At 37.8% G+C, this 72,089-nt stretch overlaps 3 protein-coding genes, 1 long non-coding RNA gene and 1 other non-coding gene across 7 annotated transcripts in view; 2 read left to right on the top strand and 3 right to left on the bottom strand.

The window, feature by feature from the left end:
• The window catches only part of LOC104600127 (TPR repeat-containing thioredoxin TTL1-like), a 5,177-nt gene extending 5,098 nt beyond the window's left edge, over window positions 1-79 (bottom strand). The window contains exon 1 of the mRNA XM_010262969.3: window positions 1-79. This exon is cut by the window's left edge and continues 1,505 nt beyond it. The gene's annotated coding sequence lies outside the window, so the exon portion shown is untranslated.
• Window positions 80-3,184: 3,105 nt separating this feature from the next.
• On the bottom strand, window positions 3,185-28,157 carry HCC2 (Thioredoxin superfamily protein). Of its 3 annotated transcripts, none has more exons than XM_010262970.3 (7): window positions 27,836-28,157; window positions 6,359-6,488; window positions 6,126-6,243; window positions 4,131-4,325; window positions 3,888-3,977; window positions 3,635-3,767; window positions 3,185-3,559 (listed from the first exon to the last, which is right to left on the bottom strand). In XM_010262970.3, exons 1-7 carry the CDS (start codon window positions 27,904-27,906, stop codon window positions 3,454-3,456), a joined length of 843 nt encoding a protein of 280 aa, XP_010261272.1. In that variant the 5' UTR covers window positions 27,907-28,157; the 3' UTR covers window positions 3,185-3,453. The 3 variants fall into 3 exon arrangements, with proteins under 3 accessions (XP_010261272.1, XP_010261273.1, XP_088744068.1); XM_010262971.3 differs by having other exon boundaries at window positions 6,126-6,201; XM_088887942.1 differs by lacking the exon at window positions 6,126-6,243 and having other exon boundaries at window positions 6,359-6,483; window positions 27,836-28,047.
• Window positions 28,158-42,795: 14,638 nt separating this feature from the next.
• On the top strand, window positions 42,796-45,231 carry LOC104600129 (uncharacterized). The gene has a single exon (XM_010262972.3). The coding sequence runs from the start codon at window positions 43,290-43,292 to the stop codon at window positions 44,739-44,741; it is 1,452 nt and encodes a 483-aa protein (XP_010261274.1). The 5' UTR covers window positions 42,796-43,289; the 3' UTR covers window positions 44,742-45,231.
• A 16,791-nt stretch (window positions 45,232-62,022) lies between these two features.
• TRNAK-CUU (transfer RNA lysine (anticodon CUU)) lies at window positions 62,023-62,095 on the bottom strand. The gene has a single exon. It is a non-coding gene; the product is annotated as a tRNA-Lys (tRNA).
• Window positions 62,096-65,323: 3,228 nt separating this feature from the next.
• On the top strand, window positions 65,324-66,219 carry LOC104600130 (uncharacterized). Its single transcript, XR_016076766.1, has 2 exons — window positions 65,324-65,553; window positions 65,640-66,219. It is a non-coding gene; the product is annotated as an uncharacterized LOC104600130 (long non-coding RNA).
• The last annotated feature ends 5,870 nt before the right edge of the window (window positions 66,220-72,089 follow it).

Below are 72,089 nucleotides of genomic sequence, written 5' to 3'. Positions count from 1 at the left end.
ATTCTTCTTGCCGTCTTGAAGATGAGAATGGAAAGAGAAAAAAAAAAATGAAGATAAAGAGAATTAATATTTTAAGTGAGAGTTATTGCAAATGCAGATTGTCTTTTTGTTAGGAAAAGCCGGATGATGCGGTCGTGGAGGAAATATGGATCTCTAGATTTTTAGAAAAAGGCTAAAATGAATGAAAGATAAAGAGTGAGAAAGGGGGGGATGGGATGGGCCATGGGATGATACTTATTACATTCCCGATTTGGTTTTCAATTTGTTATGCTATTTGACTATTTACAGCTAAGAAGGGGGGATAATGAGGTCAGTCGCTCACGTAGGTTTGGGATTCCATAACGTAGGATCTCCGGCTCCAGGCTCCACTCCAGCTGTATTGTTTACTCCATTCTATTTCCCTCTCGACTCCGACTCCTGGTCCTGGAATCGTTCACTTCCATGGTTCCACCACCCCAGCCCCAGCCAGGCCCTGGGTTATGACTTCTCGGCAGCGCGCTTGTTTGACTGACTAACCTAATGGTGCGAGCCAATAGCCATCCCCATCCATCACTAATCACTGGTTTGTTTCAGTTGGTGAAGAATGACCGAGAAAATTAAAAAAAAAAAAAAAAAAACAATACGTCAAATTGTAGACGGCACCAATGACTGACTGACAAAAACAGTAGGATTCACACGGTTTTCCCAGCGTGACCGCTCATGCATAATCATTATTACCCCTAACAAAAACAAAAAGGCATGGGGCTACGTGCTTGCTGTCACAGTGGTAGTTAGGTGAATTTCAATCCTTTAGCTTTTATGGTACAATCGTACGGTAGAGAGAGAGGAGCAAAATCGATATGGGGGGAGAATGATGCATGAGTCTGGCACAAAGGGAAGTTGGTAAATTGGTAGACGTCGGTGCCGGACCCGGGTTCATCCATTGAGTAGTATGACTGGGATGAGGCGAGAAGAGTTTGGACTAATGTTCGACGGGATTAATTTCTGGGGATTACTGAGAAGTGAGAACCTTCTATAGTTATTGATGAAAGATGATCAATCTATGCTATGCGATGGGATCATTGGGATGGAGCACACATCTCAAGTCTCAACGTAATGGGGATAGGGGCCTAGGGGGATTAATTATTATCAAAATTATTTGATCAGATTCAGATTATTGGGAAATTGTTCTTATTCAAAGCCTGACTCCTAAGATTAGGTTGCACACCAGATGCCCTTGAGTATGATTATGTTCATGAGGTTAAAAAGATCCAACCCAGACACAGATCATTCAAACGTCGCAACAATGCATTTTCGGGTACACGGGTTAATTAAAAATTTAAAACTTGGACGTGCTAAGATTGTTATGTTAATTTTAGGTACAATTGTGGATGACGCTAGTGAAAGACACAAGAATGGGATGGATTATTGAGACTGACAGCGAGGGAGTAGGGACAGAGGAGGCGTTGTGGGGCCAAGCCCACTCATCCATGAGTTTGGGATCCACGGCTTGACTGCATCCTGCATATATTTGTACAGCATGAATATATTTCTCAATCTTTTGGTGGGTACAGGTGTTTCCTAGCCGCATCAAATCAAATGACGACGATTCCGGGTGTCTCAACTTGTTTTTCTCATCTTTTGGCCGACAAAAGAGAAGCTTCTCTCATTGAGAGAGAGAGAGAGATGTTCTGAACCTAGCCTGGCCTGGCCACGCTAAGAAACAATAAGGGTCAAAAATACAACGCTAAGAAACAAAGTCAGCCCCACTTCACAACCATCCGCTTCTTTTCTTTGAGAAACAGAGGATCCATGATCCGATCTTACAGCAACTTGGATCAAAACGGGGTCAGCCGGTAGGTCTCATACCAACTTTCTTACTTTATACCTCAAATAAAAAGAATCATTATTGTTTTAGATAAATCTATTAAAAAGAATAATTTATGAGCTTGTATTTTTCTATCAGGGACCAGGGAGCTTTCTTTCAACGTTGGCATCTTCAAAAAAAGGTTAGTGAGAGTGGAGAAAGTCTGAAATCTGAATCTCTTTTAGAGATCGTAGTCTTCTTATTCTTCATGCTTGGGAACGCAAGGCGCAAGTTAAAAAGAGACTCTGGGGGGAAAGAGTCCCATACTCCCATGTGCTTTCTACGTAACCCGGAAAAGCACTCACGTGATCAAAAGCCTTGAATCTTACCCAAGTTTTAGTCGGTTGGCTACTTGTAATAAGCTACTATCACTACCAGTAGCTCTTCTGCTTGCTTCAGACGGACCAAGGATATAGAAAAAATAGACCTTAAGGCTATGTGTGGTTTGATGCAAAATATGAGAGAAACAGACAGTTTAAGGCGAATCATTAACCAAACTTGTGAATTTTCTTAAGAAATCTCCCTTAATTTTCTGTCAAACCAAACATAGCCTAAGATCACATCATTCATCATTCTTAAGTTCACCTCTAGTATCATCAAATGTCAACTGATTAGCTTGAAGACCACCCCAAAAAAGAAAAGACGCCAAACTGCTAGAAGACCATTCTAATCTAATTTTCAAATGCAACCCACCATACAGCTTGAACAGTTTATATTTTGTCCTTTAAATTTCATAATTTGTTTTTCTTAGGCGTCAGCAATAGTGGTATAATACAACAGTCCAAGGGTTACGGAATTTGCCTAATAATAGACATGGGATGTAATTAATTGTATCTTAGTTGGAAGGCAAAATTCAATGGTCAGAATTGAAAGGTGAGATGATGGCCCTTAAACCCATGCAGTATATACCAATCCAAACACCAAATACATCATTCCCAGGCTATCAAATCGGGGGGCCACAGCCCAAAGATACAACCAATTAGACCCCTATGAGTTGCCAGAAAGATTATATGCTTTCAATTTGCTTTTAAGGGATATGGATCCACTTGCCAGTAGTTTATTGTTTCTCTCCTAAGTTCAATCAATAAGACAGCAGTATTGGATGTTCCGTGCCTAACGACTTCACCATGAATACAAATCTTATACACATATTCACCCCAATATTGGCAAATCTTCAAAGTTCTAGGGTTCTACATCAAGATGCACAATGCAGTGGGCAGTGATGAAAAACTTAGAGCTTTAAATGTTCAGATATTTAAAAAAGAAAAAAAAAAGATGCACAATGCAGTTATCATGTGCAAAACTGCAAATGCTATATTGTATCAGAAAAACCAAAAATAGAGTCAAAGAATAGTTTTGAACTCGTTAATTCTCTTCGTTTCCCTGTTTCTTAATGTACAGTACTGCATTTGAAACCAAAGCTCAAAGAACACCCACAAAAAACCATCCAATGGTCATACTGACCATCAAATCCAATTAAAACTACGAAACACTAAAAGCTATTTCTATTGTAACACAAAAAAGATGAAAAATGATAAAATGCATATGAAAAAAGATGGTCCCTTACCATGTCAGAGGGTACCTTCTATGGGTTGATGTACCTCAATTTATATGACTTTCTTTACTTCCCTGAGGATTGCTTCAGAGAGTTGCTCTGCATCATACTCCACTCCGAAACATTTCAATATTTCCATGTTTGGGTCCAATAGGTACCTGTTGCATAACCTTTGATCAAGGACACAAATCATACAATCTAATCTTTAGTATTTCAGGCACGCTCATGCTTACATGTTGTGTGATGACTCAACAAGATAATCACTCCCCTCTTCTTCTACCTTTTTGAAAAAAACACGGTACTCCTGAGCCATCTGTCTTATAGCATTAATAGGTCCAGTTAAGCCTACTATTCTTTGGTCAAATTCTGCAGTTTTGACAGTAAGAACAAAGGATAGAGTCAGTGCATATCTACTGATAATTAAGGTAGGGGTAGCTGAAAGGAATACCAACTAATAAGAATGTACAGAACAAAAGAAACAACTACCTCTGAGATAGGCCCGGAGTTGTGAAGGACAATCTCGTTGAGGATCAATGGTAACAAAAACTGGCATAACCTTCAAGTTCTGTTTGGACTCTTATTCCAGGTAAAAGACAAATATCAGCACCCTTACCAACAGAATGATTGAAACATAATCATCTAATCATAATTACGAAAAAACAAATAATAATCATCCTGAAACTAGAAAAAAAATATTTTTTAAAGCATCAACTAGCAGATGTACCAGACCTAATATGTCAACAGCCTCGGCCATTTTTTGGACTTCTGCTGGTCCAACATCAGGAGAAGAAGTATATCCAAAGTAGAGAAGTACCCAGTTTCCTCGAAAGTTGCGTTCTGTAACCAAATGGTGTTCCATATCGATCAAAGAAAAAGGGCCTCCAATTGTAGGTCCCTTAATGTTGTTTCCTTTGTGCTCGGTACCTTGGAACAATGCAGAAAAACAATTCATGAATTAAACAAAAATGGAAAAAAAATGTGAGAAAGAAAGCTTCCATGAATAACATGAATGATCAGGAGTTTATTTTTAATTGGTAATTTGGTATGGGAATAACTCATTTGTGATATAAAGATTGGTTTTTGGTTTTTGGTTTTTGGTATATATTATGTAATTAGTTTGAGTATGGATTGTTTTCACTTTTAGTAAGATGGGTCAAAACAAAACTTGCTTAGTTTGTAACTTTGCCAAAATTGGCTGAGAATCCTAAGCTTCCAATTGAAGTAAACTCTTGCATCCAAAAGGAATAGGATTTAAACTCTCTAGTCTCAATCTCCCTCCCCCAAAGTACGACTACTAAGTATTTAAGTCAATGAAGTAAACTAGTCAGGGGCCATTACTTGGTGTAATGGTAAAATCTCAGGCTGCCAAGTGTGAGAACATGGGTTTGAGTTTGAAAGCAGCCACTGTGCAAAAAAAAAGTGCCAAAGGTTAGGGCTGTATCCAGTCCACCCCTCCCAAGATCCCAGATAGCTGGGACTAACATTGGCCTTAAACTAGTCATAGAAAGCTACTACGAGACCACTAAAGTTCATTTTATGGTTTGCTGACCATCAACTATGCAATGAATAGATGCACCACTATCATGGACACATTTCTCTTTTACTTAGAAAACTTTTTGTTTGGTTTGTATATTACTTGGAAACCTAAGTTGATAAAGATGACAGCTTCATAAAGATGTAAATTAACTATATAAAAAATACATGTATAGCGATGAGACCACATCCTGTTGCATTGCCACTATGCTTCAGGCATGGAATCATTTTTTCAATCTACAGGTAGCACTGAGCTATGTTATGGGCTTGTTCAATACAAGTAAAATGACATGCAAAACTCAATGACAAAAAAATACCATGGCAATGTGTGTGTGCAGTGGTCCTTTGGGGTTTATGTAGTGAAAGAAATGGAGGAATATTTTAAGACAAGTATTTGGTGGTAGAATCAGTAATTGACTTTGACTATGGTTAGAGTGGCTCATTGGGCTAAGCTGAGTGATGAACTTAAAAGTGCATCTCTAAATGACCTGCTGAGTCTGAGAGGATGGCAAATAGTAGTTGGGTTCCAATCCAAAACATCAAAGAGAAGAGTGGACAACTCCAGTTTTGGGTAAGATAAAATTCAACTTTTATGGCTGCAGTCTTGGGCATCCAGGTGCTTCTGGAGTTGGGAGAGTGATAAGAGACAACAAAAGCAATATTCTAGGCAGTTTCTCAGGTCAGTAGGACATGGAATTTCTTTACAGGCAGAATTGTTGGCCCATCTTCAGGGCTTAAAACTAATGAAGATGAATGGTTTAAGGGAGGTGGAGAGAAAGGGGGACTAACAAACCATAATTTTTTGGAAGAAATAAGAAGAAGTTCCATGGAGATTTATGATAGACTTGCAAAAAACATGGGTGCCAGTTTGAACAGCGCATTCAAATAGATACCTAGAAGTGCAAATATGGTGGTTGATGCATTGGCAAAGACAGGTGCTGTTAGGGATCATATGGAATGGGTTATGGAGTTTTCCAGGACTCGGAATCAATCTGTAATTCCAAGATAATGTTTTATTTCTTCCTTCAGAAGCCGGCTTTATAAATATTTGGGCCTACAGTTATTTTCAGGGCAACTAGGAGTTTTTGTTTAATAAAATTATTTTGTTGCATATCAAAGAAAAAGAAACAGATATAGCCCATCATAAGCGCTTGAGTCAAGATTTTTGGTGAAATGGTGCTTAGGAGGCACCTTTTAAAACTGCTCTCCTTTCATCATTATAGTGAACAAGCATAGCTCCACCAGCAATTGCCAATAAAGCTGTGGGCTGCAAAGAATCCAACATTTCATCCATGGCAGGCACATTAGACTTGACAGAAAGAAGCATGATTAAGAAAAATGGATTGGTCAGTATCTTGTCAAAACTAACAACAATATAATTAGGACTGCCAAACAAGAGACCATAGTGAGTTGGGATAGCATACGACGATATAAGTACTCCATGAGTGGGAGCTTGATGGTTTCTCTGGCAACAGATGCTGACTGTCTGGCCTTGTGGTACTGGATTTGGGTTGTCCAGTGTAGCCACGATACTGAAACCTCCTGGAACCTAACCTATATGTGGAACATTCTTTAGAATGAACAGAGATAAAAACAATAAAAACAGTTATATTAATAATGTCAACAAAATATCAATAGAATATATTCATACAATTTCTATACTACAACTGGTCTTAAAGGACAGAAACCACAAAAGGAGGAAATTATCCTTTTGAGAACCCACCTGGTCTATTTAGATCATTATTGATGCCACTTAAATAATATTTTTTGCTTGTAGGATTTCTTTCATGATACTGAACAAGTGGCTCCCACTTCCTGTTCAAAGATATGTTGTATGGAATCAACATGAATTGCATGTTGACATGGCAATTTTGTTTTTTGGGCTTTTGACATGTTTGTCTTGCTGCCCTCTATTCATAGAGCAAATTTCAGCCCCAAGAACTTGCCTTATGTCAATAATAAGCCCTTCTATATGGGTAAGATTTATAATAAGAAATTGTATCATTTAAATGACTAATACATTTCAGAGAAAGCGCCAATACAATTTTGGGTGTGGCTTATAGGCTAATCGCCTAATCCAGAAGGTCTCTTACATAGTGGACAAGGCCACAAACCAAACATTTACACTGCACAACTGTAAAGAGAGAGAAGACAAACAAAGAGGTGTTCTGGGCCAGAAGGTCCCTTGCAAAACTCACTCTTCTGCACTACTCCACCAAACAGAATATTTTCTAGTGAATTGGCTGATCTTTTATATTATTATTATTTGATTGGTAACTGTTTAACTTTATTAGATTATAAAAAGAAAAAGATTCTGGGACCCATTTAAATAAGATGCCCACTTTAGATGCCAAAGACAGAAACTTGTTGATGGCAAAGAAGCCAGGGTCACTCTAATCCCACCATCATCCATCTAATAACCACCCGTGTATCTCCCACCATCAACACTGAATGAAAACCTAAAATGTGAAACAATCTGTACTAGTGCCATGAACCCTGTTCTAATCAAATCCCTAAAACCTATAATAACTCCACCTAAGTTCCTACAATAGATCCACCAGATAATATGGCAGGTACAACACCAAATGGCTAAAGGTAATCATGAGGAGTTGTAATCAAAGGCCAGAATCATATCCTCCTATAAATGGGCTTAGAACCCAATGGGCTGATGCTACAATCTCCTCAAACAGAATTACTACCAGAATTACACCAAAGCTCAACTCCAACAGATATTGGCTGAATTCAAGGATGTTTTCCAGGAACCACAGTCCCTACCACCACACAGTTGTCAAGGATGTTTAGCAACTAGGCACCCACCTAGGCAACAAAAATGACAAGGTGGGCATCTTTTATAATATCATTTATATTGGTGTATTTTATTAATGTATGTGTTAATGCATTTTATTATATGCTATATATTAACAATTGTACTTTGTTTAATGTTTTACTATTGAAATTTAAAAGATCAAAGGGTTTTGAGGAGAGAAAAAGGTTCTTTTTTTCTATTCTTCTCTCTCTCTAATTAAATAAAACAGAAGTTCCATTCTTGTTTTTTTCTATTTTACTGTACATTGTGAATATTTATCATATAAAGTTAATAACCTTCTTTAGCTTCTAATTGGTACGAAATTGCTCTATTAAATACTTATTATAGTAGTTTTATTTTTGAAAATAATGTAATTAATATCTGTAAAAGATTTTTATCTTTTAGATGTGATGAATTGCCACATTTTAGAGGAAATTTAATGTTCTTAATAAAGAGAATTGCTATTTGTTCAATTAATATACATGCTGAATGGAATATACACAAGGCACCCTAGTGTCATCCAGAATTGCCTAGACGCCTTGAAAACTATGCCACCACATCGCTTGTATGACCATCATATTCGGCTTGTACCACAGGCATTGCCAGCAAATGTTCAGCATTATCGTTATTCCCCATCTCAGAAAACAGAGACTGACAAGCAAGTTCAGGACCTGATTCAAAAGAAACTTATTACGCCAAGTTCCAGCCTATTTTCATCCCTAGTATTTCTTGTCAAAAAAAGGGACATTACATGGAGATTCTGTATTGACTGTCGGGCCCTAAACAAAATAACAGTATGAGATCATTTTCCTATACCTGTCATTGAAAAATTGTTAGATGAGCTTCAACCTGTGCCTATAATCTCCAAATTGGATCCATATAGTTGTCAAGGCGACGCCTAGGACAAGGCGCCCTTGGAGGCTCGCCTTGCCCAATCGTCAAGCAGTTTTGTGTACTGTGTTATAAAATACTTTTATATTTTCAAGTTTTTGACTTTATAATTATAAAATATTAAACTAGAATATTCATTTTGTGTTAATATACTAATTTCTTTTTATTATTTTCTTATTTGTTAGGGTTTAATCAACACAAACAGTGCAAACTGCTGTATTGAACCCATGGTTCAAAGTACCGATACACCTGTGTATCTGCAGAGGTGTATCGGTACTTATAATGATACTCCCCCTATTTTTTTTATTTTTTGGTTTCCAATTTCATATTTAAATATAATTATATATATATATTATTTAAAAAATGGATACCCGAAAACACCTATAAACAGGTGTATCGGGACCCCAAAGATACAATACAATATGCCCAATACAGGGCATATCTTATCGAAATTTTGATCCTTGATTGAACCCTCAAAGATTTCAAAACCTGAACCAATAAGCAAGGGAAGAACTTAAAATTTTGTCTAATCAACACATTTTCTTCTTCCACATCTTCTTCTTCTTCCACCTTTTCTTTTCTTCTTTTCCTATAACAAAAGTAGGGGGTTCAGCCCCTATATTTTTTGAATTTTCTTTCCTTTCTTTTGATTTTCTAGACTTAAACATGAAATTTATACTTCTCTTATGAAAATTATGGATAATTATTATGGAAAGATGGCTATGGAACCTAGGGAACTACCCTAGGATATATGGTTTACTTAACCTAGGCGACAAGGCGCCCCCCTGTCGCCTAGCCTCACCTTGGCGCCTTGAAAACTATGATTGGATCTCCAATCAGGATATCATCAAGTGAGGATGCACTCACGTGACATTCACAAAACAACTTTTCATACGCACGATGGTCACTATGAATTTCTAGTGATATCGTTTGGACTCACCAATGCGCCCTCAACTTTTCAAGCACTCATGAATGGGGTATTTCTTCCTTACCTTTGTCACTTTATACTAGTATTTTTTTATGATATCTTAATATAGAGTTGAGATTGGGATTCACATATGGAACATCTCACCGCCACACACACTCTCTCCTAAGACATCATCAGCTTTATGCTAAGATGTCTAAATGTGAATTCAGCAAGACCCAAGTCCAATATTTGGGCCATATAGTCAGCAAAGGAACTGTTAGGCGACCCACTTCAATCAAGGGCTTGAGGGGCTTTCTGGGCCTTACAAGCTATTGCCGAAGATTCTTATAAGATTATGGGCTTTTAGCTGCCCCACTAACTCAACTATTAAAGAAGGATTCATTTCATTGGTCCACTAATGCTTAGCATGCTTTTGAAAACTTAAAGGCAGTGGTTTCCACCCCACCTATTTTATTCGGACCTCTCCAAAACATTTGCTTTGGAGTGTGACGCTTTAGGAGGAGGTCTAGGAGCAGTTCTCATGCAAGAAGGTCGCCTCATTGCTTATTTCAGCAAAGCATTGTCGGGGAAGGCCTTAGCAAACTCCACTTACAAGAAGAGCTCATGACCCTTGTATTAGCAGTCCGTAAATGGAGAGCTTACTTGGTTGGGCGTTGTTTCATCATCTAAACCGATCACAAAAGTCTCAAATATCTCTTAGAGCAGCAGATACATACAGAAGAGCAACAACGTTGGGCCCACAAACTCATGGGCTATGACTATGTCATTGAATACAAGCCTGACCCTACTAACAGAGTAGCAGATGCCTTGTCATCATCAACACGCTCAGCCAGTTGACAGTATATAAACCAGTTTATCCATTGGTGGATCTTCTCAAGCAAGAAGCTCTAGCTGATCCTAAGTTGCAAGCTATACGCAACAAATGGGCCCAAGATCGAAACTCTACCCCTAGATATATGTGAATGTGATGGACTCCATGCTCTTCTACAAAGGATGTTTGGTGATCTCAGCCCAGTCAGCCCACTCAGGCATTCTGCAGGCGTATCATACAATTGCAACACATTATTTCTAGGTGGGCATGAAATATGCAAGTCAAAACTATGTGATGATGTGCTCCACATGTCAATGGAAAAAAATACGAGGCTCAAAGCCCAGGGGGACTATTGCAACCACTCAAGATCCCTAACATGGTATGGGAAGAAGTCATGATAGACTTCATTTCTGGATTGCCCAAGTCTAATGTGCCTATGGTCATCTTAGTGGTCATTGACAGACTCTCTAAGTATGGGCATTTTGTGCCCTTAGCCTATCCGTATACAGCCGCTATAGTAGCAGAAGCATTTATCAAGGAAATCATGAGATTGCATGGCACTCCTATGGCTATTATCACAGATAGGGACCCTACGTTTCTCAGTAACTTTTGGCATGAATGTTTTCACCTACACGACACCTCACTACATCGATCCACCAGCTATCATCCCCAATCCGATGGACAGATTGAGGTGTTCAATCATTGTGTTGAGACCTATCATTGCTTCGCTGCGGAAAATCTGAAGACATGGGCTCATTGGCTGCCATGGGCATAATTTTGGTACAACTCTACCTTCCATAACGCACTTGACATGACTCCTTTTAAAGCCCTTTATGGGTGTGGCCCACCATCAATATTACCATATGAACCAGGTTTTTCAGCAGTGGAAGCAGTAGATCAGTAGCTGACTGAGAGAGATACCACCATCAAAGCTCTAAAGGCCAACCTCATGCGAGCACAGGCTTGGATATCCCAATATGATAAAAAAACATAGGGCGGTGGAATTTCTAGTTGGGGAGCGTGTCTATCTAAAGCTACACCCATATAGACAAACCTCTCTAGCTCAGAATGGGTGGCACAAACTATCACCTAAGTTCTATGGGCCGTTTGCAATTACTGAACGTATTGGGCCTGTGGCCTACAGATTGGATCTTCCAGCCACATCACAGATACACCCAGTTTTTCAGGTATCCCTCCTTAAACCCCAACATAGCAAGCTCCACTGTTCTACCTGAATTTGATGACATGGGGGTGTTACAGCTACAACCATGGGCCATCCTTGATTATTGTTGGATCAAAGTGGGGAAGCAAATTCAGCAAGAGGCCATAGTAGAATGGGCAGGACTATCAATTCATAATGCCACATGGGAGTCTTGCACAGTGCTCAGGTACCCCCAGCTGCACCCCAAGGACAAGGCATATCCAACAAGGTGAGGAATTGTTAGGAGCCCAGATACGGCAGCCAAGCTAATCATACAACAAGTCTATTCTAGAAGCAAGAAGAGAGGAGCCACATCAGCAAATTTAGTTACAACAGGGCAAGTTGATTAAGAACAGACCTCAGGTTGTTAAGATACTAAGATGTAACTACCAATCTTGATGGAATGGCATGCACAATATAAAAGATCAAAGAAATGAAAAGACAGGCATTACTATTCGAACTCTCTCTCACACAACAATCTGTAGGCCACAGGCCCAACATGTTCAGTAATTGCAAATGGCCCATAGAACTTAGGTGATAGTTTGTGCCACCCTTTCTGAGCTAGAGAGGTTTGTCTATATGGGTGTAGCTTTAGATAGACATGCTCCCCAACTTGTCCATGGCAATGGAAGGATTGAAGAAGATGCCACCCATACAATTAGATCAAGTGGCTGAAATGGGGAGGTGTAAGATTGTTGTCATTGAATAATACCATTAAGTTATAAAGAAAACTTTATATGTTGGTAATGAGGATGAAAATGTTATATGGAATAGAGTTTTAGGCAATCAAGAAGCAACTTGTCCAAAAAAATGAGTACTAGTATTGGGTTATGGATGTTTAGATGGATGAGTGAAAAACTAAAACAAATAGGATTACAAACTAGGATGTGCAAATCTAGAAGTAGCCCCACTAAGTGATAAAAACAAAGGAAAGAAGGCCAAGATGATGTTGGCAATGTGAATAAAAAATTACTTGCTGCACCAATTACTTGCAACGTATCGGCCGATATGACCCGATACGTACTGTTCCAACGAAGGTCTGATACATGGAACGTGTAGAATTTACATGTTTCGCTATTTTTCGTGTGCATCAGGCCGATATGATCCCGATACAAGCTGATACTATAAGTGTATCGGTTGGTTTCATGTTTTCAAATTTGAATTTGAATTCCTTTTATTAATTTCATTTCTCTCTCTCATTAATTTCAATAATTACTCCTTAGCTACAAGCCATTAATCATTTTGTCTCTCGTTAATTTAGGTAATTAATCCATACTTACAAGCCTTTAACCACTCTCTCTCTCTCTCATTAATTTAGGTGATTAATCCTTAACTACAAGTCATTAATCACTCTCTCGCATTAATTTCAGTAATTATTCCTTAAAGCACTTTTAAAAACTACAAATTTTAGCAATAAGAAGATTTGAACCTTGGTCAGTAAATTGTAAGTCATAAGCTTGCCACTAGGGCATGCCCCACTTGCCTGTCATAATTATATGAGTTTTATTTTTAAGTAAACTTTCTCTTTTCTTAGTGGGTGTTTGTCAATAAATACTAAAATTAATTACTATAATTTATATATTAATAATAATTAAGATAATTATATTATTTTCTGAAAATTAAGGTATATACATATACATTTTAGTTCTTCCATCATTTTTTCAACAGTTACTAATTTTATCCCAATATCTCACACTTTATATAAATCATTGAAGTATAGTCATCTACATTTAAATAACTTATTTATAGTTATATAAAACTTTTATTTATTTTTATTAATATAATTCTTAAGATTTATTTGACTTTTTTATCAGTAAAAAGAAATTTCATTAATGTAAAGAAATTACAGGGGTTATAGTTTATGAGTAGCCTCGGCTACCCCACTACAGTGAAGATCTATTTGAGTTTCCTAGTGTATCCATAAATATCTTGATTTCTCATCCATATCCATGCATATCCAAAGTGTATCCTTATATGCCTCTTAAAATTAAGGCTTCGTAGTTTGATCAATTGAGTTGAGTTGATGTGTAGTGCCAGTGTTTTTTTCTTTTCTTTTTTTTTATGGGTAGAGATATTAGCACTTCTTGTATTATAAAATTTGGATAATTGATAACAATAACCTTCCTAAATTTGGTATAGAAGTAAATGTCTTGATAGTAAGGCATTTGCAAGATTGGGTTCCATGAAGGAAAGAAAATGGCAGAATCTTTGACAACCAGGGACTGGAAGTTGAGGTAACAAGGAGAGCTGTAGTCACAGCCCACTCATGGTTGTCAGTAAAGGAATCAAGGAATGTTCATACTTCATGGGACACACTTTTTGTTAATGATATTGATAGGAGGGATTGGATATTTGTGTTTGTACAATCAATGTACAGGATCAAAATGAAATAGCATTTTACATATCCTGATTTCCAAGGTGATGTGATATGCATCGTCTCCGAGCAAAAAAAAAAGGATATGCATAGTCTGTATTTATCCGTATGGTAGAAAGTCTGCAGTATGTAGTTTTAGAGTTAGCAGTAGACACACACACATTATCTGCCTACAGAATAGCACAAATGGAGAGAACTCAGGAGTAACTTTTCTTTATTTATCCTTGAAGAGATAATTATTAGAGACTGATACGCATGCCTATTAGAAATGTTGTTAAAAAGTTGTCTCAATCAACTTACAATTGGGAAATTAAGCCCATGACTGAATTACTGCAGAAAATACAGAGCATGAAACCCATGTCCTGAGAAAGAAGATAGAAGGATGTGATTGTGGGATACGTCGGGCTCTTTTTTCACTTAGATCTTCCTTCAACAAACTGACTTCACAATCCTCAGCAATTTTCCAGAGTGCTAAGTTATGGTGTTCATCTATCCCATAAAAGATGGCTTTCCAGACAGAGTCCAGATCTGCTACCAGTGTTTTAAAAGGCGTGGCCGCGTGGGAAGTGTATGCCTGGAGGCACGCCTCCAGGCGAGGCACTCCCAAAATGCCTTAAGGCGTTGACACTTGACACCTCTGAGACATACGCCTCAGGTGCAAGTCTGCAAGAGGCATATAGCTCATACGCTTTTTTCATGAGGCGTGTTGGAGGCATACACCTAATACGCTTTTATATGAGGCATGTTAGAGGCGTATGCCTCGTGCACCTCACGCACACCTCATGTAAAAAGACAAAAAAAATAACAGAAAAAAAAAAGAAAAAAGGAAATGAAAATAATGGAAAAGAAAGGGAGGATAAGAAAAAGAAGAAAAAAAGAGAAAGGGAAAGAAAAAAAGGAAAAGGAAGGGAAGGAAAGATGAGGGGAAAGAAAAATAAAGAAAAATGAAATCCCCCTTACTCTTCTTCCTCCCCTTCCTCCTCCTCATTCCCCTCCTCTAAAGGAGGCTTACGCCCCTTATGTTCTGAACACCTCACGCCTCTAGATAGTGGAATGCCTCGCATCACGCCTCCACGTTTTAAAACATTGTCTGCTACCAACAAGACGCTACTGACAAAGCTTCCAACATGATCCATAACCCCACATCTCAAAAATGAATACTGTCCCAAAGTATGCAACAGATCTTATTTCTTCCAGACATGGACAACAGCTTTAGAAAAAGGGCAAATTTCTTAAAGTACCCCTATGGTTTAAGAAATTGACTAACTCTACCCTTACTGCTTATATATTGTCTTAAAGTCACCTCAAGTTTTCTAACAATTGACATCGTCATTAAACACTAACGGAAAAAATGAAATGTTGAATTTGCCCTCCACTGTTCCTCAAAATTTCAAAATAAAACCCATCTGATGAAAATTTTCAAGTCTGAATGCAACCACTCAGCCTCGTCCCATTCCCATTTCCGGTGGCTTTTTTGACTCACCGGGCAATTGTAGCACTGGGTCTAAACAATCTAAAGGGTTCAGAACTATTGCGATTCAAACGATTTTAAGCACTGCAAACACTCAAAATAGAAAACACAACTCCACAAAGGTCTGAGTTGTTTCCATACTGGAATACCTCATTCAGTCTCTTCAAGGCTTCAAACAGAAATAGATAAGTAAATAAACCAGAGGTTCAAATTAACCACCAACAGATTAAAATGGAAGACCTACAAAAACAAAGATATCGGCGCCAATTCCCATTCAGGCATTATCTAGGCCTCAACCTAAGTTGCCTATTCCAAAGGTTGTTATAAGACAAAAATACAAGTACCAAATGCAGAAATTACTCAACATGGTTGTTCTTCAGAGCAACTCAACGCAGGCAATGATATAGATAGGGCAAAGCCCAGATTGAAGCCATTGCACTGGGACAAAGTATGGGCAACTTCAGATTGAGCCATGGTGTGAGACCAACTAGAGTCAAGTTCATTTCATTAAGTAGCATGTTAAGACTTGATTACTCTGTGTTGTTCCCCAGTTGTATGGTTTTTAATCTTACTTATCATGCCACTTGTTTACAGATTAAATGAAAACATGATCTATGCTGGATCCCTGTTGTATGTTTTTAATCTTAATTACCATGTCACTTGTTTACTGATTAAGTGAAAACATGATTGAGACTCTTTTTGGCTGCAATTCAGCAAATTCGGTTCAGAAAGAAGCAACTAGAAGTGTATTCCATCCCACAGGAGAACAGGGTTTTGGACCCAAAGAAGTCTCAAAATATAGCTATACTTCTAAAGAGCATTAAACGTAACAAGAGATAAGGTCTCTGAAGCACTCTTAGATGGTATGTTGCCTGGTCTTCTCCCATGTCTGCCCAGTGATACGGGCCTTACAACTCTAGTCTATGATTCGTGGAAGTCCTTGCACATCTGCTACACGTCAAATTTGGTTCATCCTCAGTCAATCAACGATCCATCACCAAAGTCATCTAAAATACAATTTCCACCCCTACCACCACCTCCCCATCAGCAGTTCTTAGGAAAGGAAGACCTACAGAAACAAAGGTATCGGCACTGATTCCCATTTTTATAAGCATTTGAGCCTAGACCTTTCTTTACTGAGAACAGGGACAAAGGATAATATTGGATTTTAAAAAAATATGTCATGTGGTGTCACATGTGTACAGATTGTGACAGAACATTAACGGACGCTAACGGTAGGGGTAGAACTAGTCAATTGTCAGAAAACTTAAGGGCACTTTAAGACAATATGTAAACAGCAGGGGTAGAGCTAGTCAATTTCCTAAACCATAGGGGTACTTAAGAAATTTGCCCTTAGAGAAAAGTCTAACAACCGCCAATCCTTCCAGAAAAGGCATGAAGACCGTGTTTAATCTTTTATGTTTGGTTGAGGCTGAAACTGTCAACCACCTTTTCCTTCAATGTAAATTTACCAGACTTATGTGGGCTAAGGCATTTAGGGATTTTTGAATGGAGAGGGTGATTCCTAGCCACAATAAAAGCCTTTTTTGTACTGGTGCTTTTTATAGGTTCTCAGTCAGAGCAAAGCAATGTGGCATATATTGCTGTTTTCTCATTTTCTGGTGCATTTGCTGAAAGAAATGCATGGCTTTTAGACAACAGGAGCAGCACAGAAGATAAGGCAGTAAAGAAGAACAAAGGGCATGTAAGAGAAAATGTTTTTATCTTCAATAAATAGAATGATGAATGACATCAAGGTATCAAAACAATGTTTTTATGGATATTCCAAAAGAGGGTTCCATTGTTTGAAGACTGAGGATTTAAACCTTCCATTTCTACAATGTTTAAATAACTCCATTTGTGAGTTCTATATAAATGATCCTTTTCTCTTGAAAGGTTAAACATATTTACATAATTAAAAAGAAAACAAGCCAAGTACAAGTATACCACATCCACATGTACAACTAACTTCTATACACAGAGACTTGAGAGCACCCAAGTAAATGCTATGTTAGATATTATCCACGCAGCACACAGAAACTCAAAATTCAGACCAAAAAAAAAAAAGGTAGGGGTGATCCTCTGATATCCTTTTTGATTACCATCCATAACTGCACCAAGGGAGTGACCATCAGAACTGCTTCCAATGAGGAATACTGATTTCAAAAATTCTTCCTTTCTATTCCACTGACACAATCAAGAATATAGTAAAAAGGAAGAACTTTCTTTCTTTCTTCTTTCTATTTTTTAAATCAGTATTCTATGAGACATTTCACCTTTGTGTAATCCTTTCAATTGCCAAACAGAAATCAAAGATACAAGCTTACAAATAGAAACTTCAAAGTAAGTTAATTCATAGGATGTCTGAATTTGTGATGTGGAAGGAAGCGGTTAGCTGTCTCATCTTACAAGCATAAGGTAAAAGAGTGGCTGGGTAGGTTTGTTCTCCACTAAGTTGGTCCAATATTAATCATTTCTTTAGTGAGATTGTCCAAACCCAAGAGGCAATCTTAAATTGAACTACCTGAATATGCACATAGAGATAACTGCTTGTCATCAGGACCCACAATCTCTTGTAGAAATTTCAAAGTGAAGGTTCCCTTAGGATCCCAAATCCAAGACCTAGGATTAGTATCAATGGGTATTCAGTTTGATGAATGGTTAAGCAAGTACCTTGGGTTCTACATAAAGTATCTTCAAACACAACCTCATGATAAGAGAAAAAAGTAACTGACACAATCATTCCAAGAAGAGCAACATCTTGACCAAAAAGGGAAACATGAAAGAAACAGTCATCTGAAAATAGCCAAAAATAACATAAGTTGTTCATAACTATTATGGACTTAATATGCTCTGCATATCTTCGGTGAACTGTAACGTGAAGAGACGAAGCGACGAAGATTTTCAGGTGATGAACATGTGGAAGTCTGAACTGATTATTGAAGCGAAGAAAATACTACTTGAGAGTGGAAGGGTCAGAGGTAAGAATCTGCTAAAAGTTAGAGAAGACAGGAAGGCAATGCTACTTCTGTTTGAGGAAGCTGTGCTATGGTTGAAGGGGTTTATCAATGGTGTACTTCAATCGCTCAGAACAGTAGGGTGGAAAAATGTATTAGAGCTGGAAAGGAAGAAATACAAAGCGGAGCTGAGGCGCAATGGGAAAGGCTGGTTCATTACCATCTCAGAATACTTTGGTGATAGGAAACAAATGGTTTGTTTACCGGAAAGAAAGCAGGCACAAGGGTGGACAGCTTTTGCAGATGAGTTACAGCAGTTTCTCGTCTCTGTTGACAGGCACTTACATAAGGAGCATGAGAAAGAACAAAGTACAGAGGATAGCCCTCATAAATACTCAAGCCAGCCATTAAAGCAGGGTTCCTCTAGTTGTGGAGAGGCAATAGCAAGTTCAAATAGAGGGATGAAGGTGTGATTTGAGACTGAGCAAGGTGATTGGGAGCGGAGAATGGTGATAACAGCCAACAAGGATATACAGGATTGGAGGAAGATTCTGAAGTCAGACTGGTGCAGAACTTGAAACTGGAAACTGTGGTTGCTCTGAAGCCATTCTCGAACAGGAAGGCAGTATTAAGAATTGATGATGAGGTGAACATGGGATTTACAGCATTTGAATGTGAAGAAGGTTTGGTCCAAGTCCAGAACTGGAAGTCGTTGTGTAATGAGAAGGAACATACTAATGGAAGCTTCCTGCTAAAACTGGTAGGACTTCCCTTCCATTTTTGGAATGAGTCAAACCTGGGAAACATAGTGAAGCTGTTGGGTGGGGCAATGGAGGAAGTCCAGTTGCAAGACCTTCGAGCCGCAGAGGTTAGGATTATTGGGGTGAAACCAGAATTGATCCCAAGAACAATTGAAGTTCTTGCTGATGGAGCGTGGTATAGAGTTTGGCTGGTTTCAGAGGTAGAGGCGAAGCTCTGGGGACGAAGAACCAAGGTAGAATACAATGCTGATGTGGCGGGCTGGACTACATGTGGCACATAGGTGTTGGCAAGAAGGGTCGAAGAACATTACATGCCTAAAGGGGAAGCTGTAAAGTCGAAGGAAGAAAACCAAAAGACACGCAAGCTATTAAAAGAAAAAAATAATTGAAAGATTTTGAATTAAATGGGAAATTAGGGGCTCGGGATTCATTTGTTGATGTGGTTAAGAAGGGGGGTGGACCAGTCAAAGGTTTGGTGTGGGCCGGTCTATCTGAACCAATAGGAGGACAGATTGGTTCAAATAAGGGTTCAAAACCTAATCTACGTGACTGTTTAAGTGAGCACATGGATCGGGGGAAGGTAGTGTAGACTATAGACGATAGAAATCGTCTATCTTCTTCATTGAAAAGGCTCTTGGGGGCATCCCAGTTTCGACCAGGCAGACATAGCAGACCACAGGTTCCTTAAAATGGATCTCTTGCCCAGTTTCTGATAGGAAAAAGTAGACTGCACTCCACCTCAGAATTCTGAATTAAACTGCAGACCTATAACAATTCAAAATTATAAGCACCTCCACCTATAACACCTATACCCGCCCGTGAATTGATATCAATTCCAAGCTGGCACCTACCCCCAACTGTACGGTGGGGCTAAGATTTCTGGGGTGGACTGAACAGTAAAAACCCCTTTCTGATATACCTTGGGAGGGCCAATCATCACAGGGTCGGCCAAATCCCAGGTACACAAGAGAATGCAACAAGGAGAAGGAGGATATCGATGAGGGCTGGGTAGACTGCAACTTGGAAGAATTAGAAGTGGAAGAAGACTCGGACGACCAATCCAACATAGGATGTGTCGAGTTCGAGAAGATGCTAGAGGAGGTAGTGGCAACTTTAAATCTTGGTACGCTGTTTACACAAGAAGTAGAAGAAGATTTTTGCAAAGAACAACCTCTTCACTGTGTCAGTAAAGAGCCAATCATCAGAGGGGGACACATACCTAATTTTGGGGATGAAAACTCAGACTCACACTCAGAAGCTCCATTGCCAAATCTTTCTGACAGACAGGAGAGGTGTAAGGAAGTATTTGAGACTACCCAGAAGCAAGACAAGGTTACAGAAGTGAGGGGCAAACAGGAGGGTGAGAGAAGAGGTCACTATATAAATCCCTTTGCTCTTCTCAGGGACAGCGGGGCTTTCCAACCAAGGAGATTTGGCCTAGACCAGTTCCACCTAAAGTTATTATTTTCTGCTGGGAGGTGTTTTATAGAAAGATTAATACCTTGGACTGCTTGCAGAGGAAAAGGCCTTCTTTGTGTTTGTCCCCTAACTGGTGTGTACTTTGCAGGGCTAGTGGTGAGGATTGCTCTCACTTACTTGTATCTTGTTCCTTTTCTAGTGCTATTTGGAATTGGATTTTCTCTTTGTTTGGGTGCAGGTGGAATCTGTCCACGGATTTAAGTCAGCTGTTCGATCCTTCATTTTTTGTGTGGCCTACAAAAAAAGGAAAAATATTGTGGAGATGTATTAGAGTAGCCACCTTGTGGACAATCTGGGAAGAAAGGAATGCAAGGGTTTTTAAGGAGGAAAGAAGCTTTCAAGCTGTTGAGGAATGTATCTTAACTAGGACCATCCATTGGTTAAGAACTATGGACTTATTTCATACATTCTCCTATGATGATTTTTGGAGAAATTGGATAGTGGTGGCTAACAGCCATGCGAGGAAGGACAGGAAATCTATAGTGTGGATGCCTCCACTTGAAGGATGGGTAAAGATGAAGCCAAGGAAACCCAGGCCCATCGGGGATAGGAGGGGTGCTGAGAGATAATGAAAGCAAAAATATTAGCATTGTTTTCAGGCCCCATGGGAAGAGGAGACTCCAATAGAGCTGAGATGTTAGCGGCAGTACAAGGTATTCAGATTGCAGAACAATTAGGAGTTCAGCACTTGGTAGTTGAAGGGTGATTTGGCCCGACCTAGCGAGAAGGGGACATGTGGGCGCGATCTGATCAAGGGATGACAGCTCAGCCTGGCAAGCCTAGTTCGCAACATTTGGAGCTCGGGTATTCAGCCGCCTCGGCATCCAATCCAGTTCGAGACTGAAGAATCGAAGTATTAGATCGGAGCTAATGACTGAATCGCCACGTAACCGACTCCAGAGGTCTCTCCAACAGATCCCAAGATACTCGAGATCATGATGATCTAACAGATCCCGACTTTTCCAAGATCACGATTGAGGACTCGTCCCGGCTCCACCAGAGTCGGAGGTGAAACGATAAGCCTTATCTACGTATTGCTCCTTCGGAAGCGGAACGAACCTTATCTCCATACCCCAAAGATCCCGGAGCTTTTTCGTGAGACCCACGACTACTCTAGTATATAAAGGCAGAACCCTCAAGGCAAAGGTACGCGTGATTACTCTACTCTCTAGCACTCAAGCTCTCAAACATTCAGCTCACATTTATAGCATACTGACTTAAGCATCGGAGCGACCTCGCCAAGTTAACTACCCCGGGTTCTCTGATAGATTGTTTTGCAGACCAATCCAGCTTGCCGTCCACCTAGAGTCCGAATCGTCCTCCAACTAGGAGTAGTCAGATCGCACACCATCAAATTAGGAGTTCAGCACTTGGTAGTTGAAGGGGACTCTGAGATTGTTGTGGGATGGCTCAAAGAACCAGCTTCAGCTATGTGGTGACATAGAGATACGTTAAGGAAAGTCAACTGGATCACAAGAAACATGACTGTTACCTTTCTTTGGGTGGGAAGATCAGCAAATTCCTTAGCGGATGGGTTAGGGGTTTCAAGGGAACATTTATTTTGGGCTGCTTTGTAATTCTAGTTCTGCTTAATTCTGGTCAATTCTGTTTTAATTTGATGTAATACTTGTTAGAAGAGGTAACAACTCGTGCCTCCTCTTGGGTCTACTGTATTGTCTCATATTTCTGATTTAATAAATTATACTCATTCATCAAAAAAAAAAAAAGAGATCACTGTATAACAAAGGAGACGGGAAGGAAAACTCATCAGAACCGGGCCAAGGAGTTAGATGACTCCTACACTCCTTTTCAGGACCTGACAGATCCTACCTCCATTTCTAGCATTCCTATACTATCCCAACATAACCGAGGTAACTGTGTCCTTTCAGTTTGTGATACTAATGTCTGCTCTGTGTCCTATGTGCCAAATACCAATCCCAGTCCAGAGGTTGCAGCCTATGTAGGAGGGGAAGGGGTAAGAGATGAGATAGCAGTGGAAATAGGGAGGGTCAGAAGAGAGAGGTAGGAAGAGAAGAGGAAGTAAACAGAAATAAAAGAATCCTGGAAATCCTTGAGAGCCTGTTAAGTAAAGTTGAGGAGAATAATTTACAAAAAGAAGGGGCGAAGGGGGTTAGTAAAGAAGGCATTGAGGTGGAAGGAGGTAGAGGTGGGAAAATAAGTCAAGAAGAGAGAAATAGGAAGTTAAACAAAAGAGAGCTGACTAGTGAGGATTCTGTGGCAGCATTTGTGCAGAAGTTGGGGTGTAAACTGAAAGATCCAAATGACCTCAAAGTGTTTTTACAAAAAAAGAGAGAAAAAGTTACGGTTAAAAGAAGAAAACTGAGTGAGGCTGAAGATTGATGTAGGATGTGGAAGGAGATAAAAATTTTGGTGTTAGAAGGGAAAGGAGGAAAGGAAATAAGTGAGAGTAATAGGTGTAAGGGGTGGAGAGCAAAGATAAATGAGGATCATAAGTTGGAATATTAGAAGATTGGGAAGTGCAAGGAAGAGAGCAGTAATAAAAGAGGCCATCAAGAAAATAGATCCAGATGTGGTATTGTTGAAGGAATCCAAAAGAGCAGAATTTGACATCAAGTGGGCAAGGAGCGTATGGAGAGGTAGGGGGATTAGTTGGGCGTCTCTGCCTTCCCGGGGGTCTGTAGTGGGTGTTGTGACAATGTGGAAGAATGATGTACTCGTAGGTATGGAGGAGTTGATAGGACAATTTTCAGTTTCCTTGAAATTTAAGCAAGTGGATGATGGATTTGAATGGGTGTTAACCAATGTCTATGGGCCGAATGACTATAGAGAGAGGAGGAAGCTATGAGAAGAGCTGGCTGACATAAGGGGATTGTGGGAAGGGCCATGGTGTTTAGGAGGTGACTTCAATATAATCAGATTCTTGGAAGAAACAAACAGTCCTAGGCAGAGGTCGTCCACGAGCATGAGGAAATTTAATCAATTTGTGGATGCCTATGAACTTAAAGAGATTCCATCATCACATAGTTGTTTTACTTGGTCCAATCTCCAAGTGAATCCAATTTGCTCCAAGTTGGACAAATTCTTATTCTCAAATGACTGGAAAGAACATTGGGGGAATTTGACCTCTAGAGCACTTCCAAGGGTGACCTCCGACCACCCTGGGATTCATCAAGAAAGTTAAAGAGTGGTGGTTAGAAATCGATCCAACAATGGAATGGAGTGGAATGCAGTTTCACAAATATCTCCAATATCTGAAAGTTAGAATCAATGAATGGAATCTTTTAGAGTTTGTGAGACTGGAGGAAAGGAAGCAAACCGTGACAATACAAATTGAAGTCCTGGATAGCAAAGAAGGGAGGGGCTGCCTTACAGAAGATGATAAGGAACAAAGATGGAAATTGCACAAACAGTTAGAGGACTATCTTCTTCAAGAGGAAATAAGTTGGAGGCAAAAGTCAATATGCAAGTGGTTGAAAGAGGGGGATAGGAATACCAAGTTTTTTCATGTTGTGGCAAGTGGAAGAAAGAGAAAAAATTTTATCTCAAGTTTGGAGATTGAAGGGGAAACAATTTCCAATCAAAGAGAGATTTCAGGGGCCTTTTCGGATCATTTTAGGTCTATATTTAGAAGACTCCTAAACAATAGGGTGTGGATTGAGGGGTTGGAATGGCCAAAATTGAAGCTAGAAGAAGGGAGTGGCTGGAAAGGAAATTTGACTTGGAAGAGATAAAGGAGGCGGTGTTCTCTATGGATAGATCAAAGGCACCAGACCTAGATGGTTTTACGATGGCTTTTTATCAGGATTGTTAGGAGATATTAAAACAGGATCTACAGCTAGTATTTGATGAATTCCATACTAGAGGAGTGATTAACCCTGGGCTAAATTCCACATTCATTGCCTTGGTACCAAAGAAAAGAAATGCAAACCATCCAAAGGACTATAGGCCGATCAACCTAGTTAACAGCCTCTATAAGATCATCACTAAGGTGTTGTCCATTAGAATTAGAAAGGTGCTCCCAACAATCATAGCAAATAACTAAGGAGCTTTCGTGAAGGGGAGGTACATAACAAATCAGATACTTATAGCAAATGAGAGCTTGGAGGGATCCAAGAAAAAATGGGTGGTTTGCAAATTGGACTTGCAAAAGGCATATGACTTGGTTATTTATCAAAAAAAAAAAGGCTTATGACTTGGTTGATTAGTCTTTCCTACTGGAGGTGATAATCAATTTTGGGTTTGGAGATAATTGGTGCAAGTGGACGATGTGTTGCATTAGGAATTGCCATTACTCCATCATGGTAAATGGGACAGTGGTGGATTTCTTTCCAACTTTGAAAGGGATTAGACAAGGAGACCCCCTCTCCCCTTTTTTATTTATTTTGGTTGTAGAAGTGCTGGGGAGACTAATTTTCATAGCAGACTCCAAGGATTTAATAAGAGGATGGAGAGTTGGAAGGGAGAACATACCACTCGCACACTTGCAATTTGTAGATGACACAATACTCTTTTCTGAAGGAGGGGATATCAATAGCATCAAAAACTTGAATCACTAAGTCACCATACAACTCTTCGAGCAAATGTCAAACTTAAAGTGAATTTTGAGAAAAGTTGTATAATTGGAGTTAACATGGGGGAGGGGGAGGTATTTGAGTGTGCAGTAGCTAATTGGCCCTTTAACTACCTTGATTTGCCATTGGGAGATAATCCCCGAAAAGGTGAGTTTTGGGCTCTGGTTGTGGCGAAGTTTGAAAAGAGGCTTGCCAATTGCAAGAAAAATTATTTGTCTCTTGAAGGGAGAATCACTCTAATTAGGTCTACCTTAGCTAACCTTCCTGTCTATTTTTTATCAGCCTTTAAGATTCTGGTTAGAGTGGCTAGCAGGTTAGAAAAACTAATGAGGGATTTTCTCTAGGAGTTGGGGGAGGAGAAGGACCATAGGGTTAAGTGGGAGGTGGTGTGTAGGAGTAAGAAGGAGGGAGGTCTAGGTATTGGGAACATAAGGAATATAAACTTGGCACTATTAGGGAAATGGCTATGGAGATTCTCATTGGAGAAAGAAAAACTTTGGGTTAAGATAGTGGGTAAATATTCATGGGGTTGCAGACAATGGATGGGACTCTAGGATTCTGCCAAAGACTACAAGAGCATCTCCCTAGAAATCCATTCACGCTATTTTGCCCTTGTTCTCTCCCTCAATCAAGTATGATTTGCACTCAGTCAACCACATTAAATTTTGGGAACATGTTTGGATTGGGGATACTTCTTTAAAAGACCAATTTCCGACTCTTTTTGCTATCTAAAAAATGAACCGGTTTCCTCTTTCCTTGTACCTTCCAACTCAACTTCTGGGTTTGGCTGGAAATTGGGTTTGAGAAGAAACATTAGGGACACAGAGTTAGGCTGCACTTTATCCTTGTTATCCATCCTTGAAGGGGTCTTCCTAGAGCCAATAAAGGCAGACAGTAGAATTTGGACACTCACTCCCTCGGGTTCCTACACCTGTGCCTCTTTCTTTAAAGCCCTAATACAACCTTCTTTTACTGGACTGTCATTTCCTATTAAAGAGGTGTGGTGTCAACCTATACCTCCAAAGGTTGGGAGTTTCTATTGGGAAGCCTTTCTGGAAAGAGTTAATACAAGCAATTTACTTCAAAGAAAAAGACTTAATAGCTATTTGTCTCCTCAGTGGTGGATTCCCCCTTTGAATGTGCAAAGCTTATTCACTTCCATGCCTAACTAGTCAACAAAAAGGGCTAAGACTATGTGGAGGTGTGTTAGGGTCGTAATTTGTTGGACTGTTTGGGAGGAGAGGAATTCACGAATTATTTCAGATAAGGAGAGAAGCTTGGAAGTAATTTTGGAGGTTATTCATATTAGGGCGATACATTGGTTGAAAACTTTGGACTTGTTTGTAGATTTCTCAGTTGATGAATTGCTAAGGAATTGGAAGGAGATTGCAGAATCAGCTTCAGCTAAAAAGGCTTCAAGTTCCTGCTGGACCCCTCCACCTCATGGTTTTACTAAATTGAATTTCGATGGCAGCAGTATGGGCAATCCAAGGCCCTCCGGAATAGGGGGAGTGATAAGAGATGAAAAAGGGAATCTGTTAGCTATATATTTTGGTCCAATTGGGGTGGGAGATTCTTTGAGGGCTGAGATACTAGCAGCCCTTGAAGGGGTACAAAGGGTCAAGGACATGAATATTAATAAATTGATCATAGAAGGAGATTCTGAAATTGTGGTGAACTGGCTAAAAGAGACAACTCTAGGCTCTGGAATTACAACAATGAAAAGAGGAAATTTAAGTGGCTGACTAAGGACATCATGGGTAAAGAGAAGTGCAAAGTCATTGGCAGATGGTCTAGCTAGGCAAGGGGTGAACAGAAACTCTATGTTTTGGGCTGTGCTGTAATTGCTTTACATTTTGGGAGTACATTGGTTGTATTCGGGAGTTAAGATTGTTTAGCTCTTTTGCTTTGTAATTTTCAATACTTTAATAAAATTCACTGTTATTGATAAAAAAAAAACTCATGATAAAACCATTTCATAAGCAGACAGACCACCCACTACAGTTTTATAACATCTCAAGGGGAAATGTCAAGTTATCCAACTAGAGAAGGTACGCCTCAAGGTAGTTGGTGAAATAAACGAAAATTTAAAGCTGCAGTTAACCCTAACAACCAATTTGCCCCATTGACTAGGTTATTACAAAATATGCTTTATCAATTTAACGCAACCAGTTGCTCCAACCCCATACACTATTACCAAATTTTGCCCTTTTTTGAGCTGTCCCCAAGTTCACAGACAAAGTCAAACATGTTCTCTTGACATGTAAGAAGAACGTTATCATCAAGTAATGCTAAAGTCCTTTCTATAACCATCCGACTTCAGTGTAAGCTGATAGAGCTACACAAAAAGACCAATCAAGAATTCAGCAAACAAGGCTATGTCTACCAAACCAAATATGACATAAGAAAACTTTCATGGCTTACACTTTGCATTGCTTCTATTTTCCATTCAAAAGGATTAAAACAGTAAAGCAAAATTCTACAAGAAGACATTTCGAAGTTCGAACTAATTCTACTTGCATTTCAATCTGCATAACCTATTTCCATCCAGACCAACTTAAAAAGTAAATAGAAAGTGTATTAACAACAAGAGGCACGATCCGATTCTATAAGTAATATCTCATTGAAATGGGGAAAAGAGATTGAAGGAGTACAGGAGCTCAACTCACCCTCGAAGAAGACTGAGATTGACCTTTGAACGGTTTTCGAGAGAGAAGCGGACCAGACGGGACATGGGCATGGCTTTGAAAGGAAAGCGTCGATGGTATCTCAGGGATCAGCTATTCACTAATTTGCGCGAAGTGTCTCCTGTGGAACGTATTGAAACCATTCTATTAAAGGGAAAACCATCGAAATCTGTCTTTGGGTCCGCACTCTGGACTGGAGCCAGGAAATGGAGGGAAACCACAGAGGATAAAGAAATACAGAAGATCAGAAGACGGACAAATTTCTTCTCCCTTGGCGGTTCCGTCCCTCGGACTCAGAATAGCTGCAACCTCTTCTTCGAGTCCCAGTTTTATTGTCGGTCCATTATAATTGGGCCTTTTTGATAAGTCATATAATTGGGCTTTATAAAGTCCATTTATGAATTCAGAGATCAACTCGTTCATTGGTTGGGGATGAAAAAGAGTTGAACCCGCTGACATCCTTCACTGTGTATGGGCCATTAGCCCATTACCAAATCTTGGTCCTAGAGAGATGGACATCCTTTGCATTTTTTTTTCGAAAGAAGATGTGATTGCACTCAGATTTGAAACGCGCGACAAAGTTTTGCGATTGCATCAAGACATGGAATCCTACGCTGGGCCCAAAATAATGAGCCCAATTCATGCAAAGCCCACTAATATCTTTTTCTTTCTGCCCACATCTTGACTATTGATGGTTGCTTGCTGCCAAAGTCTCTCTTCCTCCCAACAAATTCGATATTTGAGCATTAAATTTAAAAGTCATTTCAATATATATTAGTAATTAATCACATATGTTGTGCGTGAGAAATTTTTCTTCATATTAATTACTTGAATTTTAGATATATCATGGTTAAGATAGAAATTGAAAGTTAACAAAAGTAACAATATGATTAAAAATAAACTTAAATTCTTGTATTAAATAACAATCATCATCATCATCATCATCATCATCATCATTATTATTATTATTATTAAATTTGTGTTCCATTTCTATCATAAATAAAAATAACTTTTATTTTAACAATTATTTTTATTTAATATGATGAATATATAACATTAGAAATGTTCTCAAATGTTTTTGACAAAATTTTGTACATTTTCATTTTTGGTGTTCTATACTTTTTTAAATATTTATTATTCATTAATTATGACATCATGGGTTTTTTAGAAAAGTTGGACCATTAACTCACCATCTAAATAAGAAAATAACTTTGCTTTTGGATTAGTTTTAAATTAGGGAAAATTATAGTCAAAACCGGTTATACATTTAAAATTAGGCTACAGGTTAGTCTAGAAATCAACAAAACTCTGACAATTGACTCTACATTTCAAATTATAAAAAAACCATGCCATATCATCGGAAGCTTATGTGACTATTGCCAACATGGGACTCTTAATCCATGTTGGACACAACAAAAAGCTTATACTGAAATTATTGCCCTTTAATGTTGGGTGATTAGAAAATAAGAAAATGGTTTTTAGTCTCTTTCTCTCTCTCCCACTCTCTCACTCTCACAGTCGTCTCTCTCTGCTCAACGACTATGTGATTTGAAAATAAATAAAAATGGTTTTCGGTTTCTGTATTTATGTTCCCTCTATCAATTTCTCTCATTCTCTCTCTACCTATCGTTCTCCTTCAATTTCTTTCACACTCGTCTTGTTTTTTTTTTATATTTTTACACACCTATATGGTATTAATTAGACCATATAAAAAAACATGAGACCAACTTGGTATAATTCAAAAATCATTACACCAATTTGATAAAAATTCACAAGAAACTCTTGGCTATGAAATTTACATCAACTTGATAGAAATTTATAACTTGATTATACAAGTGGTTGGTCTCTTTAGTTCTTTTATACAGTCTGGTTAATATTTTAAAAGTTTGTAAGAAAAAAAAAAAGAATGAGAGAGGGAGTGGGAGAAAGACTGAGGGAGAATGATAGAGATTGAGGGAGAAGGAGATATTAACCGAAAGGGAGAATGAGGAAGAAGAATGAGAGAGAAAGAGAGAGAATGGGAGAGAAACCGATGCTTTGATTTGGCTACATACCAAAGCTGAGAGAGTGGGAGATCGAGAGATGACTACAAGAGTGAGAGAGAAGGGAGGAGATCGAGAGATAGAGGGAGCGGGGGGAGAAATTGAAAACATATTTTTGGTATAGGTTTTTTTTTTTTTGTGTCTAACATGGATTAAGAGTCCCATGTAGTCAATAACCACATAAGCCTTTGAAGACATGGCAGGGGTTTTTATAATTTGAAATGTAGAGCTGGTTGTTAGAGTTTTGTTTGTTTCTAAATCAACATACAACCTTATTTTAAATGTATAACTAGCTTTGACTATAACTTTTCCTTTAAATTATATATTTCATTTACATTATATAAATAATTTTTACTTATCACACTTTTTTGTTTGTCTATAATATCATTTGACCTAAGCCACTAACCCACCACCCGAAAAGAAAAATAGTTTGGTTTTTATGTTGACATTAAATTTTGTATTACATTTTCATCATTGAAAAAATTATTTCTTATGTATAATACTTATTTTTGTTTAATATAATGAATGCATAATATTAGAGATGTGCCCAAAATTTTCTTTATCTTTTTTTTTTTATTTTTGTGATTCTTTGTATTTTCTATTTTTACAAATTTTATTATTTGACTATGAAATCATTTCATTTCTAGGTAGATTTTAAATCTGGCATTCCATTTTCATCATTAACAAAAATACTTTTTACATTTCATACTTATTTATTTTAAAATGTTTATTATTTAATAATGAAATTATTTATTAATCCATTTGACCCCAAATGATTGAATTGCTTACCCACCACTAGGAGCGAAGGAAATGGTTTTGTTTTCAAATATAAGATTTAATGAGAGATAATAGAAAAATATTTTTATTTCCAATTGGTTTTAAATTTTACATTCAATTTTCATCATTAATAAAAACATAACTTATTTATCATACTTTTTATTATTTAATATGTATGTTAAAAATGTTCCAAGTTTTTTTAATTTCTAATTTTTTCCATTTTATCTATTTTTTCATTTTATTATTTAATTGTGGCAATATGGATTAACCCATTTGACCCAAAATGGTTTAATTTCTAACCACCACCTAGATGAAAACTCTATTTTTTTAGGTAGATTTTAGAAGTATAAGCTTTTATGCTATTGGAATTATTAATTTATTAAGTATGGATTTAATTAATAGAACTTGATGAGAAGAAACAAAAATGACGTAAATATAAGATTCATTGAACATGAATGCAAGTTAATAAATTAAATATTGAATTTATTGAGAGGAAATTGAATGCATTGAATATCATAAAATGAACTCTTTTCAACTCATTTAATGTCAATAACCAATTACCCTATTTGCCCTCACTTTTTATTAATAAATTTAAATGTAGAGGGGTAAATTTTGTCCTAAAAAATCCAGAAATATTCTTGAGGCCATTCATGCTTTTATATATATATATATTGGCATAGTCAATTCCACTCCCATCTCTAGAGGTTAGTAATTTCAATTCTGTGGAATGAAGGAGGAAATGGTTTCCAAATCCACATTCAGCCCCATAATAGAAACAATCAAACAACCTCATTTCTACAACAGAATAAATGAATAAGAAGTTAACAATGTTGCTAGCTGCTCCAAAGAATTACCAGAAAAAGGTAGAAAAACAACTAGACGATCCGCAAACTAAATGGCAACAGAAGCGACAGACAAAAAAAAAGAAAAAAAAACTAAAGGCTAAAATAGACAAAATAAAAACTAAATAAATCAAGCAAAGGTTCATTGGGCATGGAGCATTTTAAAACAACCACATGTTAATACACTCCATGCTTCCCCTCTACCTTATTTCGGTGATTACTTGAACTCCTGCTCATTTTTGGGTTCCATTTTAGTGTGAAGCCAAGGGTCAAAGGACCTATATCTCTTTGACGAAGAGAACTCAAGCATCAGTATCATTTCAATGGGCCTTGTTGCTGATTTCGCCATTGAACTTACTCAAAGAATTTTCAACCTAAAAAAAGTTTTTTTTTTTTTTAACATGCACCCTCATGCATGCAAAAGCTCATCAGATTTGAAGTGTGGGCAAGCACATGCCCATTCATAACTTGTGTGGACATTTAAATAATTATATTGGGGGCACGATAGAGATTAAACACTAAATCACTTGGTTAAACAAACTTTGATGCCAAATTTTAAGTTGAATGGTTCTTTGACAAATCTTATGAATCAACTAAGTTGATGAATATGCCTCTGGTTTGGCAGTGTAATTCATTTGTGTCCTTTCATCTCCTAGGCACTGGTTTGGCAGTGTAATAAGATCATTCTTCTCTCTCTCACATGCACCTTAATAGTCAATGTTTGTAACATCTCCCCTCTTTATTCAATCCCTCTTTTCCTCTTAAATATCTTTTAATCCATTTTCACTCTCTCTAATAACTTAGGTGTGTAAATTAGATGGATTAGGTTAGGTTAAGGGCCAACCTAAGTATGAACCCTAGCTTGGACTGGAAGTAATGTCAAAATCTAAATTTGCCCACCTCTACATGGGGTGACCCAATTTTCTTCTTATATAAAAGTCTAACAAAACCATTTCTCCTTTCCATGGGTTATTAGGTTTTTCTCTGTTTTTTATTAATTCAATTTAGATTAGTTTCATGGACTCTCTTGATTCAACAATAAGATTCAGTAAGAAAGAAATTAACATAAGCCCTTGATTGTCTTCGTTAATTCAATTTTGAAATTGTTTCTTAACTTGGTTATTGATCTCATGCTAAGCACTTGTTTTGTCTTTATATAAGGCTATACAATTGCTAGGGTATCCCATCCCCGAAACCCTTAACACCCCCCCCCCCCCCAAACCTTAAAGGTAGTGGGATTTGATCTCAAGTCTCTGCTACAAACAGCCAAAGAACCTATAAACTAAGCCACCATCAATTGGTTATCATGCTAAGCAATTAATTTATGTATTTCTTATAATATATAAGTTATATAACAAGGAATAGATTTGAAGCTCAATTACTAAAAAAGAAAAAAATATTATTATTTTTGTACTATTTTAGATGTAAAAAACTAGAAATATATAAAAACTTTGATGAATCACTATTTATTTTTTCACTTACAGCCTATGCATCACACAGTCAATGCAAGTAACAATTGCTCTTGCACATGTATGAAGCAAAAACAATGATAGTTGTGAACCTAAAACTCTCATAGTGGCAAAATGAGGGGTGGCTCAGTTGGTATATTAGCTGGTTCGCTCCATCATTGATACAGATTTTATTCCCATAACCACCAACTCTAGGGAGTTATTAATGTGGTGCATATCATCAAATACCAAATAAAGCATACTCATAAAATGGACCAACTTTGACTGTTTGTAAAAACAGTTTGGGATATTTTGGGAGCCTGCCATGAATAACATTTCATAATGAGTGTGGATAAAATGATATTTACACTCAAAATTTTAAAACAGCCAAAATGATCTCTCATAAAACCCTTAAAAAGGTAAGGGCAGTGACTTTCTATTATTATTTTTCTATAAAATATATATAGATAATAAGCTATTGATCATGACCACTTACAATGGTAGCAGTTTATGGGCAGCCCCACCTCATCCAACCGATAGACTGGCCGTGGCAAAAGCAGTAGTTCTCGATGACCATCTGCTCATCTGTTTATATAATATTAATTAAAGGTTCTGTGCCTGGGTCAGCTGACTCTTACCCACCAAACAATCAATTATGAAGAACTTCCATTCATGTCCCTTGGGGTCCATACTTGTACCAATATTTGACAGGTGGAATATATGGTACCATATAAATCCTCTTCTTATCATTCATGTACCAACCAAGTTGAGTTACAGGCTACGAATCATGAATATCATAGGACGAAATTTGTTATTCCCAGCCAGATTCATAGTGGTGAGCTTGGTCCAGTTACTATCTGTAGGCTTTATTATTAGCCACGCCATTTTGTTGGCTTCTATGTATGTTCATGTCAAGAGGTGAAAGGCAGGCTAGAATTCGGTCCACCCATCTTGGATTTATATTTGTTGAGAAGCAACTCGAACTGGGTCCTCGCCAATAATTAAGCTCTATAGCCAATTTCTGTAGGACCTATATTGGGCCAGTTCGAACATAACCAAGCTTACATATCCGTGGTGTGGTGTGTGTTGATGCCATAAGATAGGCTTGGGAAGGATTCATCGGAAACCAACAGAAATTCCAAAAATTAGCTTTAATCAGTCATTCCTACCCCTACTCCATTGGATGGATGGAATCATGGAAATTGGAGCCTGCCCGAAAGAAATCATATATTCATACATGAGTTTAGTTAATTTATACACAAAATAGGGAGCTCCGCGCATGAAGTCTTCTCTGGAAATGGACCGGAGATTTCGAGGGATTTCAGAAACCGAACTGTAAATATGACGTCTCTTTTCAGATATGCCTGAAGGATCCTTGGCTTTGCAATTCTTTTATGCTCCTGCACTCATAATTCAGGCTACGCATACATGGATCTTTACTTCAGCGGGACACAGAGTCAAAGGATGAATACTATTCCTACCAAGCAACAGATTAGGTGAATTTGGGGCACACAGCAGACAAAACATCAAATCAATTAATCAACTCTCAAGACCCACAAAAGGTGATAAATATATGTGGCTTGTTTTGTTATAGCCACACATGGATGGAGATCCTTATTTATTGACACCTGATCGTTAGGTGATATTACCATTGTTTCAACTTTCAATGAAAGCATTAGCTAGGCTGCCAGTATTCCAACTTCCACGGGGATCAAATTGCACCGGAAGTAACTGAACAAGTTTGGACCTTGTAGTTTATGAGAGAGAGAGAGAGAGAGCTGGGTTCCATTGGTAGATTCTTCCCTTGGCTTGGATTGAATCTTGTGTTTCAACAGGAGGGTCTGTGTGGGTTATCCTATGATTCAATAAGAATGACTATGGGCTGGGCTCCAATGAGGCCCTACAACAATGGCTGAGGCCCTACAATATTGGGTTTGATGAGATTCAATCCATGGCTGTTCCTCTTTGTTTGTTTTTAAATCTTTTTCCTTCTTTTTGTTGAGCACAGTGCACAGTGCACAGAGCACATGGCTGCCCTGCATGTGGACTAAAGGTAAGCAAGGTCCTGCAGTTGGCATAAACTACTTGGGTTGGAGTTAGCCAAATTGGGATTATACCACCTTTTGATAGGGATTAGGGGCCATTATAATCTCCTTCACCAAAATGGGAAGATTCTCATTCTCCGTTCGTGTCAAAACAAAACTCAAAAGTCGCTGATGATCATTCTTGGAAACTCACTGGTGGAAATCTGAAGATTTATCTCTCATGGCGTTTAAATGTTCTTTCACCTAATTAATGTTGAAACTGATTCTTTTGCAAGTCAGTTAATCAATGATATATAAGGGTCGAACATCCATTTTAGATTTTACAGTTGTATCCAGGAATAATGTAAAATAAGCGCCGAGGAAATAAAAAAAAAAAAAAGTTACTGATTTGTCTTTAAATGGATATAAAAAATTGGGGTTAAATAGACATGGCTCTCAGCAGTTAAAGAGTCTGCATCCTAATTAATTGCTTATCCAGCTGAGAGACAACCTTCAGTTGGTTTAGACACAAAAACTACCATTCATGTGGCAATTTATGCCGATTCATATTTTTTTGTTGCTGGCTATGGAGAATAGGGCCTACATATTAACATATATAGATGATAGGTCCCACTTTGAGAAGCCAATGCTCATAACCAACGGTTATGAATCATCAATCAGGCAATTGATAATTGATAAAACATGCATTTAGTTAATTAATTAATTAAAGACAAGGTCAAGCGCATGCTAGAAGGATAAGTGGATAACTACCTCCTAATTAGGGTAATAACTAATTAGTCACCCTAACAAAGTTTAGTTAGAGTTTAGACTTTAGACAAAACCTACCCAGGTTCGGCCGGGAGGCATTGAGTTGACACATGGAATCTCCGTCATGTTTCCGACAGGGCACCAGCGCCTTTGTCAGAACTCAGAAGGAATCGTGAGCATTCACGGAAAGAGGTCACAATGCTACAATAGACAGAGAGAGAGAGAGATTCAACTCATTCAAGGCTTGAAGCCCAATTTCCATCATGACGTGGCTCAAGTTTTTCCAATTGTTCACTCTCTAGAAGCTGCGCTTGGTTAATTAAAGAGTCTGGATCTGATCTATCTTCACTCTGTAACAGGTGCCGGGTTACATGAATTTTGAGCCACACACCACGCATGCAGGCGAGACTCGAGGGACGGCTTGTGCTTCCTCTTGCTTCACACCGATGACCCACCCACCCAGCATAGAAAGCGTAGAAGAGACGTGAACCATAATGGATGCACCACTTTGTTTACTTCCATGACGACACGTTCTATTTTAGAGACTAGAATTTTGTTTTCTAATGTTAAACCACGGAAGAGTCAACTCAACATCGTTACTCGTTAGGCTTTTGGACTTTTATCAGGATTCAGGAGCCCTTGCAACTTGTAAGAAGTCTCAACTCTTACCTAATTCCATGTTTCAAATTGACCCGGCAGAGCCGGCTCAATCCCGGGTTGACTGTTGTCCTGTCAACCAACATGTGTATTTATTATATTTTACTTATTCTTCCCCAGTTCCGTATTTGGAGATGACTTAAGATAAAAGAGAAAGGGTTGATTATTCAACACTCAAATAGTTTTGTTTGTTTGATAACCCTGTGTTTGGCAAACACTAATTCCATCTTAAAAGGCTCTCGATGATATATATATAGTTGCTTTTCTAATTCTGGAACACCAGTGAAGTTCCATTCAAGTATTATTACCAAATTAATTAATGCTGCATGCCCAGATTTCTACAATCTATCTATATTTCATATTTCCCAGTAGGAATTAGAAAGAAGTTTGATACATTATCCAAGTCCAGGTGAGGTGACTACCTGTTGCAGTATGTCTGGTAAATGTAATTTGTGTTTTGTACCAAACAAGATGTGTCATGTGTGTAGTCATTTCTTGCTGGTGGGATGGATTGATTAAGAAAACTCTGCATTACAAATTTTCCCCGAATTGCAAATTTTACTTACCCCACCCCATAAGTGCATTGCAATTAAGACTGGATTTAGGGGAACCTCTCTCTAGCAGTTTTACTGGAGTAAACCGGCCAGTTAGACACGATATCATTAAATAGGCTGGTGATAATTCCCTTGATCGGGTTGATCACTTTCTAATCTGATCCATTTCCTTCTTTAGTTATTACTACTTAATCAATTAAGTACCTACCCCACATTTACGTAGACATTAACATTTTTCCTTCTTTTATTGTTTGTTTCTTGGATTAATTAATCAATTAATTCTCTTTCGGTGAAGGAAGAACATTTTCCAGCTAAAAGGTTTTAAGGCTATAGTTTGCTTCCATTATTACAGGTCTTTTGAGCTGTTCTCGATTCCAGAGGGAAGGCAAAGAATATAGCAGGAGATATAAGCATTAGAAAAGAAGAGGCCAAAAGAGAAGCAAAAAGAAATTGTTGAATTTTTTTTTTTTTTTTTGGAATATGGTCCGGATGTTAGACTTTGAATTTATTCAACATCACCCATCACAAATTAATAATTAAAATAACATATACATAATTCATGGTACAAAAGCAAGTTTCATGGTACAAGTACTGCAAAAGCATCATAGACTGTAAATGTTGTACGTCCCAACAGTAAATGGGCTGTTTATATAAGATTTTACAGCCAAAGTTTACGGTAACCTGAAAAGTGATAATGTATTATTTTCAACAGCTCGAATGTTCAAGATTTACAGCCAGTCCCATAGTGTAAAATTTGTTTCTATATTAATTGAGTGGCTGCTGCAAATGCATGGGAATAAACTATACAAGTGCAATTTGGGTGGATTCCGATTGGCCTTTTATCAAAATTTGAATGGGCTCAGTTCAAGGGCCTGAATTTGAAACCGTGTTAAATTCGGGCCAATTCGAGTTAAAAGAATTGGGGGAAAAGAAAATAAATGAATTGGATACGGTCTGAAGGAGAAGATGATTGATATTATATAGTAAAGATAAATGCTCATAAAGGAGATGTGTAAATAGTAATAAAATACCCTACAAAGTATGTTGCATATGTTGACGAAAACCATTAAAATGAACTCCCAAACAAAAGAAAAAGGTGGTGAGGGTACTGGGTACATCTTAGGTAAGGTCACCATCAAGCCCAACCTTTAGAATGCCACAGGAGAGGCTCTCTCTTTTCATCCCTCGGCCCTCGGGTTTAGTTGGTTTGGGTTTGAGTTGAGGCCCAAACAATCCGATCCATCCATTCCCAGCAGATTATTATCATTTGCAGACTACCTATATAGAGAGAGAAAATTCCTTTTATCAAATCCACGTACAAGGTTTATTTTTAATTCAGAGTACCTGGACATTTCTGAAGTCAGATTGGCATCTACTTTTACTTTGCATTGAAAAAAGTCGTATCTGACTCCAATCCGATGGTGAAAAGTCGATCGAGCAACGAATTTTGAACAACACAAAAATGTACCGATTGGAAAGCTAGTGCAACAAACTATGCAGGTCCTTAATGGTGCGAACTCTAGCTTCGCACTTCACAGTGAGAAAACGTAAATCGTCCAAGTATCAGGAAGGAGAGAGAGAGAGAGAGAGAGAGAGAGAGAGAGAGAGAGAGGGAGAGTTAAATTTATGCATCAACAAGTATTAAGATATTTATACACCGGATACCCCCTTTTTTTAATTTTATAAAATTTGGAAAATCCTGCTAACTATTTTAAGAAACTCGTGTGTTTGAATGCACGATAGGAATCAGTATTTCAGAACCACCATTGCCCCTGACAGTCAGACCGTTTGTTTTGGAATCCGTTTAACTTGGTCATTGGTTAAAAACCGTTGATTTAGTTAGTAACTTGCTGACCTGGGCAATCAAATTATCTATTTGAAGTAAAGAGTCAAGCCATTGACCCGAAAATCAATAGTCAAAAAGGTTCGATTCCAATTCAGTTTTTAAAACCTTGATACAAATATCATACACTTAATCCAAATGATATTTTAATTCTTCGTTAACATGAGAAGTGAAAAACTGTTTACCCTACATGCAACAAACTTTGCCGGCCTTTATAAGACAAGACAGGAGAAAAAAGCAACCGGGGAGTGTTTCTGCAACTGAATTATAAAGCTTAATTAATGCAGAAAGTCGAGATTTTAGGGTTTGAAAATTGAAGACATTCGTGGACTGTGGAGGAACTTATCTTTTACATTTCCAGGACCAAGAATTTATCTTTATCACCTTTAAAGTGTAGAGGATTGCAGTATGGACTGTGGAGTGGCAATAGATTACTTTAACTCTTTAGGCTTAGCTTAGAAAGAGCATAAATACAAATATGCCGAGTGCAAAATCTTATATATTATATATTTTATATGCATTTTTATTATACACATTTGTATTTATAATCTTTTTCAAACTGCATGAACCTTAAGGACAACCAAACAGCTCTTCTTTCCAAAAGATCAAGTGCTTATGAATTGTGATGGTGAGCCACAACCCTGTTTTAAAAGGCTAAAGGCGTAGTTGAGGCGTAATGGCCCAAAAAAGATGAGGCGTAAACCTCAAAGTCTAAGGAAAAATTAATTAAAGTTAGTAAATCAATGAAATTATATATTATATACCAAATTAAAATGATAGAAATACATATCCATAAATTAAAAGTTTATAAGCAATAAGTTTTTTGATCAACTAATTTAAGCATTAAATAAAATAATAATAATAATAATTATTATTATTAAAAAGAGAAAAGATCCATTAGGAGAAAAAGTGAGAAAAATAACAAACTTGGGACATTATATTTAGAATAACAAGAAAAATCTCACTTGATTTATCCAAAAAAAACTAAAAACTTGATTAGTCCTTTGTGCATTGAACCCTCTTAAAACATTAAGAAAAGCTAATAGAATTTGATTTGCCTTATTGGTTTTTCATTTTTACTTTTTTATTTGGCCCATAATTATTGAAGTGTTTTTTCTATATATTTTAAATTCTACAAATACATATTTTTAACATTAAATCACTAATTAATCATTAATATTTGAGGTTTATGCCTTTTTACGCCTAAGGCCACGATGCCTCATGCCTGGAAGCTTGAGGGCTAAAGCTTATGCCTTATTCTAACAAAGGCTTAAGCCTCGAATCAAAGTTGTGAGACGTAAACCTCGCCTCAATACGCCTCACACCTCAAAGCTTAAGCCTTTTAAAATAATGCCCATAACCATGATTGATACTTAATACCCACATGTAGGATAGATATTAAAATACATGTAAGTTAAAGCAAATCCATTTGGTCATTTCCACCTCTAATATGTCTCATGTCTTGTATTAATTACATAGCTACAAAGTGATGTCTGATGTTATTGCTTCCTTCCTAATTCCTACTCATTTAATGCCTTCCTAAACTCTAATGATTACATTACATTACAGGTTAGATTAAAACTTATGAGTTTTCATCAAAATTTACAGGAATTGTGATTGGTCAAAGCTTTCTAATATCATTTCTTTCGGGTATCATAAATTTTCCTTTACATTATATGGTTTTGCATCATTTTCCAGAATTTTTATGGACTTTCTATTTATTGAATAATCTTTTGCACTTTGGCGTGTTTAGCAGGCTTGGTTTTATTAGTTAAACAACCATAACCAATTAACCATTACAACAACCAGGACTGTCTTCATGGACACCAATCCAAAGTTCAAAACCGCTCGTCTACTTAGTCCTAGATTAATGGAATGCCACACCTTAATTTAATTCTTCATCCGACTCACAACATCATCCCCACACCTCAAATATATTATTTCAAATCCGTTTATGCTATCTACCCATGAAGCCCCAAAGTAGGCCTCCTCCCCGTTCTGCTTTTCTGGAATCGGGTTCGGTCACTTCCTGGAACAGAGCGGCTGAGCCTAATCCATCTTTGGATTCCCCTCCCTCTTTATTCGTAGTTGCAGTGGTCTTCAAGCAAAAAAGGACAGTAAAAGATTATCTCTTTGCCACCTGGCAAATTTCATCAATTCATATGAACACGTAATAATCTTTTTGGGTAAGACTCTAATCTAAAAAACCGTCACGTGTTTTAATCCTCCCAGACGACCGTGCAGGAAAATTCAACCCGCCAAGCAACCTGGCCATAAAGTGTAAACCATAATAACGGTTTTAAGGACTATGTGAATGCCAAATTAAATTTGTGTTTGTATTAAGTGGGTTATGGTTGGAGGGGATGAAACAGAGGGAGTTTGGATCACCTACCAATAAAATACGTTTTAAATACATAGCGGGTTCCACTTTTAGTGGGTCTCAATCGTATTACGAGATAAACGGTACGATACAATGTTGGTGGAGGATTAGAACGTGTTTTATTGACAGGTGATCCCACTCGAGCAGGGTACCGAACCGGACTGAGTGGAGAAGGGGGGTAAACAACTTCAACAATAACACTCTCCACTCTCCAGTCACCAGTCAACTGACTAACTGGTAACTGGTAAGGTGTGCGTGCGTGTACAGGCTCACAGCTTTTTATTAACATTCCGTGTAGACTTGGGAGACGTGAGAATTCGGATCCAAGGGAGGGACTTTTGGGCCCGTCCGTTCATTTTGTAGGGTCTAAAACTAAACTACAAACTATATTAAATACAAGGGCATAGCTATAAAGAATATAACAAGTATTCAGTGAGAGGGACAGCTATCCTTTATTTACGCCTTATATTATTCAATTAATGAAATGCCCTTTTCCTATATAGAGTAGAATAGAGATGATCCTGTCACGCCTTCTAATTAAAATATATAAATATATATATATATATAAAGTTTGGATCATCTGGTGTGGACGGTTGCAGCGAACTGGAATGTGGTTGAACCGATACATCCATCCAAGCAATCCAAAATCTTCTTTCTTGTCCAGGAAGAATAACAGGTGCAAAGCACCCATTTAATTATAGTTGGACGCTATCCTGTCAAAGATCATCTGAAGATAATGTTAAGATTCAAATAAAAAGCCAAAAAAATTTGATGAAAATCATCTATATATTCTTTTTTGGTCTTAAACAGTTAAACTCTTCCTATAGTCCATGGATTCCTATTTTATTTGTAAACCAGATAATTATTAGTTATCATAGTGTAAAAACAATAAGAGATTTTAGGGGGAGGGAGAAAGTAAAAGATTCTCTGTAGGTTCTCAATAATGGCTTCTATATCTTTCAATATGGTTTTGGTTTTTTCAGGGTTTCTGACCTGGTCAAAGGCTGAGCTTGAGAATTTTCTTCCATTATTTATTTTTCACTTATATTTGTATTGGGTTGTTATTACAAGGATCTACATCCACTAAACAAATCCATCAATCACTTCAGAGTATATATATATATAATATATATATATATATATATATATATATATATAGTTGTTAAACTATCACAGAGGAACGGTTTCAGCTAGTTGGTGCATCTGTGTATGTGTAAGAGGAGTTTGAACAGTGAAGATGGTGGTCGTGTCAGTGATGGTGGCTCTCCGCCCTTCTTAATCTTTCAACAACCATGCACCTTCCCCTGCTGCTTTCTTACCCTTGTTTGTTTTTTTCCCTTTGACGTTTCTCTATATTCATGTTTTGTTTCGTTTATTTTCATTTTTTTTATTTTTTATTTTTTACCTTAACCACCGAGCAACACGTATTTCTTTCTTCTTTTCACACCAACGAAACTCTCTCTCTGTTACTTTGACCAGTTGCCATTTGCCATCCAACAGTAATCTCTCTCGGTGACGACCCCACCCAACAATCTGTAGAGGATTTTTTTTTTTTTTTTTTTTTAAGTGGAAACGTGAGTAGAAGCCGCCTCTCTTTTAAAAGAACCTCTCCTCCTTTCTCTCACCTCTCCTTTTCTTTTCTCAGAAAAACCCTAGATTGAACTCAGTCCATGTAAGCGAAACACAGGAGAAGGCAAGCTAGCTTTTTTCATCTCAAAACCCTTATCTTCCTGCTCAGTATTTCTCCTCTTCTCTAGTTTAAGATCGGCTGGGTTCTTTGCTTTTGTTTCTTTTTATACACCTACTGTTCAACTTGAAAGAGAGCAGGAGGAAAAGAAAGGGAAAGGTCTGTCTCCATTGCGGATCATCGCTTTAAAGACATGGGTACTTTCTAAAAGCTCTTCTAGAAGATCTCTCTCGATTTACTTCATGGGTTCTTTTGCAGGTTTCACTTAATTGGGATTGTAATTGATAAAAACCCCTGCAGCCTCTGCAACACACTCTTTCTCATTTACTCACTCAACCCTTCTTCCTGCCATTTTTCTTCTCTTCTCTTTATTGCTTTCTTAATTTTTTTACTCTCTTAAAACTCTCTAGAGCCATGGATTCTGGTAACAGTGGAAGTATGCAATCGTCAAGCGGTGGTGATGAGGAGTACGATTCACGGTCCGAGTCGATCTCCGCTATCTTCAACTCTTCCGGCCACGTTGGTCATGGTCATGTCATATCTAATCCACATCTCACTACTCCTCCTCACCATCTCAGTCTCCCCTCGTCATCCTCGTCTTTGTTTGATTCTGTATCGAATTATCTGGATGTCTTTTCTCGATCACCGGCAACTTCAAATGCAAATTCCTTAACACATCTTGACATGATGTGGCCTAGAAGCGTAAGATCTGAAGCCAATTGCACCGAGATCGGCAATATAATGGGTTTATCATCCTCGACCCAACCCATCTTCGGCGCTCAAGGGCCTAGTCGGGGCTCTCTGCCAAGTTCATCGTCGCAATTGCCAGCGGCCCCAGAGAACGGTGCACGGCCTTCAGCTCCACCGTCATCGTCATCGGATCAGGCCAACGTAGTTCGAAGCTCAAAGAAGAGGTCCAGAGCTTCTCGAAGAGCACCCACTACTGTACTGACCACCGACACAACGAATTTCCGTGCGATGGTGCAAGAATTCACAGGTATACCCGCACCCCCGTTCTCGGCCTCACCTTTCCCTAGAAGCCGACTCGATCTCTTTAACACTGCATCCACCTTGAGGTCCGCTCATTTGGAACCACCGCCGCCGTACCTTTTACGGCCTTTTGCTCAAAAGGTTCAGCCACCCTCATTTTTATCTTCAGCCGCTGGTGCTGCTGCTGTTTCTACTTCCTTCTCATCTTCCGGTTTGGTTAATACCGTTTCTTCTAGCACTAATATTGCTAGTACTACTACTTCCACTACCCCCACCACCGCCACCACCACCACCACCACCACTAATGGTTTCTCAAACTCACCTTCCACAAATAACTACCAACTGCTTTCTGATATAGGCCTTCCGAAACAATCTCAGAATCTACTAAACATGCAGCCGAACCCAATTCTCACGTTCCAGTCTATCTTGCAATCTTCTCCTCTTAATCAACCAAAGTACCCATCATTAGCCTATGTGCCCGTCTTCGGTGCGAAATCTCAACAAGGGTCTTTGACGACTTCGTCGACTGATTCACAACAACTTAAAATGGGCATGGTGCTGGAGGAGTTCGGCATGAATCATGGACATGTAAATCCACAACTCAGTGGGCTACCCAACTTTGTAACCTCGGATGGGATGTCACTAAGGAGCGACAATAATCATTCAGGCTGGGGAGATGGAGTAGGACTGAATGATGGGGATCATCAACCTAACTTGAAGTCTTTCAATGGGAATTACAGTAACACACAGAGGGTAAATAGCTGCAAGATAAACTACACCACGTCGTCGTCAGACTTCCAAGTGGAGAAGGGGCCGGAGAATGGTTCTTCTAGGGGTGAAGGTATGGTGGATTCATGGATTTGTTCTTCGGATTAGGACCTATGTAGGAGAGAGAGAGAGAGAGAGAGAGAGAGAAGTAGAAGAAGAAGAAGAAATAGAAATCAAGGAGAGGCAAATGATTCTCTCTCCGTGATAACCACCACTGTCAACATTTACAACACTTAAAATTTTCCCAGGTTATATGTAAATATGGCCTCTTTGCTTCTTATAGTTCTCATTATACATCCATTAGTACACGACTATGGGAACTCTGATTTTCCATGTTGTTCTCCAGTTGAAGTTAGATTATATTGATTTCTTTTGTCTTCTCTTTTTGTCTTCGTTGGTATCCTTTGCTTAGACTTCTGGCTACTGATGATAAGGGAGAAGGAGAATATATGGCCATGAAAGTGATCAAATGGATAACTACCCATGTGAGATGTTATAATATCGAGCAAGTTCGATCTCATACTGTCTAATGGAAAACTGCTTGTAGCTTGATGCAACTTAAACGAAGAACCCGGGTTCTGTCTTGCTTTTTCTTTCTTATTTTCTCCTGCCGTTTCTGTCGTTCATATTTGTTATATTTTTCTTCTTATCTTCTTCTCTGTTTCAATAAATTTTGGATGAATGGTATATCGGAGACTTGGAGCAATTGGAGGCGAGATTCGAGGAATCCTTTGGGCCGCAGTCTTAAAACAAGATTAAGCTCCTGCATTCTTTATATGATTTAAGTTTTTCATCTGGTTCTTCTCCAGTTCGTTGGTATTTTAATTAAAATGTGTATAGAAGGGAAGTGTCGTACGTGTTTCTCATCAACTGGTCCAACCCCATATGAATTCTTTGTTTGTTAGTAAAGAATGCCTAACAATAATTAAATAAAGAACCAATCACCAAAAACAAAGCTCTCGCGTATTGTTATTTTCGATATTTTCTCATTCGCGAGCTCTTTTATACACAAGAATGTCAAAAAGAAGGATGAGTTTAAACCACACTAGTCTATTACAGATGAATGGTGTCGTAAGAGATTGAGCGAGCTCAGCTTTGTAATCGTCTTATTTGGGATCAATAGTTTAATTAAGTATTTTGAGCATAATCTGTTTTGGTTGTATTATTGACAGCCATAGCTCTTCTTCATCATACCCAGTAGTTCTAGACTTCTGGTGGGGTAACCTAAGATTTTATTGATCATCAGACTACTGTATTGGAGGTTGTGGAACTTGTCTGAGAGAAAGAGATTCTTAAAAAAAGGGAGATGATTAGCTATGAGATATTGAGTGATTGAGAAAGAGAAGAAAAAAGCTTATTTTCAAATCTTATCTGAATGATTTTTCTGAAGGTTCGATATGATTAACCATGGCATTTTGAGATATTATTATTATTATGAGAAAAAACTTTTTCTCTGCTTGTGTCTCTTTATTTCAAAAATTAAGAAAAAAATTAACTTATGCTGCAAAGGGAGAGATGACTAGCCATGGGATTTTGAGAGATGGAGGGCCTTTTTATAGGAGGTGTTGTGACATGTGACACTCCCTTTTCGAATCATGGTGGCCCATGCCAGTGAATTATCTGGTTTTTAGCAATGATGACCTCTCTCTCTCTCTCTGGGTGATGTGAGGGAAACGTCCCTCACAGCCAACGCTCAAACTGAAAGGAAAGGTTGAACGATAAGGCTGGGAGATTGAGTCTCTCTCTCTCTCTAGTTTCAAGCCAAACCGAAAAAGATGGAGAGCTTTTCGTATTTTCGTATCCCACCAAAAAGCTGGCAACCATAACCTTCTCCCCTCATGAACCCCTAAAATATACATTGAAATGCCCCCACATTTAGCACTAGTAGTAGCAGTAGTTGACAAAATAAAGTTGGTATGGATGTGTAGGCCTGGTACATTAATATCTTGTCCTAAACTATGTTCCTATCATGGAATGACCCCTCAATAATATAACTTAATCCACTTTAAGAAGCAACCATACAATACATATGCAACCAATATTAATGTTTGTTGCTAAATTTTCAATATTTTTTACATGAAAACAGTTACAACGTACGACTCACATGAGTCCCTTCTCGTTTAGAGAAATAGATTAAAAAAGACTGGTTCAAAGTATAGACATATTTGGTATGCATTTTTTTTTTTTTTTGCATAATCTACCATTCAAAGGCCAAAGTTTCAATTTTTTGTCTAGAAATTCCCTGATGTAAATAATCACTTTAAAGTATTAATACATCCGATATGCATGAACTGCTCTATTGGCCGTTTAGTTTTATGTTTGCCTATCCTTTGAAATTGATCAAAATCCAAAATCCAAAATCTAAAATACTCTTATTTGAGATTTTAGGGACGTATTGATATTATATTGTTGTTGCTTGGAATGGGCTAAGGGCAACAATGTCAAATCACTTCCGAGATGAGGGATGGCTGATAAGTTCGAAGACTCTTAGAATCGAGGACCTATAAGTCCAACTTGTGAAAGAAGAAATACATCAGAGACCCCAGGTGTTACCCTAGGGGTAGAGATTCTGACGATCAAGTTAGCAAGGGTGCAATAAGTAAGGTATTATGAGGTCTGAGATGTCAAGATAGTTTACCTCGAGAGTGATGCCACTTATATATACTTGAACCTGCCTGCAGTTAGTTACAAGCAGACAGCTAAGATGCAATCTATCCTGTACTATGCGTTACCATCTGAGAATGCCACGTGTCCATGCATTATTAGGCTTGCCATGTGCACCTACATCACATATGATATACCTGTCACCTGATATGGGGTATGAGGTTTAAACTTTTGATCCTTGCCCTCAACTCTTTATATTTAGTATTTTGGTGAATTCAAAAACAATAATATATAATACAATACATTGCAAGATTTTGAACCATAATCTCAGTTGCTATATGGCCCTTGGCCCCATTAGAAAGTATCCTACCCACCATGGAGATCAAGTACTAAACAAAAGCAAAGATAAAATACCTCATATTCATCTGGAATTTAAGGTCCATTTAATTTACAATTAGAATTAGAATTGGAATGATCTATTCTTATAGTCTGTTTGGTTTAGATAAGTATGAAGATTGAAATCAGATAAAGGAAATTGTCATTCCCTCAAAAGAGGAAATATCATTTCATAAAAAATGATAATGAAACTTCAATTCCACCTAACCAAACAGTTGAAATCAGAATGACGCATTCCAATTCCAATTCCAAACCTCCTATAACCATGAACCAAAAGGGACCTTAGTTATATGACTAGCTTGTTCAATATAATGGTTTAATTGCATGTATGATGGTAACGTGGCAGCTTAATAAAGCATCTCAAGATCACTATGATGCGCGCGGGAACCGCCATTGATAGTACAATATTGTTCGAAGCCTTGAGATTCTTTAACGATTCCTTTCTTTTTTCTTTCTTTTCTGTTGCAGAGATTCTTCTTTTCTTTAACAATATTGCTCTAATTTTCAAACAAATAAGTTAAATCCTGACGATTAATTTTGTATTTGATTCTCTTGTTCAACAAAATAAAATTATTTTCCTCACACACCCTATATTTCTTTCTGAAATAAATTGGTTACTTATTATTAACGCTAAACGTAAGCTATGATGGAAAAGGAAGTCTAGATGACGCAAACGGGTCTATTATGGCTTAGACCCATCATGTCTGTGACTTGGACTCATGACTTTGACTTTGATAAATGATCTATTGCCAAGAAAATGGAGAAATTAGACTGGAAAATTTTAACATAATTTGACGACAAGAAAGAATTTACATCAGCTGCTAATTATAATTGTGTCATCCATTATCATACAGTGGAACAAATACAAGAAAAATAAAAATATACTATGAAAATGACAATAAACCCGAGTAAACTAAGTTCACACTTGAATAATTGTTCTATCCAGTGTTTTCAAATTGTGGATGACTCGGTTGGTCGAACCGTCATTCAGCCAAGATTTTGGATCCGGTTCAGTTAAAATTTGCCAGACAGTAAAAATCTATTGATTTGGTTAAGAATTGTTTGACTTGGCCAGTTTGATCGTTGATTGGATCGTGAGTTGTATATTCAATGCATACAAATTTTCGGAGGCCATAAGTATGCATTCCGATGTCCAATTGGTGTGATTCTTTCTTTTTTGATTTTGGATAACTTTTCAAGATCTATGTGTCCCAAGGTATTGTAACCCTGCTACTTTTGTGAAAAAATTTTTTTTTGGCCTCACATCGCAATTTTTAATATTTTTTATAAATAAAAAATTGAAAACTGAATTAAAAAATATAAATGAAATATAAAATAATACATATAACATATCTAAAACATAACATATACACACACACTTAATTAATATATATGTACATACATACATACATACATATATATATATATATAGATAGATATGTTGATGTGGCACGGTCTGAACCGTTTAACCCAATCGATCTAACTAGTGACTCATGACCCAAAGGCAAAAATGATTCGGCCTCGAGATCGGGTTTTTTGGTTCTATCTACCCCTCTACACAAGTCAAGTCAAAGGTACATTAAAAAAAGTCCCAATACTGTTTAGACCCATAAATTGAAAATATATCAATTCCATAATGCAGGTTCAAGGCCATAACCCACCACTGACCACTAAAAAATAAAAATTTTGCCTACGGTTTTTTTTTCTCCACTAATATATAAGTTATTACATATAACGGACCACAATAAAGTGATAAACAATTCAAGGCACAATAACTCAAGACAATAGGCCGTTTTTTGTGGGTTAAACCATCAATGTATTGAGGTCGAACCTGAGAGACTCATTGTTGAAGCACATGCTATGGATATGAACACTAGATAGAGCAAAGGCCCAAACATCCAAACGCTAGAAATCAACAGCACCAGGTATTGCAAAGGGTTGTTTTTATATGTATAGAGATAATATTGTTGGGACACCACAAGATAATTAACAAATCAACATTGAGTCATTGGATGAAAGACGAGCAACTCCTTTAGTTATGTCTTTATTCATGTCTCTATCCTAGTGTCGTTAGGTAGCCCGTCATTGGAGGCTACTCTCAAACCACAGATTTATGCAAAGTGTTGTGTGTGTATTAAAGTAGTAGGTCAAATTAAACGGGAACCCCTAGCTAGTCTCTTCTCGACGTACACCCACCTAGCTTCGATTTCTGCCTTTTTAGGGGATAATCCCCCAACCCACATCTATCTTAACTTTCAAATTTCCAACCCTAGAAATTTTGCCTTTAGCACCGTTAGATTGGTAGATAAAACTAAACCAAATGTTCGTTACACCTAATGCCAAAGTAAGATATTTGATTTAGGTGATGTTTGGTAAAATTGAATTTTGTTGTCAAAAAGGCAAAAATATATAAAAAAAGGATTTGAGTGTGACTCTATGCTCTTGAATGGCCAAAGTTTTTTTTTTTTGAATATCTCAATATAATAATAATATCCGAAAAGAGATTACTTTAGATGTATGAGTCTCTTTTTTTGAGAGAAGTATATGAAGAAAAAGAAGAAAAACAAAAAGAAAATGGTTTACCAGCCATCACATCTACCCAAATAAAGAAGAGCAAAGGAGAGAGAGAGAAAGATTGTCTACATAAGTGTGAATGCAAATATGTAGAGTGTAAAACTATCCATATAAATTGTAAAGTTGGGTTATTTTTCCACTAACAAATTTACCTTTTTACCAAACAGACTTTTAACTATAATGGATGCGAACATGAATTCCAATAAAGCATATACATTTTTTTATCAAAAGCCCACTTGAATGCAAAGTTACTTCTTTTTTATTGATGTACTTTTACATCTTATTATCAATGTAAATATGTATTGGAAAATGCGTTTTCTGTCATTTGTCAACGCATAAATGTAATGTTGCCAACAGGCAAAAGTGAACCATAGTGCAAATTTACCCTGAATCAGGATTTACACTCCATTTGCATAGCTTCCAAACACAGCCCTTGGTACAAAAAATATTGTGTCAGACCAATAGTAATCTGCCACACCAGCTTACTCGGCCCATTTCAAAACTTTTAATCCCAAACTTTACTCCCGGTGGAGAGAGGCCATTGATGAATTTTATTAAATAAATCCAACAAGAAACTATGGGGGGGGGACATAAAAACCTTACCCCTGAAAGAAGTTGTACAAGAAGACCAAAAGCTCATATAATACATTTTGTCTAATGGTCTTAAATATAAGTGCAAAATGAGTTAAACTATCTACAATTGAGAAAAAGGCAGCCCAAGACCATATTCATGAACCAAGGCCTGACTCTCTAGAGATAAATCACTAAAGCTACAAAAAATGGGTTAAACCCACTTTTACAAGCTAGCTTCCCTAAATCATCAGCAATTATGAATAATTCTTATGTTTAGCTGCGAGAGTAGCAAGATGATCATTTTAATCCAATGGTTAATGTGGCAGGGATTTACTCAAACCATTAATAATATCCACCACGATCTTAGAATCTAAATTATGATTGACAATCTTGACCCCAACCCATTTGACCCACCCAATCTATTGGTGGGTCAATATGGGTCAAGTAACTCATTAGGGTCAGTGGAAAAAGGTTAGGGTGGGTTGGGTCAAAGGTACCCAATAGGGTCAGGATGGGTTGGGTCAAAGTCAACTCTATCTATACTTGTCAAATCTCAAAAGTGAAAGTTGTAGTGATTCAAACTCAAGCCTCCTAGCGTGACAATATCTCATTACACTTTCAAACCACTATGCCACATTTCATTTTGAGAATAAAAGTAACATAAAATAGATTTTATTAACTTTTGTGTTCACATGCAATTTTATACAAAAGCAATTTTATAAAGTAATTTTATGAAAGCACTTTTACACGAAAGTGCTTTTATAAATATACTTTTATAAAAGTATATTTACAAAAGCACTTTATGAAAGTATTTTTACGAAAACACTTTTACGAAAGCACTTTTATAAAAGTACTATTATGAAAGTACTTTTGTGTTATGAAAGCAATTTTGTAGAAGTACTTTCATAAAAGTACTTTTTCCAAAGCACTTTTATAAAAGTTATGCATTTTTTGCATTTTCTGCTATTTTTTTTGCATTTTCTATAATTCTTTGGTATTTTTGCATATTTTCTGCAAAAGTTCTGAATTTTCTGTATTTTTTTAGTACTTTTCATAATTTTTGTATTTTTCTACAATTTTTTGCAATTTTTCTTCAATCACAATTTTTACATTTTCGGGTATACAGGTTGACATGATTCATTTTTGTCATGTGGTAGTCTTAAGAGAGATTATTCTCTCAAAATTTATGATTTTGCATATATGGCTTGTCCTGATCCATTTTTTGTATTTATAAGCGATGGTAGGTGGGTTAGTATGGGCGAAGGTGATTAAAGGTCAATATGGATGGGTCAAGTGGGTTAATATGGGTGGATCAAGATAGGTCAGGGTTAGGTGGGTTATGACCCTTTAATAAAGAATATTGATGGGTCATGATGGATTGATATTAAACCCTCACCCAACCCAATCCAACCTACCCATTTGCCAATATATTGGTCCCAATGCTATAAACATTCAAGAAAGCACAAAGGGCCTAATTTATGAGCTCGAATCCAGTGAACCCGTCGGTTCACAGGGTCTATTAGGTGAAATGAATATGAGTTGCCATAGTGGATCCCTGGAGGGAGATTCGATGAAGAGAACGCAGATTCAAACAAGAGGAAGATTAAGAAGAAGAATAAGAAGATTGGAAGAAGAAGAAGAACAACAACAACAAATGCTTACCGCCGGTTGATTCTATACTGTCGGAGCTCAGTTGTGCAGTGAAATCGCTGGTGGTCTCGTGCTCCGGGTCAAGGTCTTGGATGAAAAAAATGGGGAAAAGAGGAGTTCGAACGAATCAGAGGAAACCGAAGGAAAGTCTTTGTTCTTTGGTTTATTGTCTTTTTCTGACCAGTTGAACCGGATTCACTCGCTTAACGGGAACAGGAGTGACTTCTCCGAAGAGCTCCTATTGGAGGGTACATGCTCCCCTGTAAACCGACGGATTCACTGGATTCAAGCTCCTGATTTGTATCATCCCTCAGAAGTCAGAATGCCACCGCCACCACCACAAACACCTGGATTTCCTCTACATGCACCATGAAACATTTAAGTCTTCCAAAACAGGATGTTTTGATTCTACTATGAAAATTAACATAAAAGGCCCACAGCCTCAAAGCTGAATCCAACCCAGAGCATGGGTTGGCTTAGCATATTCTTTAGGCACTTTCAGTTGATAAAACTAGCAAAATATTTTGTTAACTACTGAAATAGCAAACTTGTACTTCCCTTCCATTCTTCTTGTTCATCTCTCTTTCCAAATCTCCCAAATTATAAGGAAGGGACGATCCCCACATACCAACCCCAAACATTTTTTTGGCCACTCCAATAGCTTGCCATTAAAGGGTCTGTTGAACAATAATTTCATTAGTGAAGTTGAATGCCAAACAAATCTTCAAAAGACCTTCATATCTTAAAAGGCAATATTGACACTTCCTATAAATTAACAAATGATTCAAATCCTCCTCCACATTGGCCCGGTTACATCAAAGCCAACTGAACACCTAGCCACACAAAGGGGAGTTTGTTCTTCAATGCTCTCCAAACATCAAATGCAATTTTAGCGGGCACGAAGTTGTTCTACAACTATTTATAATTTTCCACCTGTTGTCTCCTATTATGAATATCTTCCCACACACTAAACACAAATGGCAGTTTTAAAACCGCCATCATATCTGTCCTTCCATATATCACCGTGTTTGGCGAGTCAAATAAGCAAAGAGGAAGGCCTCCAATTTAATTATAGGCCTTTACACTTGGGTAATTACGGATCCTAGAGAGACACCATTGTTCTTAGTGGTTAACTACCTAATTCACTCTAAACTCTTTACATCCAAACATTGCTAGGTTCTTTTTCCATGTAGCTGAATTTGGAACAAACATACCAACCATAGAGATGTATCCATGTTTAACAAATTTGGCCCAAAGAGAGCTCCTAAAGCAAGCATTCCAGAGTGCTTTAAATAGGAAACACCTGTCAATCCAATGGTATTTATTATTATCATCACAATCAGCCCAAGAAACTAAGGACACAATCTTTCCACTCTAATCAACACAGACATTCAAGTAATAATAGCCAAAACATGAATCAATAAACAAGAGAGGGCAAATCTAATGAAAGTAAGTTTACCACTGAAGGATAGAAGTTTATCTTTCCAGCCAGCCACCATATACACTATCCCATCAAGCAAGTTGAATTTATATCTTCCTTTCGTAATAGTAGTCCCTAGGTAAGTAATTGGTAACTCTTTTCTAGTGAAACCCGTAGCTCTTTCAATTAAACTGACCCTACTAGCTCCCATCCTCTTGGGAGTAAGTAATAAATGGCTTCTATTAATTAGTCGACTCAAGGCTTGTCCATAGGCTGACATAAATTCCATTGTATCTTAGGCTGTGTTTGGAAACCATGCAAATAAGTGTGAATGTAAATATGGAGAGTGTAAAACAGTCTATATAAAATGTAAAGTTGGTTAGTTTTGCATTTATAAATTTGCCTTGTTATCAAATAGATTTTTAGTTCTAATGGATGCAAATACGAATTCTAATAAAGTATATCTCTTTTTTTATCAAAAACCCACTTGAATGCAAATTTACTTCTTTTTTATTGATATACTTTTACTTCTTATTATCAATGTAAATATGCATTAGAAAATGTGTTTTCTGTCATTTGTCAATATATAAATATAATGTTGTCAAACACAGGCAAAAGTGAATTAGAGTGCAAATTTTCCCTGAACTGGGATTTACACTCCATTTGCATCGTTTCAAACACAGTCTTAGTGATTTCTTGTTCCCCCGAGTGAATATTATAAATTATAACATCATCAGCTTATAGAGAAAGTGAGATAGTTGAAACAGTTTCACGGAGTAAAACATGATTTCTTTTTGTTCAAATCAAGTAAATTCCTCAAACCTTATTAAGAATTTCTTTTGCTAGAAAAAAAAAAGATATGGAGAAAAAGGGTCTCATTGTCTAAGACTCAAGGAGAATAAAAATAAGCTAGTGGACTTGCCATTGATAACAGTAGGGAAGTAGCAGTTTGATATCTTTTTCCTTATCAGTTCCAACCCACTTTTCCGATAAACCAAATCTGAGGAGTACCTAAAAAAGAAAATTCCACTTAAGCCTATCATAGCTTTTGTCATATCCCAATTTCAGCAGAACATTACCTTCATATATCCTTCTATTGATCTCTCATTTCAAAATTAAAGTGATCTTTTTTAAAAATGGTGAGGGTGTTTTTGAAACAAAAATTTATAAAATACATCCATTCAATGCAAACGAACAAACCCTTAGCCAGCCAAACAGCCAAACCTTTTTGTGGTTTTGATTCTTCAAACTAGTATACATTCTTTAAAACTTTTTTAATTACTTAGATGCTTGGTCTAGTGGTACAACCTTTGACGAACCACACATATTCAAGTCTAAGAGTAGCACTTTGTGAAAAAAAAAGTCAAAGATATACTTGCCCTTCCAAAGATCTTAGATAACTGAAATTTGGTAGAGGATAGATCAACAACTCTAAAATTATTAAAATTTATTGGTGGCATCATAAATTTAGAGTTTTCAAAATGTTTGGCACAAGAGCATTTCATACGCGTTCCATTTTACAAGTGGGCACCGCTTCACAAGTGATTCGTTTCATCTGTTTTTTTTTTTTTTTTGAAAAATACAAAAAAGACGGGATGCAGGCTAACTTGGTGTTTAAAGTGATTTGGATTAATACTATAATACACTTATAATAATAACTTTGTGACATCTCAAAAAGTAGTGAGCTTTTTAAAATTTGAAAGTGCCATGTCACTAGGGCGATTCAAGATCACCTAGGTGATTCAAAAAATGTCAATTTGATGTTTCAAGAAACCCCTCCTTTCTCGAATTTCAAGGCTAACCATTACAAAAATGTTTTCTTAGAAATACCATTGTCAAATGTGATTTTCTTGCCGATTTCATTTATTTGCTGTTGTGGCATGCATGACACATCAGTAGAAATGGAATGGTCATGAAACGCACCAGTGCCAAACACCTAGTAAATAAATTGAGATGAAAGATTGAAAACATCAACCAAGTGGAGAAAAAACACTATGAATCCTATATTTGGAGGAGAATTTATGAGAGATTTACATGGTGTTTCGAAGCATGGGCGCTTTTTGGGACCGATTTTCAAGAAAAAATGCACATGCTTCCAAGACCCATTTTTCACAACAAAACGCTTCTACCACGTAGGCAGTGAGCAACACTATGCTGCTTTGTAAGGTGATTTTCGTCACTTTTTTTCATGTATGTGCTGACAGGTAAGCACCATATAGGATACACATCAGTCAACCATTGGGGGAAACGGTTCACCGATTGCATCGATGGGGTCCCGATTTTCGAGGCATGCCCGATTTTTTATTAATCGGTTGAACCAAACAATGAGATACATGGGCGTTTATTGAAACACCTATGTGGATCCAACATGGCACCGTTTTTTTGAAAAACGGCCACGGTTCCAAACATCCCCTTAATTAGAGGAAATAAATGTCAGTGTGGAGAACCCTAGGGAGCCACTAGGGGAAAACCTAGTTTTGCTTTGATTTTAACTTCTTATTTGTCTCATTTTCCCTTGATTGTTGATCCTCTAACAATTAACCTAGCTCTCAAATCTCCTTTGAAAAGAGAACCGGGTATTCTTTTCATTGAATATGAAACAAAAAGGTATTTATCCCTCTCCATTAAGCATTAGTTGGAAAATGTATTCATGGTAGATGTTGTTGCCAAAGTTGGGGTCGAGGGCAACAAGGGAATTTCGTTGGTGTTCGAGACTGATAGGTCCGACCTATAAGCAGGAGAAGAATATACGTCAGAGGCCCCGGGTGTTATCCCAGGGGTAGAGACTCCGACGGTCGAGTTAGCCAAGTGACAAAGAGGGGTTGAACCAAGCTTGAGACGAGGACTCAGAGCTTAGTCCTTAATATCCAAGGAAAGTTCTCTTGGGATTTTGAATGCAAGGGAGCAAGTGAGAGCAAGATGCCTTTACCTTGAGATGAGCACCCCCTTTTATAGTTGACCTTTCCATGGAGTGGTTGGAGGCAGTTAGAGATGTCTGACTAGGATCCCATCTGGCTGATGTCACGTGGCACGATCTGGGGGCCTACCAAGTACACCTACATTAGTTGCCCCCTCTCCTGAGGCCGTAGTGGCCGAGGCTGGACGATGCACCAAGGGAAGACCACGGCCTTGGCCGAAGAGAGTACCACGTAGTTGTGTGGAGGTGTTGGAAGGCGCTATGGGCAGAGACCTCGGCTTTGGCCAAAGAGAGTATCATGCAGTTGCGTGGAAGAGATGGCTTCGGCTATTGAGGACTCTTCTTGGTGGCTGTATGGTGACTACTTCCTTCTTTGCTTCTCGCCTCATTGGAGGGCCACGATGGGCCAAGAACGTAGGACCATGGCCTGCAAGGGTACGAGGCATCCCCGTTCGTCGGCCGTGCCCCGTAGGTGTTGTCGTTATCTAGTGTGGGTCTGTACGCGGGACAGGTGGAGGTTTGCCCAGTTTGGGTCACTCCTGTCTCGAAGTCAACAGGCAGACTGGCTTGTTCCTTCGGCGTCGTTTTGTCTCCCCTAGGTTGACACCACGTGTATCACGTTGGTTTGGGCTGTTAGGTTGGCGGTTTTACGGCCGTTAGATCAAAGTGATGCATTGCCCGAGCTTAGTCCTTAATAGCCAAGTAAGGTTTTCTTGGGATTCTGAATGCAAGAGAGCAAGTGAGAGCAATACGTCTTTACCTTGAGATGAACACCCCCTTTTATAGCTGACCTAGCCATGGAGTGGTTGGAGGCAATTAGAGATGTGTGGCCAGGATTCCATCTGGCCGATGCCATGTGGCGTGATCCGAGGACTGCCAAGTACACCTACATCACTTGCCCCCCACTCTCGAGGCCGTAGTGATTAAGGTCGGATGGTGTGTTGAGGGGAGACCTCGGCCTTGTCCAAAGAGAGTACTTCATAGTTGAATGGAGGCATCGGATGCCACCTTGGGTAGAGGCCTCAGCTCCAACCGCCAAGAAGAGTTCTCAGTAGCCAAGGCCGATGCCTCCGTGCAATTGCAAGATGTTCTCTTTGACCAGAGCCGAGGCCTTTGCCCAACGCACCATCCGATTCCTCCACTTAGCTACAAAGTACTCTCTTCGATCGAGGTCGAGGTCTTTCCTCAGCACACCATCCGACCTCGGCCACTACGGCCTCGAGAGTGGGGGGAAAGTGATGTAGGTGTACTTTGCAGGCCCCGAATCGTGTCACGTAGCATCGGCCAAATGGAATCCTGGCCGCACATCTCTAGCTGCCTCTAACCACTCCATGGCAAGGTTAGTTATAAAATGGGGTGCTCATCTAAGGTAAAGACATCTTACTCTCACTTGCTCTCTTGCATTCAGAATCCCAAGAGAACTTTCCTTGGCTATTAAGAACTAAGCTCTGAGCCCTCGTCTCAAGCTTGGTCTGACTCCACTTTGTCACTTGGCTAACTTGACCGTCGGAGTCTCCACCCCTGGGATAACACCCGGGGTCTTTGATGTGTATTTTTTTCTTGCTCACAGGTTGGACCCGTCAGCCTCGGACACCAGCAAAATTCCTTTGTTGCCCTTGGCCCTATCTTTGGTAGCAACAGTAGACAACCTATGGTAGAAATAAGAGAGTTTATTGTTCGATCCTTTAAATTTGAAACGGGTGTGGTAGTCACAACTTTTGACCCTAGGCATGTTCTGATTAGGTTTATCCATGAAGCTAAGTTTCTCGGTGTCTGATTGAAGGAACCCTTTAGAATAAAGGATTTCTATTGTCGATTAATTTGTACCATGAGAATTACCATCTTTCAATTGCTTAAGTCATCGACAAGGTTTTGAAGTTAGATATTGCTACTAAAAGAAATGATTCCCGCTAGGGTTTTAGTCGAAGTTGATCCGTTAAAGGAGCTGGCAGACTGGCACAGGCACAGGCACGAGCTGGCAGACTGGCACAGGCACAACCTGGCCCTGGCATGAGCTGGAAGCCTGGCCCAGGCACAACCTGGCGACCTGGCACAGGCGCCGACCTGGCGACCTACAAGACGTGCTCATCGATAATTTCGGCATGCATATCCTATCACTCCCACAATCCTTGGAAGTTGCCCACGTGCCGAATGATCTGGAGGGTGGTCAACGTGCATGGCGGTTACCTCAAGGAATCTCGAACCACTTAGACGACCTCGCAGAAATCTCAGATGTGGTGCGTGAAGCCCACGCCAAACAATGCCTATATAAAGGCACCAACCCCAATGGCAAGAGGTGGGCAAGCAAGTAAGCAAATTCTAGCTCTCATACTTTGTGATTTTTAGCTCGCAGTCTACTATGAGAGTACTAACTTAAGCATCGGAGCGACCTCGCCGGGTTAGCCACCCCGGGTCCTCTGACATTTGGTTTCTTACAGGTCTGTAAAGAGCAAGAGAGCTCACCACTAGGCAGTTCGCCACTAGGTAGCTCGCCACCAGGCAGCTCGCCACCAAGCAGCTCATCAAGGTAGCTCACCACTAGGCAGTTCGCCACTAGATAGCTCACCCCCAAGCAGCTCATCAAGGTAGGTCGCCACTAGATAGCTCACCACCAAGCAGCTCATCAAGGTAGTTCGCCACCAGGCAGTTCACCACCAAGCAGTTCGCCAATAGGTAGCTCGCCACCAAACAGCTCGCCAGTAGGGAGCTCCACTTCAGCCTCTGAGTCATAGGCCACTTGGGAGCATACGTCACTGACTAGGTACTTGGCCAAAAAAATTGATACATCACGGAAAAATTGATACGTGACCAGAAACGGTTACATCAATCGTCATTGTCATCTATGCCTATCCCAACTATATAGGGTAAGTTGCACGAATCCTATTTTATCACTTCATTCTATTAGTAGTTAAGCACATGTGTTGCATGTGAGAATTTTTTCTTCATATTAATTACTTGAATTTTAGATACATCATAGTTAAGATAGAAAATGAAAATTAATAAAAGTAACAATATGATTAAAACTTAACTTAAATACTTGTCGTAAATGTGCACATGCATTGCACATGAAAATTTAAATTATAATAGCACTTATTTTTATTGTTATTATTATTATTATTATTATTATTAACTTTTTGTATTCCATTTCTTATATATATATAAATAATTTTTATTTTAAAAATTCTGTTTATTTAATATTATGAATATAGAACATAAGAAATTTTTTCGACAAAATTCTGCATTTTTTCATTTTTTGTGTTCTATCTTTATTTTAAATATTTATTATTTAATTATGACATCATGAGTTTCTTTGAAAAGTTGGACCATTGACCCACCATCTAAATAAGAAAATAGATTTGCTTTTGGATTAGTTTTAAGTTATATATTTCATCTACATTATATAAATAATTTCTACTTATCATACTTAATTTTTGTTTGACATAATTAATATATAATTTTTTATATATATTCTTTTGATTACTTGTACTTATTTATTTTTTAAAGATTTACTATTTAGCTATCATATCATCAATTAATCCATTTGACCTAAAGCACTAACCCACAACCAAAAAAGAAAAATAGTTTGATTTCTATGTTGATGACATTAAATTTTGTATTATATTTCCATCATTGATAAAATTATTTCTTATGTATAATACTTATTTTTCTCGAATATAATGAATGTATAAAATTAGATATATACCCAATATTTTACTTCATATAAATATATAACATTAGATATGTGCCCAAAAGTTTCTCTATTTTTTTATTTTTGTGATTCATTGTATTTTTTATTTTTAAAATTTTTATTATTTGGCTATGGCATCATTTCACATCTAGGTTGATTTTAAATTTGGCATTCCATTTTCAATATTAATAAGATTACTTTTTACATTTCATACTTATTTTTGTTTAGTATAATGAATATACAATATTAGAGATATTCTCAATTATTATTTTTATTTGTATTATATATTTAATTTAATTTAATTTATTTTATTATTTAATTATGACATTATTTATAAACCCATTTGACCCCATATGGTAGAATTGCTTACCCACCACCGGGAGGGAAGAAAATTGTTTTATTTTTAAATATTTATTTTTATACTATTAAAGTGAATGTTGTGGATTTAATTAATAGAATTTAATGATAAAGAAAGTATATCTTAAATATAGGATTTAATGAGAGAATATACCTTAGATATGTGATTTAATGAGTGAAAATAGGAAAATAGTTTTATTTTCAATTAGTTTTAAATTTTACATTCCATTTCCATCATTAATAAAATCATTACATATTTATCATACTTATTCTTGTTTAATATGCCAGATATATGATGTTAAAAATGTTCTCATTTTTTTTAATTTTTAATTTTTAATTTTTTTTGTATTTTATATATTTTTGAATTTTATTATTTAGTTGTGACAATATGGATTGCTCCATTTGACCTAAAATGATTTAATTTCTTACCATCACCTAGATGAAAATACTTTCTTCAAGGTGTATAAGTTTTTGTGTTATTGAAATTATTAATTTATTATATGTGGATTAAATTAATAGAATTTAATGATGAGAAGAAATAAAACTGCCCAAAATATATGATTCAATGAAGGTGAATGCAAGTTAATACCTTAAATGTTGGATTTAATGAGAGGGAATTGAATATCTTAAAATTACCTCTTTTCAAGTCATTTAATATTAATAATCAATTACCCTATTATCCCTCTTTTGTTATCAATAAATTTAAATATGGAGGGATAAATGTTGTCCTCAATAAATTACAGAAATATTATTAAGGCTATTGGTATTTTTTACTGTAGTATACATTTTTATTTAAATTTATATATTATTAAATTCTTCCCATCTATCTTATAATCAGTGAAATAAATGCATGGAAAGGTATTCTCAACTTTTTTGTAGAAAAAGTGGTTGAAACTAAAATTACACATAAAGCGTTCTTTTTGTTTCAACTGTACTGCAAAAGAATAATAAGCCTGTCTTTTGTTTCTTTCTATTTTTTGTTCATTTTTCAGAAGAATGCCTTTGTTTGCGTGTTTAAAATGGACAATGGAATAGAGGAAGAGAGAACCCGATATATCCACCACCAACATGAATTTGAAAAGTTTAAGATATATTTTGAAAATATATTAAGGACAAAGAATATAAAAGCAACTATCACTCTATCAGTTTTTTTTTTTTTTGAAAATATATAAAAGATAAATAATCAAAAAGCAATTATCAGTTAATTTTACGCCCACCGTGGGGCTCGAACCCACGACCACAAGGTTAAGAGCCTTGCGCTCTACCGACTGAGCTAGACGGGCATATGTATTTGTTTGTTGTAAAACATTAATATGAAAAGTACAGGCATAAGAGAATAAATAAATTCGAGGTCTCCTCTAGCTAACGCTTATGCCTTAAAAAAAAGGGAAAAACAATAAAATAATATAAGAACAGGATTACAAGAACTTGATATGAATAGTGGGTCGAAACTCGAAATATTTGGCTATATTTGATCCAAAAGAAAAGATGGGGAAATGAAGGTAAAGGCAAGAAAATTTATATAAGGTTTGTAAAAGTTTTTTCGCCTTTCCCTATCTTTTCCTTCAAACCAAACACCGCCTTTAAGTTACGGGGCAACCCATATCAATACATGCATAAAGAAGCTAATTATGAATGGTTATTGTTATAATTGCATGTGGTTGCACTTAGAATCATTGGAAACTCCAACTTGTTTCAGTGCCGTTCATTCAAAACCGTACTTTAAATGCTTTTACGTATGTCTCTCTCTCTCATTTGCACAAAGGAGTGGGGCCACATGTTGGTGGTTGGAAAATGAACAAAATGTACCACAACCGGACACAGTTTTTTCCCAAAAGCGTGTGAGGCTTCTGATATGTATATATACTGAAATAAGAGCTTTAGGTTACTAAAAAATTAGCATTAAAGCTAACATTTTAGAAGGTGCATGTTTGGTATCTGTCACATAGACATTGCATGAATTTGTTGTGTGTTTTGACCTTACCAAACCATGTTCATGTTTGTTTGGGCTGAGTAAGCGCATATAGTTTGAATTGCTCTTTACCTCAAGTTATATAAGTTATTTTGAATGTTTCTTATTGTTTTATGTGGCACCTAATAATGTCTAATTATATTATATAATATATATATATATATATATATATATATAATTTTCTTTCCACTTAATTTATTTATTTTTCTAATTTTTAATTATTAAATCAATTATAAATATAACACCCATGCAATACCATGATAAATATGAGAGTAGGAAGGGCCAAATGGGATCAACCAATAAATCTAAAAAAACAAAATAATAATAATAAAATTCTGTGATGTAAAAGTCAACTCTAGCGATAGGTGAATGTTAATGGACAAACAAACATGTATGAACGTGCAGGTAAAACATTAGCACGAGGGCAAGCACTACGGCGTGTTTGGCACGTGCTATCGATTCGATTCTCCTTCAATTCTGCCCAACAGGACAGAAACAGCTGAGACCGGATCTGTTACTCACAAAGGCCGCCTCACACGCACATTTTACCATGCATAGGACAGAAACATCTCCTGTATTTATAAATTATTATTCATTGGAGAGGTTCTAAATGCACGGTGGATGTGCATGTAAGGCGCCCAAGTGTAAGTAATAGATCCCGTTCCGAAATAGTTATGCCCTTTCTAGAGACTAGACAGATGGAGTCTTAGACAGGTCCCACCTTTGTCATTTTAAAACAAAACAGGGGGCGTTGTGGGGCCGCGATCAAGCCTAAGCCAACCGTCTTGTCTCTCATCATGCACATTTGCCTCCTCCATCCGTGATTCCATTATTCGTTCTCCCACAAATTATATTCATGCAATCATGACATGTGAGTCTCCACCGAATCAACTTTTATATAACTATAATTTGGTGAAAAATATCGTAATAATAATACGTATTAATTTACTTTTTCATTCGGTCGATATGTGTTGAAATTACAACTTAATAAAGAAATGTCCTACACTAGGTATCTGGCAATTTTCATGAAAAACTCTAGCTAGGAGTCTACTGTCTAATAGTACTACTACTCTAACCTGTAAGAATGGGACGTCTACAGAGATATCAAACCCTAATCCCTCTTAATAAGTCCTAACTCCTTAGTAATTAATGAAAAAACCTCTAAGAAGATGAGAAGACTTGTGGCATACTTGATCCCTCGTTCGGCCGACCACATCTTCCGAGGGGGAAGGGATAATAATAACAGGATAGTGTGCTTCAACCAAACACAGCCCCGGTGGGAGGGTTTGATGAGATGGAACACAGCAGTGCTTTGGACGAGTCATTTCCCCTTACAATATCATTTCCCATCAACTCTTTTTTATCATATATATAATATTATGAATGAAAGATGCCAAAATGGATCCATATCCAACCCCATTAGGCCATTATATACATGTGGGATGGGCCATGATTACCTTGCCGAAACCCGAGCCCAGTTGCTCCACGGTTGTTCAGATTTCAGGCCAATACCAACTTGATTAGTCGGGTCAGTCTGGAGAGTGGAGAACTCCATGAAATATGAAAGTCGAGCCGAGTCAAGATTATTAACTCGGTGACTCGGCACCCACAACCTAAGTCCTGTAAATCAAGCTGTTTTTTGCATCCGAGAAAGGGGTGGGACCGTCGGAAGGAGACGTTAGACATGATGGAATCATTGGATGGCAGTGATCATCACGAAAAGGAAGGTGGGACCCATTAATCTATGAAATGCATTTGGCCATTTGGGAATTGGGATGCCCCGTCGGGATTTGATATGATAGGGTATTTGATACTTCTGAATCTGGCGACATTTATTTTACTCCCTTTCCGAGTTTTATTCAAGATTTATTTCTTTAGTCTTTACAATAAAGAGAATTTATAGTTTTTTATTTGCTTCTTTCCCTACACTTAACCGGAGTGGGCGTGATGGACCTGATGGTTGACGCTTGACGCACGATTACCAGGATAAGAGAGAGAGAGAGAGCGCCAGAACTAGTTCGGAATTAACTCGTCACTTTTCTCACACCGTCCTTACGGTTTTACAGCCGTATATTGAGAATATCTTCTCCTGAATAGGAACATATAAATACGGAGATCTCTTTGACGCAGAGCTGCATGGGCTGTGAGGACGGATCACTTTACGTAATTACGCCAAAAAACCAATTAAACAAAAAAAAATTTGCACTTTATGGTTTTTCACCTCTGCCAGAAAATGGAATACTATATCCACTTTGTAATTTTAATTGAATAAAAATAAGGGAAAATTCTTGATTAGTACCAATTAATTTGGGTTTAGTGCTATTTTAGGGTATGTTTGGAATCGTTTACGTTTATTGGAAAAACGGCTTCACATCAGCGTCATATCAGTATCTGGTGGGATAAACGTTTTTTTTTTGCTCAAAAAACACTGTTTGGTGCACTCGTTTATTAAAAAACGCAAATGCATTTGCATTGATTTTCGTGCATATAGCCCTTGGGGAAGCGAGAATCCTCCAACAGCTGGGCGTTTCATGAAACGCCGAGCAGAAGTGGATCCGATGTGGCCGCTGACGTGTCGTCTAGTAATGGTGATCCGGTGCAACCCGGATCTACCATTCTAAAGGTAGACCTTCTTCCTCACTCGATAACCTAAAGCACCAAAGAGAAGAGCAGCTGTTGCCTAGAGGAGAACACCCGGATCTACGAATCCAGCGACGACCGGAGAGGGGATTTTTCACCGAAGGGAAGAGCATCTGCCGCTGTGAGAAGGTCTTCGCTTTCTCCATTTTCTCCCTATTTTCTCTTTGTTTTGTCTTTTTTCCCAACTTTCAGCAATATATCTGTTTTCTTTGAAGGTTTTAGAGAGTGTTGTCGCATTTTAAGGTGTTTAGAGAGTGTTGCCGCATCTGAGTGTTTCTCGCTGCCGGTATGTTCTCTGAGTGTTGCCGCATCTATTTTCGTCATGTTATTTTTAATATTTTTCATCAGTCTTCAACATACCAGTAATATCATAGATCAATATGATAAAAAAAGTTGAATTTAGCAGACGTTTTTACAGTCAACGCTGAACAGCGGAGAGAGAGGGAGAGAGAGTAAATACTAAATACTAATACAGGGGGAATGTAGAGTATATTTGCGGGTCAATGGGTGACTAGTTTTGGCTCTCTTTTTCTATGGGTCTTCGTGGGAATTGGTGAAGAAGCAGGGTATTTTTGAATTTTCCGGCTGGTATTAGGAGGGTAGTCGAGGAGGAAGTTTGAATACTATTGAAGAATTCTTTGTCTGCTATTTCTGAGTTTTATTCAAAGCCTTCTGAGGAAAAAATGGCGGTGAGTTTTACTTTTTGTTTATCTTTTTTATCTGCACTTGAGATTTCTTAATGTGGGTTTCTTGGGTTTTGATTACAGGCAATGATGGAATTGGATTACTGAATTGGATTCCGTGGCTTCCTTCTTTCTCTTAATTTTGTTTTTGGTAAGAATAGGAGTTATGTTTTTAAGTTTGGTTTGCTTGGATATGCTGGATATCCTCATTCTTTGTAGGGCTAGTTTTGTGAGCCAGTGAGGTTAATGTAATCTATTGTTTGTATTGGTTGCGTGGTTGGGGGTTTGGAATTTAGATGGTACTTGCTCATTCTTTATGTGTTTTGACAGGGGAGAAGGAAATTGGGCAACTGGGTTTGGTATTATTTCATGGTGCATGGGGTTTAGATTTATGGCTTGGTACGTGTCTTGGGTTGTTGCTATTCTGTGTGTGTATGTTTTGATTTTTAAAAATTTTTTTGGGGCTTTGAAGGAGCCAAAGAAGGTTTTGGGTTGATTTAATTGTGTTGATTAATAGCTGTTGGATTTGGTTTTTGCCAAATTCTTGGCATTGAAGCTTGGCTGGACATTACGCAAGAGTGGATTGTGTGTTTCTTTCTGATTACTGTTTGGGGTTGGGGTATCTAAATGAATTTATGTTTGTTAAAGGATTTGGTTGGGAACAAGACTACTACATTTATGCTTTCATCTAGGGATGATGCTGAAGGCTTATTTTGGAGTTTTCAGGATTTGGTTGGGAACAAGACTACTACATTTATGCTTTCATCTAGTCTTGAGACCGGAGTTGGAATGTCCAAATTGAGATTTCTCTGTTTTTTTTTTTTTAACATTTCTCACTTTTTCGTTTCTAATTATTCAAATCAGTGCTGTTATTATCAAACTAATTATGATTTAAAATGTCTCGAGGTTGTTCTTGAGGATCAGAAGTGCAGATGCCTCTAAATATATCACATTTTTATTTCACTCGTAGTTATTGTTGGTTATGAGAACAACTTCTCCAGAGTAAGTCCAAGTATGTAAAATTTGAGGCTTAAGCATCCAAAACATGGTTTGGCATTACTTCACCAAATATCCCAAGAAGTATCAGGAAAAATATCCACCGTTGGATGTGGATTATATCACATATTAACCGTTGGATCTAAAAATCGGTCTTCAAATTGAAGCATATGTAATTTGGACCTTTGGATTGACTAATGTATCCTATACATTACAATGAGAGTGGCACACTGAAACATTCATATGGCTATTTCTTTAAACGCCCCACCAAACAACATGAAATGAAAAAACGTTTATTGTTGCTGAGGTGTAAAGGGTGTTTCTTGAAATGGCTTAACTAAACAACAAAGTAGAAAACCTTTAAAGTAGGTGTTTATCAAATAAATGTTTTTCTGATAAACGCCCACCCAATAAACACAAACGGAACCAAACACATACTTGGTCCCTGAACTTTAAAATGCGATAATTCAGTATCCAAACTTTTAAAATGTATGTGTTAACTTAATACCTATCATTAATCAGCCATTTGACCAACCGTTAAGTGATATTTGAAAAGACATAAATGCCCTTTAAGTATTATCTAATATTCTTTATCAATCATCCAAATATTGACAAAAAATAAATAGTCCCAAATCCTTGCCTCTTCTATTCAACAATGTTGGGGTCGCGAGAATTCCCACTAAGAGATGGCCCCAACTTTCTTGAATATAGAGAAAAGGATTTGGAATTGTTCATTTTTAATAAAAAATTGGATGACACTCAAAGGGCATTTGTGTCTTTTCAAATGCCACTTAATGGTTGATTAATGATAGGTATTGGGATTGATATGCTTTGAAAGTTCGAGTACTAAATTGTCACATTTTAATGTTTGGGGACCAAAATGACATCAGGCCCAAAATACATGGTACTAATCGGGAATTTTCCCTAAAAATAATATGTTTGGTTTAATAAATAATTCACCTCTCTTTTCCTTCCAGCAAGCAAAACCATGTAGATGCATGGGTCAAAGTTGGATTAAAAATTTGATTAGGTTTGGATTAGTAAATTTGAATTTTGGCATAATTTTTGTTCAAAGTTAAGGTTCATGTTTAGGGTTAATCTTTAGGTTGGCACGTAACCCCATTTAGTCCATCTAAATTCTATCATGTTTTATTAGAGAGCATCAAAGGGGTTCAAATATATTTAAGAGGAAATAGAGGAGTTTAATGGGGAGGGGAGAAGTTACAAACATAGAGTATTAGAGTGAAGGAAAATGAGAGAAATTTAAGAATACTTTTATTAGAGAATAGTAATGAAAAATTTTAATAAAGAAAATTAAGAGCGTTTTATGAGACATGTTCGTACGTTGGGATTTATGAGACTTTATGAGAAACTCGAGTTTGAAGGGAAAAGTTTTCTTTCTATATTTTCTATCAGCCGATCATTACAAGATATATATATATATATACAGAGGTAGAGTTAGCTCCCTCTTGCGATTAGGATACAAACTCCTAAATGAACAATGAACACCAAAGCAAGAACAACTAAGATACATACACCGGATAGGACTCATACAGCTAGAGATAAGGCTACGCTAAGAAGCTTAATACCCCCCCTCAAGTTGGAGCATGTAAACGGGAAATGCCCAACTTGGCAAGAAGATGCTCGAATGGTTGCCTGCCCAGGGCCTTCGTAAACATATCAGCAAGTTGCTCAGAAGTCCTGACGTAGGAAGGCCGTATATTCCCATTCTGAATTTCATTGCAGACAAAGTGGCAGTCTACTTCAATGTGTTTACTCCTCTCATGAAATGCCGGATTCGCAGCGATATGCAAGGCTGCTTGATTATCACAGTGTAATCGCATAGGATCAGGATGACCAACTCATAACGAATGCAACAACCCTTTTAACCATTTCAATTCACATGCAGCTGTTGCCATAAACCTGTATTCCGCCTCAGCCGATGATCTGGATACTGTAAGCTGCTTCTTTGTCTTCCACGAGATAGGTGCTTGTCCCAATAATACAAAGTATTCAGTGAGAGAGCGTCGTGTCAGTGGAGACCCGGCCCAGTCAGAATCACAGTAAGCATACAATCGAAAATCACTGTCAGCCGGAAGGAAAATTCCCTGTCCCGGGTTACCTTTCAAAAATCGCACTACACGTAAAGCCGCCTCCCAGTGTTCTTCACGGGGGTTCTGCATAAATTGAGCAAGCACATGTCACAGTAGGACAATTCAGGACGGGTAATGGTTAAGTAAATTAAACGACCCACAAGCCTCCTGTAACTCTCTGGTTTCATCATCAAAGGACCATCTGCCAGAGCTAGTTTATGATTTTGTTCCAGGGGAAGTCCAACTGGCTTAGATCCTAGCAAACTAGTTTCTAATATGATATCCAAAGCATACTTCCGCTGACAAAGGACTATACCTTTCTAGCTTCTGGCGACCTCCACTCCTAAAAAATACTTCAAAGCTCCCAAGTCTTTCATGTGGAAGCATTGGCTCAAATACTTCTTGAATCTCCATATGGCATTGCCATTATTTCCAGAGATGACAAGATCGTACACGTACACCAAGATATTCAACTGTTCCTGCTTCCGTCGAAGTGTAAACAAGGAGTAATCAGATTGTGACTGGGTAAAGCCATACTGTTTCAAGGCTGTTGTTAGTTTAGCAAACCAGCAACGAGGGGCCTGCTTCAAACCATAAAGCGACTTGTGCAGCTTGCACACCTTCCCAGGTAGTCTCGAAGCAAATCCAGGGGGCATCTTCATATACACTTCTTCTTGTAGATCTCCGTGAAGAAACGCGTTCTGCACATTCATCTAATGCAGTTCCCAGTTTTTAACCACAGCCACTGCAAGGAATGTACGGACTGTAACCATCATTGCCACAGGCGCAAATGTTTCATTGTAGTCTATCCCTTCAACCTGTTTGTTTCCGAATGTACGGACTGTAACCGCCTTGTACCGCTCTATTGTGCCATCTGAGTGGTACTTTATCTTGTACACCCATTTACTTCCGAGAGCCTTTTTCCCTCGCAGCAAGTCCATCACTATCCAGGTTCTGTTGTTTTCTAAGGCTTCAAATTCCTTTCTCATTGCCTCTCTCCAACGAGAGTCCTTGACAGCCTCTGAATAGCTCTGGGCTCATGATTAGTTGTGATAGCTGCTTAGAAAGAGCAGTGTCGCAAAGAGAATCTATCACAATTCACATAATGTGTTATAGGATAGGGAGTACCTGAGGAGTGAGATTGGCAAGATGAACTGGCAGAAGGGCTCAGGTTGTGGTCGGAACACCATGTGGTGTGTATGACGTAATCCTTGAGACGGGTGGAAGGATGCTTCACTCTAAGGCCTCGTCCAAGTTGCTCATTCCCTGCATTCCTTTCTTCCATAGAACCCCCCCCCCTTACTTCATGCTCCCCTTCATTATTTTCACACCTGTCGCCTTGTTTTGTCTCTCTTATGATCTCACGGGTACCATTACCCCTTCCTCTCTCACTATCCTCTTCGCCATATTCTTCAGTCTCCTCCTGGTTATAAGCAAGATTACCATCATCAGGTTTGCGTTCGACTTGTTTTTCTTCAATAGCATAAGAAAACTCAGTTTCTGAAAACACCACATCCCTAGAAACAAAGTATTCAATATTTTCTAAGTCATAAACTCTCCATCCCTTCTTACCAAAGGGGTATCCCACAAAGACACAACGTCTGGCTCTATTGGCAAACTTGTCCCTGGTCCGATTTAGGCTTCTTGCATAATACAAACACCCAAATGTGCATATATGTTTGTAGCTTGGTTTCTGCCCATACAACATCTCATACGGTCATTTACCCAAAAGTAGAGTGGAGGGGGTCCTGTTGATCAGATAACCAGCTGTTATAACACATTCTCCCCAAAACTCAATAAGGAGATTGGCCTGAAATCTAAGAGCTTTGGCAACATTTAGTATATGTCTATGCTTTCTCTCGACACGTCCATTCTGCTACGGTGTTTCAACACATGAGGTCTGAGGTATTATACATTGCTCAGAGAAATATTCCTTCAAGCAAGTAATTTCGGTACCATTGTCGCTTCTAACTATCTTCACCAATTTTTCATATTAGCGTTTAACCATAGTGAAGAAGTTCCGCAGTGTTTTGCCTATTTCACTTTTTTCATTAAGTAAGAATATCCAAACGGCTCTTGAGAAGTCATCAACAACGGTCAAAAAATACGTTGCACCACAAGACGCCCGTACCGAGTACGGACCCCATAAATCACAATGAATCAAATCGAAAGTCCCTTTAGCATTGTTTTCACTAGAATCAAATGTACCTCTTGTCTGTTTGGCTTTTGAACAAACACCACATATCCTATTTCCACTATCACATCTAATGTTCAAATCAGGAAGAAGTTTAATTACTTTCTTAGAGGGATGACCCATTCTCTTGTGCCATAACTCGTATGAAGCTTCAACCTTTGCTTTGTGAACCTTGCTTGAGCATGCACCTTTGAAGCAGTAGAGCCCTCCGCGTAGTTCACCCGCACCAGTCACCATCCTCGAAGTGCGGTGACAATCGAAAGCAAATAGAGTTCTGCAAACTCTTCAACGATCTACTCCACGAACAGAGGTCAGAGAAGATCGAATATTGCAGGCTCAGAAGACGGTGCGAAAGTCGAACGAACCTCGCTCTGATACCATGAGAAACTCGAGTTTGAAGGGAAAGATTTTCTTTCTATATTTTCTATCAGCCGATCATTACAAGATATATATATATATATATATATATATATATATATATATATATATATATATATATATATATATATATATATACAGAGGTAGAGTTAGCTCCCTCTTGCGATTAGGATACAAACTCCTAAATGAACAATGAAAACCAAAGCAAGAACAACTAAGATACATACACCAGCTAGGACTACACCAGATAGGACTCATACAGCAAGAGATAAGGCTATGCTAAGAAGCTTAATACTTTATGATTAGAGATTAAGGTGCTTA

The sequence above is a fragment of the Nelumbo nucifera genome, chromosome 5 (genome assembly GCF_055504915.1).
Source record: "Nelumbo nucifera cultivar China Antique chromosome 5, China Antique-T2T, whole genome shotgun sequence".
In the NCBI taxonomy this organism is placed as follows: Eukaryota; Viridiplantae; Streptophyta; class Magnoliopsida; order Proteales; family Nelumbonaceae; genus Nelumbo; species Nelumbo nucifera.
The sequence above is the reverse complement of the archived record's forward strand: the minus strand, read 5'-3'. Positions and strand labels throughout refer to the sequence as shown.

What these genes read in the sequence shown, in the direction of transcription:
- HCC2 (XM_010262970.3), bottom strand. Translation starts at nt 27,906, where the DNA reads ATGCCCATGTCCCGTCTGGTCCGCTTCTCTCTCGAAAACCGTTCAAAG. An exon ending in AATCTCAGTCTTCTTCGAGG is followed by an intron (nt 6,489 to 27,835) that starts GTGAGTTGAGCT and finishes TTCCACATATAG; the next exon opens with GTTAGGTTCCAGGAGGTTTC. An exon ending in AAGGAGAGCAGTTTTAAAAG is followed by an intron (nt 4,326 to 6,125) that starts GTGCCTCCTAAG and finishes CATTGTTCCAAG; the next exon opens with GTACCGAGCACAAAGGAAAC.
- LOC104600129 (XM_010262972.3), top strand. Translation starts at nt 43,290, where the DNA reads ATGGATTCTGGTAACAGTGGAAGTATGCAATCGTCAAGCGGTGGTGAT.